The sequence below is a fragment of the Bos indicus x Bos taurus genome, chromosome 23 (genome assembly GCF_003369695.1).
Source record: "Bos indicus x Bos taurus breed Angus x Brahman F1 hybrid chromosome 23, Bos_hybrid_MaternalHap_v2.0, whole genome shotgun sequence".
In the NCBI taxonomy this organism is placed as follows: domain Eukaryota; kingdom Metazoa; phylum Chordata; class Mammalia; order Artiodactyla; family Bovidae; genus Bos; species Bos indicus x Bos taurus.
Genome location: NC_040098.1, coordinates 49399094 through 49470707, shown reverse-complemented (window position 1 = coordinate 49470707; position 71614 = coordinate 49399094). Strand labels below are relative to the sequence as shown.

The 71614-nt window shown below is 50.6% G+C and overlaps 2 long non-coding RNA genes across 2 annotated transcripts; both read right to left on the bottom strand.

Annotated features, from left to right (window-relative positions):
- Positions 1–31922: 31922 nt before the first annotated feature.
- LOC113881756 lies at positions 31923–43204 on the bottom strand. Its single transcript, XR_003508145.1, has 4 exons — positions 42703–43204; positions 42273–42432; positions 33969–34045; positions 31923–33233 (listed from the first exon to the last, which is right to left on the bottom strand). It is a non-coding gene; the product is annotated as an uncharacterized LOC113881756 (long non-coding RNA).
- Positions 43205–60465: 17261 nt separating this feature from the next.
- On the bottom strand, positions 60466–61088 carry LOC113881538. Its single transcript, XR_003508055.1, has 2 exons — positions 60977–61088; positions 60466–60701 (listed from the first exon to the last, which is right to left on the bottom strand). It is a non-coding gene; the product is annotated as an uncharacterized LOC113881538 (long non-coding RNA).
- Between the last annotated feature and the right edge of the window lie 10526 nt (positions 61089–71614).

Here is a 71614-nt window from a genome sequence, read left to right as displayed (position 1 = left end):
AGGGGCCACAGGAAGGAAGCAGAAGAGGCGGCGCCACCGTGAGCACGACAGGTGGGGGCGCCCACGGCCCTGGGCTGGGACCCAGGGAGCAGGCTTTCAGGTTGATGCTGACCTCGCCCAGAGGGATGTTTTCACTTCTTGAAAACGTTTAGGTGGAGGAAATACACCCATCAGTCTTTGCTGAATACAGCTGCCTGGGAAGGGCAAGGTTGAGTGAAAAATAGGCCTTGAAACCAAACCTCGAGCCTAGTACTTTGTTATGTAACTCAGCGGAAGCCTAGCATCTCTTCTGGTCGGAGGCTCTCCAAACATTTGGGGAATGCGGCCTTTGGAGAGATGTTTGCGGAGGTTACCCTGGACACTCAGGGAGGGCTGTGACCCAGCCCTGACCACGGGGCGGGGGGAGGGGAGCGGATCTCAGCCAGGCTCCACGTTCAGTGTCCGGAGCCTCTCAGGCCCACCTGCCTGCTGCCTTGCTCCAGCCAAGGATACTTCTAGAGCGCAGTTTCTTCCTTGGGAAAACAGAAACAAGTAACATGAAAACAGTAACACGTTTACTTCCATGGAGTTTTGAGTGACTCTGTGGAACTGAACCATGTCTTTATGCATAAATCACATGTTAGTTCATGCCCACTGGAGTCGGATGGACTTGCTATGTTCTCTGAGCCTCACGTACCCGTAAAACCACCCCAAGTAAGACAGGATTGTAGGGCACAAAATGCTCAGAATAGCTTTCTTCAAAGTGCATGCATGCTCAGTCGCTTCAGCCGTGTCCAGCTCTTTGTGACCCTATGAACTGTAGCCCACCAGGCTCCTCTGTCCATGGGATTCTCCAAGCAAGAATACTGGAGTGGGTTGCCATTTCCTCCTCCAAGGGATCCTCCTGATGCAGGGATCAAATCTGCATCTCCAGCCATTGGCAGGCAGGTTCTTTACTACTGAGCCATCTGGGAAGCCCCTTCTTTAATGCTTTCCAAGTAGTTTTGTGGGCAACTTGCAGGGAGAAACATGTTTCACATCTCTTCCCAGGACACACAACATAGGCGTACTCAACTGAAACGATATTTAATCTCACTCTGTGCAATACATACCATCTGGCATTTTCTACGCTCTTTCATTTGTTAAAACACTAGACACAGCTCGCTCACTATAGGCTATACAGACTGGGGCTATACAGCTCCCAGTTTGAGAAACATTGGCTGTAGGCTTCCAAACACGAAGAGAGACTGAACACACATTTTTCACCTTTACCTTCATAAACCCTATTAAAATGGTAATAAAGGAATAAAATGCCATAAACCCACAAGGACAAAGGACACAGGAGGGGACATCAACAGATGGGAGACTTTGACAAGTTTTTAGAAGACAGATCACCGGGTTTCCATCGCAGTAAATGACGGAAGAACCCACAGTCACTTGACAATCTTGGTTGCCCACCAGTAACGCTTGCCTTATTCTTCCCTGTAATAAGATTCAGACTGTATTTCAGTCCTCAGCCTCCACTGCAAAGTCATGGTGTCAGGAAAGACCAACCTCATCTTCAGCTCCAGGGAGTAAACCTTGATTAGTTGAAGACAATCATATTAACTGTATTTCCCTTGTCTAGTGATTCATTTAAGAAGAGCCGTAACACCTAATTTTGGATGTGGGGTCTTGATAGAAAGTCTGTCAGTGATGGGATTAATTGTAGGAACCATTCTACAGTTTTAAAGAGTCAGAGGACGAGGTAATTCCAATTTCTGCCTCTGGAATATAAGCCACTGCCGTATTGTGCCCACAAAAGGAACTACCTGAAGCATTCTGGCAGAACAAACAGATTTTTCTAAAACCAGGGTTCCTGAGGTAATTCAGCCACTGATTTAAACAACCTGAGAGCCACCTTATCCAAGGACTTTTATATTATCCAAGAGAATGAATCCACTTGTCATTGGGGACATTTTAATTGGGTTTTCCTCACTTCCAGGATCCTAACCGACACAACAAGATGGATCATCATAAAACTCCCCCATACCAGGGAAACCGAGGGCCCTCGAACCCCCAAGGAGAGAAAACCACGGAAGACACAGAGGAACAGGAAGGAGATGGCACGGCTAACACGGCATTGGAGGCTAGGACCATCGTGACTTCAAAATTCTAAGAGAAAATGACATTCTATCTGGAATTCAATAACCAGGGCTTCCCTGGTAGCCCAGCGGTTAAAGAATCCACCTGCCAAGGCAGGAGACACAGCAGACGTGGGTTCGATCCCTGAGTTGGGAAGATCCCCGGAGAAGGAAATGGCAACCCACTCCAGTATTATTGCCTGGGGAATCCCATGGACAGAGGAGCCTCCAGGGCTACAGTCCATGGGGTTGCAAAGAGTCAGACACGATTTACCGACTGAACAACAACAAAACTGAACAAGAATGAAAGCAGGTAAAGGTATTTTTATACACACAAGGATAAAAAACATTTTTATCTCCCACAGACTTTTTCCTAAGTGCTAGTGGTTGATGGGTTTCAGGAAAAAAAAGAATAAAAAGGAAGAAAAGGAAGCCTAACCAAGGGACAGCAGTCAGAATGGCCACCATGTAAAAGTCTACAAACAATGCCTGCTGCAGAGGGTGTGGAAAAAGGGCCCGTCTACACTGCTGGGGGGTGTAAACTGCTGCATCCACTACGGAGAACCGTATCAAGCTTCCTGAAAAAACTAAAAATAGACCTATCATATGATTCTGCAACCCACTTCTGGGCATATATCCAGAGGAAACGCTAATATAAAAAGATACACGCATCCCAGTGTCCACGGCAGCACTATTTACAACAACCGAGACAGGCAAGCAACGTGGGGCCATCGCCAATGGATGGGTAAGACAAGAAGACGTGGTGCATGCACACAACAGAACGCTGCGCACCATCAAAAAAGAGTGAAATAACACCGTTTTCAGCAACAGGGATGGACCTAGAGATTACCAAGTTAAGTGAAGTAATTCAGACAAAGACAAATGTCCTACGATGCCACTTATATGTGGAATCTAAAAAAAATTATACAAAGGAACTAATACATAATGCAAAACAAACATTCACAGACATAGAAAACAAACTCATGGCTTTCAAAGAACATAGTGGGGAGTGGTGGTAGAGAGAGAAATTAGGAGTTTGGGGTTAACATATATGCACTGCTGCTGCTGCTGCTAAGTCGCGTCAGTCGTGTCCGACTCTGTGCGACCCCATAGACGGCAGCCCACCAGGCTCCCCCATCCCTGGGATTCTCCAGGCAAGAACACTGGAGTGGGTTGCCATGTCCTTCCCCAGTGCATGAAAGTGAAAAGTGAAAGTGAAGTCGCTCAGTCGTGTCCGACTCTTAGCGACCCCATGGACTGCAGCCCACCAGGCTCTTCCGTCCATGGGATTTTCCAGGCAGGAGTACTGGAGTGGGTGCCATTGCCTTCTCCAACATATGCACTACCACATATAAAATAGACAAACAACAAGAATCTACCACGTAGCACAGGGAACTCCAGTCTATCATCTATAAGGGAAATGAATCTGAAAACAAATACATATATTTGAGCAAACTCCAGGAGATAGTGAAGGACAGGGAAGCCTGGCATGCAGCAGTCCATGGGGTCACAGAGTGACTGAGTCAGAATGACTCAGCGACGGAACACATACATGTATATAACGGAATCACTTTGTTGTATACTTGAAACTAATATAGCACTGTGAATTCACTACACTTCAATTTTAAAAATATATGTTTAAATAAACTCTTTTACAAAAAGGAAAGGAGGCCGAAGGAAGACTAAGAGACCTCAGAACCAGCAAGCAGAGTCAGCAGCGTAGGGAAGACGACCACTCCACTGCCAGTCCCGAGAGGAGCCAGCCCAGTGGCGGGAGAAAGATGGAGAGAGCCAGGAAGAAGCAGACTTGACAGAGTAGGTCATAGACAAAGTGCTAATCAGAATGAAATTAAACGTACTATATGCATTATCTCTTGCTGCATAACCAATCACCCCAAGACTTAGGGACTTAAAACAATAAGCATGTATTATCAGAATGAAATGAAAGGTACTATACGCATTATCTCTTGCTGCATAACCAATCACCCCAAGACTTAGGACTTAAAACAATAAGCATGTATTATCAGAATGAAATGAAAGGTACTATATGCATTATCTCTTGCTGCATAACCAATCACCCCAAGACTTAGGACTTAAAACAATAAGCATGTATTATCTCACAGTGTCCGAGGGTCAGGAATCTGGGAGCAGCTTGGCGGGGGGATCCCAGCTCAGAGCTTCTCCTGAGCCGTTGGCTGGGACTGGTCAACTGCCAGCTCCACTGGGTCCCTCAGTTGGACTCACTCACGGAGCTCTTGGCTGGAGGCCTTGGTTTCTTTCCCCATGGATCCAGCCACGGGGCTGTCTAAGGGCCCTCACAGCACGGCAACTCTTTTCCCCTGAGCAAGGTCAAGGCGGAGGCTGGGTCGCCCTCGGTAATCTGGACTAGGGAGCTACGCATCTCCCTTCCATCACTGTCAACTTGTTAGAAGTGGTTCGCTAAGTACAGCAAGTGAAATAGGGCTTAACGTTCTGAACGGACGAACACGTGAAGGGGAGGGGACGTTGACGGTGAGGGAAGTGAGCGTGGGCATGGGGGCATCTGGGATCTTGGAAATCTCTGTATTTTCTGCTCCATTATGCCATGAACCTAAAACTGCTCTTAAAAATAAAGCCGATTAAGGACTGGTGTGGTAGGGGTTATGAGTAAGCCCACTCGCAACCCCCAACCTGCCTGCCCACCTCCCCTCCCGGCTCATCACAGTAGGGTCTTGTTCCCACGTGGCCCCCGCCCCCAAACTGACAGCCTTCCCACCTTCAACCTCCGACACCCGGCAGCACACCGGTACCCCTGATGCACCTACACTGACCCGTCACCAGCCCCCACGCCCACCACTCCACGTGTAGATGACCCTGAAGGCCAATCTCCGGATAAAACAGGGAGTGAAATGAATTTGGTTTCCAGGGGACGAGGCTGGGGCAGGTGGGGAAGGGGGAGGACCAGGAATCACAGGGTTGGGGGAGGGCTCAGGCCCCGACCCTTTGCTCCCCCAGCCCCTGGCCCTTCATCTCACCTGCCTTCCTACCTTGAGCTCCCGCTCCGACCCCCGCACATACCCTTCCTTCCCACATCCTCACAGTACTGATGGAGGGAACTCCAGACCATTGGTGTGAGGGTCGCCGTGACTACACCGTCCCTCTCGCCAGGCAGCAGGATGAGGAAACTGCCCCCCTGGTCCCTGCCCGGCTCCTCTCGGCCCCCACAAGAGCCAAACCGCAGAGCTTTCCATCCATTCTTGCCTCCTCTTCCGGTGATCCTGCCGCCTTCCTACTGAGCAGCAGCCCACCGTGGGGTCCCTGGACTTCCTGCCCAGGGTCACACCTGTCCCCCTCCCTCCCCACTCCTAACCTTTGACCCTGGCTTTCACCTGCAAGCTGACCCCATTCGGCCTCCCCTTCCCAGACCCCCCTCCCTGACTCCCCTTCCCTCCCTCGCCCCTCAGCCCCTTGGCCTCCTTACCCACATTCTCTCCGGTTAAAACCAAAACAATAATAAAAGAGAAAAGTGTTCTCCAGGCAACAGGGGGAATCACACAAAACACTTTCACCAACGGGACGGGGACCTGGAGCTGGCCCCCTGGCCAAGAGAAGAGGTGAGTCCACAGGGCGTAGAAGTGCACGCAGGACAGGAGCCAGCTCGCCAGGGTGCGGCGGGGCTGGACTTGGAAAGTGGACGCTCCCTGGGTCGGTTACCACCCAGGCCTTCTCGCAGCCCCGGTGACCTTCCTGCAGACACACCTTCGGAGCAACAGGATGACTCTGAGAGGACACACCAGCAGTCTCCATCATGAGCACGGAAATATCCACAGGGCGATGGCAGGCAGGCTGGGCTGTCCCCCAACAGCACTTGTCTTGAAAGTGAAGTGAATCTCACGCCAGACTCCAAGCAGAACCAGGCAAACAGAGCCCCCCTCTCCACACCGTGTGCTCCCCAGCTTCCGCCCCATCTCTCTTCCCCAAATTCCCTACAGGTGGCTTCACTTGCTGTCTTGGGTGCTTGCCTTCCAGCTTCATAGAGGCTGGCTCCCAGCCCCAGCTCTTCCTTCCAACCAGCTCTGATGACAGCACTAGTTAGCGCTGAACTCTTAAATCTAACAGGCTTCCCTGGTAGTCAGACGGTAAAGAATCCACCTGCAGTGCAGGAGACCCAGGTCTGATCCCTGGGTCGGGAAGATCCCCGGAAGAAGGGAATGACAACCTGCTCCAGTATTCTTGCTGGGAAATCCCACAGACAGAAGAGTCTGGTGGGCTACAGGCCATGGGGTCGCAAAGAGTGGACACGACTGAACGACTAACACGCACACACAGTGGACAATTTACTGCTTGTCTTAGTAACTGTCTACAGTTACTGACTTGTCTACAGTCTTGACTCATCACTGTGCCTTCTCAAAATCTGCTTCTTCCAGGCTTCCAAGACCCCCATCCCCTCTCTGTTCTCATGGCCCGTGCACCCGCGCCCCCAGCAGCCTTGCCTTCCTGGCTGCTCCTCCAACTCCCTTCCTGCCGCCTGGTCCTTCCCAGAGCTCCTGCTGGTCCCCTCTGTGCCCCTCCCCAGAGACACCTCCAGTGATCAGCCTGACCTTCTCCATGCTCTCATCTACCCCACATGCTCCATGACCATCTCCTATTTGCATTTTATCGTTATCTGCAACAAGGCTCCCCAAAGAGGAGGGCATCTACAGATCCAGTCCTGGGAGTAATCCAGGTGCCAGCAGGAACCAAGCACTGCAGGAGAGTAAGGAGGGCTGCAGGAGGGAGTCCCCACTGCAGGAGGGACCTCCCCGGTGCTCTGGTGGTTGGGACTTTGGGACCAATGCAGGGGTGCTGGTTTGACCCCTAGTGGGGGAGATAGGATCCCAAACAAAACAGAAAACAGAAGCAATACTGTAACAAATTCAATAAAGACTTACAGTACTCACTTACTCCTTGCAAGGAAAGTTATGACCAACCTAGACAGCATATTAAAAAGCAGAGACATTACTTTGCCAACAAAGGTCCATCTAGTCAAAAGTATGGTTTTTCCAGTAGTCATGTATGGATGTGAGAGTTGGACTATAAAGAAAGCTGAGCGCTGAAGAATTGATACTTTTCAACTGTGGTGCTGGAGAAGACTCTTGAGAGTCCCTTGGACTGCAAGGAGATCCAACCAGTCCATCCTAAAGGAAATCAGTCCTGAAGATTCATTGGAAGGACTGATGTTGAACCTGAAACTCTAATACTTTGGCTGCCTGATGCACAGAAGTGACTCATTGGAAAAGACCCTGATGCTGGGAAAGATTGAAGGCAGGAGGAGAAGGGGATGACAGAGGATGAGATGGTTGGATGGCATCACCGACTCAATGGACATGAGTTTGAGTAAATTTCGGGAGCTGATGATGGACAGGGAGGTCTGGTGTGCTGCAGTCCATGGGGTCGCAAAGAGTCAGATAGGACTGAGCAACTGAACTGAACTGACATTAAAAAAAAAAAAAAATCCTTACAAAAAAATTTTTTTTAATGAAGAAAGGCTCCAGGAGAGAGAGGGAAAAAGGGACCAGAGTGGTGCCAGTCCCAGCCTCCCAAGGACAGGGAACCCAGATGGCCCAAGGCCCTCCTCGCCTGGCCCACAGGCTCCACACAGGCCCACAAGGAAGCCCCTCAGCTGTTCCTGCACATATGTCACAGCCTCAGTCACACAAGTGCAGTTTTTAACTCCCTGGTTCAAGCAGCATCTGTTTTCAGCCTCCAGCTCGAGGGCGGGAGGAGGGGGAGGTTCTTTCAGTCTTTTTATATGAGGAATCCATTGAACTGAACAAGGCTCCTATTTAATTAGAACAAATAAAAGCCATAATTGCAAGGAGAAATAAAAACTGCACGGATGAAATAAGCATTAACGGCAGGGTCGACTGCCCGATGCATCCTTGTAAGTGGGCATCTCTGTCCGAGTAGCAACCCCACCACCAGCTGCTTGGATACAGACATAGAAGCACTGTGTTAAGTCGCTTATCAGGACTCGGTCACTTAGAACGTGCTAGAAATTAATGTAACACTCTTGGCAACATGGATCCAATGAAAAAGCAAATCATTCCCGTTTACTGACTAATAGTGAAATAATAAGGTTTTACCCACTGTAAAAATGTCAACAAGCTGGGAAAATGTTAAGAGAGCAGAAAATTTGAGCCAGATGATGCAAAAAGAGAGAAAAGCAGAACTTGGGGAGAGTGCTGCTGATCTGGGGTCAGGATGGCTAGAACTTTTCCTTCCACGTGGGAAGTGCCATCAATGGCAGACATTCACCCAGGAGCCCCCCGAGGGGAGACCTGAGAGAGCCCTTGAGAGCTGAGGAGGATGAAGGAGAGACGCCAGCCACAGGCAGGAGGAGGAACATGACCCGTGTGTGTGCAGCCATGACCCAGGGCTCCGTGGCACTGGCCAGTGTCTATGCAGAGATCAGAGGTGGCCACCCAGAAATCTCTTGCATTCCTAAACACTAACAACAAAAGATGAGAAAGAGAAATTAAGGTGACCACAATCACAGCGTCAACAGCACAGCACAACTGGGGCCTGACCAGCAGCTGTCGGGCTGTCTTTCTAATCACCGCCCACAACATGAGGAGGAAATTTAGATCCCAGCCCTGACCTCTCTTCCCTTCTCCAGACCCTCATCTCCAACAGTCCCTTTAAAACACCCACACGGGTGTCTATAAGCTTTTCTAACCCAACGGGTCCAAAACCAAAGTCTGAATCCCCTCAACAGACTTGATCCCCCACCGAGCTCCCATTCCAATGGCCTCCCCTCTGAGCACTCAGCTGCTCACACCGGAGACTGGGGAGGCCTCCCCTCTGAGCACTCAGCTGCTCACACCGGAGACTGGGGAGGCCTCCCCTCTGACCACTCAGCTGCTCACACCGGAGACTGGGGAGGCCTCCCCTCTGACCACTCAGCTGCTCACACCGAAGACTGGGGAGGCCTCCCCTCTGAGCACTCAGCTGCTCACACCGGAGACTGGGGAGGCCTCCCCTCTGAGCACTCAGCTGCTCACACCGGAGACTGGGGAGGCCTCCCCTCTGAGCACTCAGCTGCTCACACCGGAGACTGGGGAGGCCTCCCCTCTGAGCACTCAGCTGCTCACACCGGAGACTGGGGAGGCCTCCCCTCTGACCACTCAGCTGCTCACACCGGAGACTGGGGAGGCCTCCCCTCTGAGCACTCAGCTGCTCACACCGGAGACTGGGGAGGCCTCCCCTCTGACCACTCAGCTGCTCACACCGGAGACTGGGGAGGCCTCCGGGAGTCTTCCCACCCTCTGGCCACCAGACCTTGACTCCATTCGCGGTTCTCAGAGTTCACGGCTTCCACCTGGCCCCAGCCAGCGACATCACTTGGATGTCTCTAAGCGTCTCCTGAGCCATCCCCTCACTTCCTTCCTGCCCCACCTCAATAGTTCTGTCTCCACACGCAAAGAGAATGACTATTTTACAGCCAATGTCGGATGGCATCCCATGGCACAGAGGATAAACCCCAGTCTCTGGAGAATGGCCCCTGGGGAACTGGCGTCTGGTCCCTGCCCACCTCTCCTTTCTCCCATGGGCACGTCGACCTGCAGCAAAAACTGCTTCTGTGACGTCCATTCCCACCGAGTCCTCTTGCATCTGGTAGTCCTTTCCAAAGAGAAATCCAATTCCTTTCCAGGCTAAAATGCAAGATGGAGTTTCGGCTTATTTCCCAAGGCCACCCCCCCCCTCCCCAACTCCCCGCCCCAGCCAATCTGGTAGCATCTTTCGCCCACTGGGAAATTCTTGAAAAGCAACTAGCTGGTCCCCAGTCAGGCTCCCTGCCTCCAGTTCCTCCCGCGCTGTCCAGCCAGCAGCCTCGGGTCACCGCCGCAGCTGGGCCCAGCCCCTTCGGAAGCAGAGGCTCGGGCGAGGGCAGCGGATTTATGGTGCAAGGTTAGCCGGCGCATAAACCTGGGCGTCGGCCATCAAGGGCCCTGGCGTTTTTACTGCCTCCTCCTCCAAGCCCCTGCATGGATGTGAAGCAACTGGAAGGAGGAACATCTGGTTTCACTTTTTGCATTCACCAGCACAGCTCCCAGATGACAAAACCCTCCGTTCTTGCCAGGGTCCTGCTGGTGGCTGGTGGGCTGAATGCGCAGGCAGGGGGGCAGCTCTCTGACAGAGATCTCGCTTCTTTTTTTTTCCCTGCCTCATCTAGGGGCCAAGAAACCGCCAGCCACGAAGGGATCAACCCCGCTGCATCGAGATAGAGCGGGTGGCTGAGTCAAGGCCAGGCTGGCCGCGGTGCCAGCTTGCCAGAGACGCCGAGGGCCACTTGTCCCGGTGGCGAAGAGGGCCCCCGAGCCGGCCTTAACAGGGGGCGTGGCCGGGCCGCGAGCGGTGGATGCTGGGACTTGTAGTCTCCGAGCGCAAGATGGCTGTGAGTGAGGGCCAGCATCCTTGTCCTCTTGGGCAGGACTTCCCCAGGTAAGGCTGCCCTGTGGTGGCCAAGGGCCGCACCGGAGGAGGAAGGCACGCGGAAGATAAGAAGCCACTTTGGTGACTTACCTTCGGAGCCCCACCTCTTGACAGAGGCTTAAAGTAAAGTGAAGTCGCTCAGTCCTGTCCCACTCCTTGCGACCCCATGGACTGTAGCCCACCAGGCTCCTCCGTCCATGGGATTTTCCAGGCAAGAATACTGGAGTTGGTTGCCATTTCCTTCTCCATGAGATCTTCCCGACCCAGGGATTGAACTTGGATCTCCCACGTTGTAGGCAGACGCTTTACCGTCTGAGCCCGCAGGGAAGTCCCCTGACAGAGGCTTACTTCTCTTCTGGTGGAGATGGCCAGTTAGAAAAAGGTGCCCCTCCATCCCCCTGCAGTCAGTGGCCAGTCTGGATTAGAAGCCAACAGGGATGATCAGAACAATCAGAACAGGTGCCCGGAGGATGCCCCCTGCAGTAGACAAACCAGAACGCTGTCCCTGCAGCTGCTTTCTATGTACAGCTGGGTCAGACCTGGTAGTAGGAGCCATAATCCTTTATCACCTGCTCCTCTGCACTGGCCAGAATGTGCCGGGAAAGGTTGTTGTTATTGTTCAGTCACTAAGTCATGTCTTACTCTTTGCGACCCCCGCCCCCCTCTGTGGACTGCAGCAGTGCAGCCAGGACAGGCTTCCCTGTCCTTCACTATCTATCTCCCGGAATTTGCTCAAGTTCATGTCCATTGTGTGGGTGATGCCATCCAACCGTCTCATTCTTTGTCACCTTCTTCTCCTCCTGCCCTCAATCTTTCCCAGCAACAGGTTCTTTTCCAAAGAGCCGGCTCTTTGAATCAGGTAGCCAAGAGTGTTGGAGCTTCAGCTACCAGTAGGAAGAGAGAAGCAGGAAGGGGCAAGATCAGGGTAGCGGATTAAAAGGTTCAAACTATGAGGTGTAAAATAAACTGTAAGAGCAAAGGCAGGTGACTTCTCGAGGACTTCAGTTCCTAACCTTACTCTCTTTCTCCCTCTCTCCACCCCTCTGTCTCCACTGCAACCCTCCCTCAAGCAGTAAAACAAATTTTCTAAACTTCCATTTACTTCCCTCTTCCATTAGAGCCAACCTTCTTGAAAGGGCTGTCAGCACGGTTTCTATCCACTTCCTCTCCTTCCAGATATTCACTCCTCAACCCAATCCAATCTGACTTCCACTCACTCCACTGATACTCTTTAGCCAACCACAGACAGCCTCCCTATCACCAAATCCAGCCAACTTTCCAGCTCCTCTGCTGTGTGTGACACAGGAACCCACTCTCTCCTCTTGGCTCCCTTAGGACAGTTTCTGCGTCTTCTTCCCCTCTCTCATCCCCCTTCTGGGTCTGTTTTGCCCGATTATCATCCTCTACACTAACCCCACATGAAGGATCGCCTCTGCCTAAGCCTTCACTCCCTTTGTCTTATGCCCTTTGGCTGGGTGAGCTCTTCTGCAACCATAGTTTTCAAGCTCACAGCCCCAGATCAACACCCCAGATCCAGATGCACTCCAGCCTCTTTGAAATATCCATTTCCTGTCCCAAAGGCGTCTCACTTCTGAGACATTCTGGACCCTCCTATTCCTCCTCCACATCACATCCCCCACCCCAACCCCCTTTTTATTTTAGTCCCAGCTCAGTCTAAGCGCAGTTTCCAAGTCACGTTGACTCTACAGACTTCATGTCTATCACATCTGTGCCTTACTCCATGTGCTCTAGGGCCAGATTATGACCCCTTTCCCTTCTCACATGTTAAGAACATCGCAAAGGTGTTACAGGAAAGAGCCATTTTTTACTCCATGTTGGATCTGTTTCTTTGACTTTAACCTTTGCTTTTCATTACTTTTGTTATTATAATCATACACCATGACCTGCCTCAGGGAACCCTGCCCCTCTGCCTAATTGTTAAATTAAAGTGCTTTTGTTCAGCTCACTGAAAGACACTCTGACCCTGCTCACCCGTGAATGGCTACAGAGAAGAAGAAATGAACGCATCCCCTCCCCCAGGATGGCCCTTCCAGGAGACTTTTGCAAGATTAAAGGCCTTTATACTTTGTTTTTTTAACTCCTCCCCTTCTCTGTTCTATAAAAGAACCTAGCATCCAGAAACTGACAAGATGGTTATTTTGAGACATTAATCTGCCATCTTCTCCGTCAGCCAGCTTTCTGAATAAAGGCATACTCCTTGCCTCAATCCTTGTCTCCGATTCATTGGTCTGCCATGTGGTGAGCAGAGTGAGCTTGGACTCGGTAACAAAGGGATATTGAAATTATGTTCGTGAATTCTCTTCCTCTCCAAGGTGGGGCCTAATTCCTTTACCCTTAAATATGGGCTGGACTTATTGACATTCTAGCAAACGAAATGTGACTGCAGGGATGGTACAAGGCCATGTCTCAAAAGGCATACTAGCGTCCCCATCAGCTCTGGTTGCCATAACCAAAACTGCAGAATGGGTGGCTCAAACCACAAACATTTATTTCTCACAGTTCTGGAAGCTGGCAAGCCCAAGATCAAGGTGTCTGCAGATTCGGTGTTTAATGAGAGCCTGCTTTCTGGCTTGTAGAAGCTGTTTCCTCCTGGTGTCCTCATGTGACAGAGACAGCAGGGGCTCTGGTTGCCTCCTCATCTCAGAAAGGCACCGACTCCATCAGATTGGGGCCCCACTCTCATGACCTCATTTACCCCTGATTATCTTCCACGGTCTCCATCTCCAAATACACCAAGAGTTAGGGTTTCAATGTATGAAGCTGGGGAGAGGGGACAAAAATAGGCAGTTCATAACGCACTTTGGCCTCACTTTCCCAGATCACCCATCCTGGAGTGACAGCATGCTCACACAGCCTGTGGCAAGGTTGGCAGGGAGAGGAACTGACCATCTACCAATGACAAGCACCAACTTGGCAGTCATGAAAGTTAGCCACCTTGGCCTTCCAAATACTGTAGCCTCAGCCAGCATTTTCACAGCAACCTCATGGGAGACCCCAAGCCAGAACCTCTCAGCTGAGCAGCTCCAGAAATCCTGACCCAAAGAAAAATACCCTTATATTCTAAGCTGCTGTGTTTTGAAGTGATTTATGTTTCAGCAAAGATAAATAAGCCCTTCATCCCTATTCCTTGATAACAGCCAAAGCCCTATTTTCAAAATGTAAGTATGTTATGTCATTCCCTTACTTAACATTTCTTATGGTTTTCAGAACCTCCCAGAGAACACTGAAACTGATGATAAGGGCATTCAAGCTTCTTCAGAACCCAGCCTCATCACTCAAGGGCTCCTATGCTGCTGCTAAGTCGCTTCAGTCATGTCTGACTCTGTGTGTGCGACCCCATAGACGGCAGCCCACCAGGCTCCCCCGTCCCTGGGATTCTCCAGGCAAGAACTGGAGTGGGTTGCCATTTCCTTCTCCAATGCATGAAAGTGAAAAGTGAAAATGAAGTTGCTCAGTCGTGTCTGACTCTTAGCGACCCCATGGACTGCAGCCTACCAGGCTCCTCCGTCCATGGGATTTTCCAGGCAAGAGTACTGGAGTGGGGTGCCATTGCCTTCTCCAAAGGGCTCCTATAGGCCAGAGTGATTTCATGTCTGATGCCCCTCCACCAGAAACCCTCCTTGAAGTAGTAGATAACACTCCTGAGGTTTGTATGTACATTTATCAACACACATTAACATTTGCCTGTCCATCACCCACTCTGGCCTAGGGAGGATTGTCTTTCATCTGCCACCCCAGCACAGGAATGGTATTCAGCCCATGGGAACCATTTAATAAGTAATTTTGATGTGAAAGAGAACAAAATGAATACAAAAGAAAAATTATCTTGAACTATCTGGCTTCCAGAGCAGCCACTAGGACTTGCCTGGTGGTACAGTGGATAGGAGTCCACCTGCCAGCGTGGAGGACACAAGTTCAATCCCTGGTCTGGGAAGATCCACGTGCCACATGCACCGCAACTACTGAAGCCTGTGTGCATAGAGCCCGTGCTCTGCAACAAGAGAAGCCACCGCAATGAGGAGCCTGTGCATTGCAACGAGGTGTAGCCTCAGCTTGTCTGCAACTAAAAAGAAAGAAAACTTCATTCCTGTCTGCACACAGGAATGAAGAACCAGCACAGCCAATAAATAAATCTAAAACTAAAGAGCAACCACCAACTGAATTAAAGAGCATGATTCCACTAGGCCCTCTCTGTTGACTCATCTAGATAACCCAATCTTTTCTGGAGTTGCTAAGCCGATTTCTGGAGGCTGAAAGCTTCTGAAACAAACTTGGACAGTTTTTGCATTTCCCTTTGGCCAGCAGGTGGAAGAGCCCATCTTATGCTCCTTGCTCCCCTGTCCCACCACGGTCATGGCCCCTGATACCCAAGGCCTCCCTTAAGGTGGACCTGAGAGCTGACTGCCATTTGAAACTGCTCGTGAACCCGGAACACGAGATTTCAGGTCGAGTGTGTGTTTGGGCTGTGCCTGTGAGAGTTGAGGAGGGGTGGTTCTGCAGGAAGCATCTGCTGGAACCACAGTGGTTTGCTGGGGTGTTACAATGGGCAGGGACCTGCAGATCATTTAGGTGCAAAAGCAATTTGTGGGGGAGGAAAAGTGAGTGGCATTTTGGACTGTTGGTCTGACTGATCCGTTTTTCATATATGTTAGGAAATATCAGTCTTAGTCACCCTGATGGAAAAAAATACTTGTGAGTCAACATGCCTGGAGGTCTTTCAGAAGGTCGTTAAGATCAGTGGTTGCTTCACCAAGGTGAGGGCCCTAGGGTTTTATACTCAGAAAAAGATCTGAATTCCTCTCCCTGGCTGACAAGGGTTCGCAGAGCTGCCTGGTGGTCCAGACCAACCACTCTGGGCTCTCCTCTTAATGAGCCCCCAGCCCCCTCCCCACCTGTGTCTGTTCCCCGGGCCTTCCCTCCGTTTCTCCAAGGTGCTGGGCAACCTTAGGTCTCCTCTTCCACGGAACAGGCCGGTTCCTCCCAGCTGGCCAGTCCCATGGCAGGAGCACCTCCTGGGAAGTTTTCCCCGGGGAACCCTGTTTCCCAGGGAGCCCCTCCCTCTGAGTAAGTCAGGCTGGAACCAGGAATTTGAATTGGGTAAAGGAATGCTGATAACAACAGCTAAGAGAGCACACGGAGCTGCCGTTTCTTCATACCAGACCAGAGCTCGTGTCTACTGGGCAGTGGCAGTGCAGGTGGGAGGGGTGAGGAGCCCTCCTTTTTTGCTTTCAGCTCTTTGCCTGAAATGAGCGTCTTCAGGGTTTGCTCCACCAAGGAAACTGTTAGAAAAAAATCCAAAATATCTGGTTTCATTATAATGTTAATGGTTTATTTTTATCCTCAAATATTTGCCTGGTTGCCTTTCATTAAGAAAAGCCTAAAAGATGTTACTGGCTTAAGCATTAGCAGCTATTAATATCTCTGCTGGTCCACAGCTGCCTCACCTTGAGGCTGGCGGGTGGCTTTGTGCCCTGGTGGGAAAGGGAGCCGGGTGGCCAGGTGGGCCTCCTTCGCTCAAGGGCAAACCTCTAGGGAAGTTCGTGAAGAGAGTGCTTAGCTGCTCACTCACAGAAGCAGGCTCTCTGAGGACACTCTTTCTGGAAGCAGACTTGCAGCCAGGCACACCCAGGCCCCCTGCTACGGCGATGGGACCTGGATGTCCCATCACCAAGGCCAGGGTGGTTCTCACCTCTGGAGCCCTCACCTTACCGCAGACTGCTTTGTACTCTAATTGTGCCCTCTCTGCCCGCCCCATGACAAATGCCTCTTCTGGATGCAGTTCACAGCTAGATAAGGAAGTGCGATCGTCAGCCATGACCCCTCCCAGGCTGCCCCATCCAGGGGTGGCAGCAGTGGTGCGCTGGGTGACCGCTCTACCAGGCCAGGGAGTGATGATTGCATTTGAAATTCCTGTGCTGAAAACACACCTTTCACGGCCGAGCAGCTGGCAAAATGTCTGAACGTTTTAAAACGAGCTCCAAAGAATTCACATAACACACCACTCCCAAACGCCTCCCTGTGTGCCCATCTTAGGGATGGGCTCCCCCCACAGCCCCTAAGAAAATAAAGACCAGAACTGTTTTCTAGAAGAAATCTGAAATAGTACAGCACAGCCTGGATTGGAATGAATAGTCATGAAAAATCAACCATTGGCACTGTGAGCAAACCAGTCCATGATATGAGAAGTTTTTTGCATGGCTGGTCTTGCTTCTTTCTAGCAGGGCGCTGAGTGGGAGGAACTTTCTGGAGGACCGGGACCTTGTTCTCTAATGCTCTTTGCCCTCCAGCCTAGTAAGAAAGTGCTCAATTCACAGGGAAGCTCCATTATCTTAACAGATGGAGAGCAGGCCTTAGCAAGGGAATTAACCAGGCTGAGCCATGCTTTCATAGAAGAGAGATCAAAGCCAGAGGCGAACCTGACCCAGATAAACCACCAGGACTGAAACCCATGCGTCTGGCAGATGCAAATAGTCTCATCTAGTCTGAACTGGGAGGCAAAGCCCTGTGGAGACTTACCTGGCCCCTGCTCGAGCCTCGGCCACAAACTTGGACCTGCCCCAGGGAAACTGGATATCTCAAGGCGAAGCCAGGTACAAAGCTGTACAGAAAGAGCGGTCAGAGGTGGATGCCCACCTTGCCCTGCCCCAGCAAAGCTCATCACCTCCCATCCCAGCCAGTGGGGTGGAAAAGACAAAACCACCTCATCTCAGTGAGAAGGTCAGCAAAGGGCTCAAGACCCAATGCCCCAGCCCTGTGAGGGAACGGCTCTGCAAACCAACTCCTCCTTGTCATTTGGGGAAAAAAAGAAGGCAAAAAGTCGATGTTCTGTACCTGTATGCTACATAGAGGAAAATAACGGATCTGTTGGCTCATAGATTTGTTGCACAAGCATTTTGTGAACCTGTGTTATGTGCCACTAACTGTGCAAAGTGCAGAGAATTACAAAAGTGAAGGGAAGAGTCTGAGTTCTCCTTCAAAACTCCTCTCTCTGGCTAGTGAGAAACTTCATGATAAGCACCTGGATGTAACTGAGCAGGGCATTAGCTGTATTAGCTTTCTGGCGAGCAGACAATAACCAAATGTTTGTTAAATAATGATTTAATTCACTTAATGAGGGATTAAACAACTGGATGGATTGGGCAGTGAAGAAGATGCATCTGCCTTTGAGTACAGGGTCTAAGATTTGAGAAGTGGTTCAGCAGCAGCTCCACTACAGGTGTTTAAGAGCGTAATATTCTTGGGATGCTGGTGGAAAAGTCCTTTCAAGGAAGGAAACAGAGTCCTCAGGAGCAATGTCCCAGCCCTCCTCAGTGTAAATGACTGAGTGCGGATGGGAACGAAAGGTCAGGACATTTAGGAACAAAGGAAAACACCCAGTGCCTTTTCATTACATATCCTTGTTCAGCTGAAGATATGCAGACATGTAAGATATATACACACACACACCATATTTGTATGTGTGTGTGTGTGTGTGTGAGTGTGTGTGTGCATGCTCAGTCATTTCAACTCTGCGACCCCATGGATTGCAGCTCACCAGGCTCTTCTGTCCATGGAATTTTCGAGGCAAGAATACTAGAGTGGGTTGCCATTTTCTACTTCCTGACTCAGGGGTTGAACACAGATCTCTAGCATCACCTGAAGATATATAGATATACGGACTACAGTCCATGGGTCATAAAGAGTCAGACACAACAGAGCAACTGAACACACACACATACACACACCATATACCACATACATATTTATACTGTATAATATATATCATATACTATATGTGTATGTAATATACTGTATATGCACACATGCAGTATATCATATCCGATCAGATCAGATCAGTCGCTCAGTCGTGTCCGACTCTTTGCGACCCCATGAATCGCAGCACGCCAGGCCTCCCTGTCCATCACCAACTCCCGGAGTTCACTCAGACTGAAGTCAATCGAGTTACACTATATGCTGCTAAGTCACTTCAGTTGTGTCCGACTCTCTGCGACCCCATAGACGGCAGCCCACCAGGCTCCCCCGTCCCTGGGATTCTCCAGGCAAGAACACTGGAGTGGGTTGCCATTTCCTTCTCCAGTGCATGAAAGTGAAAAGTCAAAGTGAAGTCGCTCAGTCGTGTCTGACTCTTTGTGACCCCATGGACTGAAGCCTACCAGGCTCCTCCATCCATGGGATTTTCCAGGCAAGAGTCCTGGAGTGGGCTGCCATTGCCTTCTCCGTCACACTATATATCATATACTCTTTATACCATGTACTATATATAAATCATACATTATAACATAGGTACACACAGTTGACCCTTGACAATGCTGGGTCTAGGGACACCCACCCCCCATGCAGAAAAATATTCTTACATAACTTACACTCAGCCCTTTATATATGTAATCCCTCCAGTGCCATGGGTCTGCATCCAAGGATTCAACTAATTTCAGATTGTGTAATACTGTAATGTTTACAGTTGAAAAAAATCTACATATAAGTGGACTCACACAGTTCAAATTCATGTTGTTCAAGAGCCAGCAGGATACCATGTACTATGTACGTACACCATATACTATATATATGTGTGTGTATATACACCATGTACTCTATATGTACCACATACTGTATAAATATCATATACTCTGATGGCTCAAATGGTAAAGAATCTGCCTGCAATGTGGGAGACCTGGTTGATTCTTGGGTTGGGAAGATCCCCTGGAGGAGGGCATGGCAATCCATTCCAGTATTCTTGCCTGGAGAATCCCATGGACAGAGGAGCCTGGTGAGCTGCAGTCCATGGGGTCGAAAAGAGTCGGACACGACTGAGTGACTAAGCACAGCACACGTGTATATCTCATACTGTGTGCCCAGTCACTTCAGTCCTGTCTGACTCTCTGCGACCCCCTGGACTGTAGTCCGCCAGGCTCCTCTGTCCATGGGATTCTCTAGGCAAGAACACTGGCGTGGGTTGCCATTTCCTTCTCCAATTATGTGCTATACGTAAACTGTACATATTTACACGGTAGTGTATATAATGGCAGTGCAGGCACCGACTACTTCCAGACCACAAGAACACTGGTGTAAAGTGACTTTAAATTCTGCACAGCAGTATCCTGACATAACCACTTGGATTCTGAAAGGACTTCCCGGGAATGTGATGGAAAGCACTGAAAGCCCCAGTGTCTGATGGGCCCTCATGCCAGCTTAACCCTCACTGCCTGCAGTGAGTCCAGTTACAGCAAATCAGACTTCCCTTTGCTGCATCTGATGGAGGGAGCCTCTCTCTGCCAACGGGAGCTGGGCCAAGAGGGTGGGGGAGAGCCCTGGAGTTCAGGCCGGGAGTGGGGACCAGACCAAACTGGGACCCAGAGACCCCCTCCCGCCCCCACCACCCTGCCCCCTCTCCAGCCCCTCCCCTCTGTAGTTGTCCAGGGTTCCTCTCACAGCATCAGCGTCTTCATTTAAGAATCAGCTGTCTTGCATAGAGTGTGTGGCTTTCATAACTGATCTTTAAAAGGATCAAAACTATCAGGTACAGTCCTAGAAAAATGGTTGAAATCTAGTTTTAAAGCAGAGTCTCTTTTATCTCCACGTTAACTCTATCTTAGTTGCTGTCTGTAAAACACACACACACACACACGCACACCTTCTCCCACAAGGATGTTCTTTGCTGACCCAGCCCCCAGGAACACCACACTCCTCAAGGAGCCTTAGAGGAGAGTCCTTTCGGCCCCCAGGGCCCCGCAGCCCCAGACTTGGGGGCCAGGATGAGGGATGGCGGGGACAAGGATAGCCACAGCCATGGGCACCCATGTGGCACCTGCCTCCACGTGGGGCGAGCCGTGCCAAGCCTCCTCTCTCATTTCAAGGTCACAATACTAGATTATGAAAGAGTGGAAAAGCACTGCCCAGAAAATGGGCCACGGGGACTTTCCTCCGGGTGAGGAAGGCGAGAAACACGAGGCAGTGAGGTCCCGCTGAGAGAGTACACGGGACTCGGGGTGTGGGTCCCTGCAAGTGACAAGACACGATGTGGAGGCAACAGGGGAGATGGGACGACCTGAGAGCTATCTCTGAGGCGTTTTTATGTAGGAGAGATTCTATCACAGACACTCGTGTGTCTCATAAGAACCAAATACTTTTCTATCATGTTTGCTAGCAGCTATGATTTTATTTTTTCCCTTGCAAATTCAGGTGGGACAAATGTTCTCATAAAATAAACATCTCCCTGTCTTTAAAAACCACTGATAAATAGTTCAGGCAAATGAATCCTTGCCTCTCCTCAAAAAATACAGGAGGACTGTAATTCTGGCAATAGAATCAGCTCCTCAGGTGCCCTGAGGGAACAGAGGACTCAACTGTCCAGGGTTTTTACACCTAAATGATGACATGGGTCTCCCAGGATCTGAGACTCAAAGGAAACACTTTGTCTACGACGTGGTAGTAACTATACTTCAAGTCTTACTTTAAAAGATAACCACAAAAGTAAAATTACTCTGTAAAAGGAACACTTAAAAAAAAAAAAATCCAAGCCACACTAACTTGAAAAATATTTTAGGGGGAGTCTTAACTTTTTCCAAGACTACAGCAAGTGGTTTAAAGCAAATCCAGATCCATAGGAATTCTCAGAGGGGGCCCTGGACACTTGGACTTTATTTCCAACACAGTTGATTCCCAGAGAGGTCAGCGAAAACGTCACGGCATAACGGGATCACAACCGCGATGTAAAATGTCCAGGGAAAACAGAAATAAGCGTCGAAGATTCCAGAAGCTTTTCTAGCGTCTTCGAGATTGGTGGCCGCATCTCTGCCTTCCGCCCACTCCGAAGGTGAAGGCGTCTCCTCACCTAACCTTCCTGCGGGCCTCTGCTGTGGCTCCAGCCTTGGAAACCAGTCTTGCCGGTTCCAGAGCCTCCAGCCACCTTCTCTGAACGTCTGAACTGCGGGCCGCTTGCCCCCAGCCGACCCGCGAGGCGCGGGGCAGGGTGCGTGCCGCGGTCAGGGGTGGACGCCACGGCCCGCACGGACCCCCGGCTGCTCCTGGAGGCACCGAGGCGCCCGCGGTCACACAGGCCTGAATCGGGGAGCGCCCAGCCCTGCCCGGAACAGCTCGCGGCTCACCAGCCGAGCTGAGGGCCTCACATCTCAGCTGGAGCTTTTCGGCTCTGGGTTTCCCTCCTGGTTATTTATCTTCCCGCCGCCTTCAGGCAGGTCACACCCTGCGGTGCTGTGGCTCTCTCTCCTCTCTGTGAAACGGGCGATTACTACCGACTTCCCGAGGTGGACGATGACTCATCCTGGGTGTTTCCAGCCCAGGGACGGCAGAGGGACACCGAGGCCGCGTGGGGCCTCCGCACGCCTCACGCCGGGGACCAGCGGAGCCAAGGATGGGGGAACAGGACCGGGAGTTCTGCGGGGCCCAGCCCGGCGGCGCTGCTGCCCTGTCGGAGGTGGGGGGCCTCCCCACCCCACCCCCGCGCCCCAGCGCAGCCTCAGCGACCCCGGCATCCTGGCCCTGCCTGGAACCTGCACAAGGTGGTGAAGAGGAGGGGTCCGAGACATCCCCAAACAGCTGCTGCCGGATGACATAGGGTATCCAGTGCCTTCTGCTTAAATACCTTTGTCTTAATTAGGAAATAATTAGAAGATGTGCTACCGGATGGCATAGAGTATCCAGTGCCTTCTGTTTAAATGCGTTTTTCTGAATTATTAAATAATTAAAAGATGTAGAAAAACACAGAAACAAGGAACCCACCAATTTCTTTCACATTTTGCCGTATTTGCTTCAGATCTTTTCTTAAAGGGGGAAAAAAAAAGGGTTATCACTCAGCTGACGACAGGGCCGCTCCCTGGAGGGACCTGGGAGACGCAGGGGCTAGAAGCATTAAGGCAGCCTCAGCGCCAGGCGGGCGGCCCCTCCCCATCCCTCGGACGCGCTCCGGGGCTTTCCTGCTCGGGACTCAGGAGCTCCGTGAGGCTCAGCTGTCGCGGCAGGAGTTCCCCGCTCCTCTCATGTCCTGAGGACCCACCGCGGCTGACCACTCTGCTGGAGCCGGCAGCCTCCGCCCCGCCCCAGTTCACCCCACCTTCCCCCTCGCCCCTGAGCCCCGCCCACCCCTCCACGCCCCCTCTCCCTGACTGTCCACAGACACCCTCTGGCTCCAATTCCACATCCTAAGCGTTTCTATGAATATAGGCTTTGTGAGCTGTTTATGCATGTGACATGAATCCCACGGGGAATCAGAGCAAGCATCGCCGTCATCGTCCTTGTTTGCCTTGGGTGGTCTCCCTCAAACTCTCCCTGCAGCCTGGCTGTTGAGAACGGGGAGCGGTGGGCAGACCCCGGGGATGCACGCGGGTCGGAGGAAAGGGGAGGCCTGGACGCGGCCCACAGCCAGGCCCCGGGAGCCAGGGCCTTGCCCTGCACGGAGCGGAGGCTGGGGCCTCCTCGGCCACTTTGCTGATGCACCAGGTCACTGACTGTTCCCAGCTCTGGTGTGGAAACACCCGAGGGCTGTCTATGGAGCCCTTGCAACTGTAGGCTTCTGAAAAGGAACAGCAGTCAGCATTCCTTCTGCAGGGCTGAGAGCGCGGGGGAGCTCCAAGGGGCAGGATGCCGCCTGCAGCTGCAGGAGGTAGGAGAGGCTGCTGCAATCCGAGGGCAGGCGGCCACGCCCCTTCCCTCCTAGCAACCGCCTTCTCGGCCCTGAGCAGTACCAGCCTCGCTTTTGGGCTCAGCCAGCGGCCTTACCCACAACACTCAGAGGCCACCCGGCTGTGCCTGCTGGTGACAGCTGTTTCCTCCACTTTCCGGAGGAGGAAGTGGACTCTGAGGTCGTAAAACAGGGTCAGGAACTGAACCGGCCGGTCTCTCCCCCTGGCTCGCCCCCTGTTATTCACAACGAGTACAGGCACACACAAGCTCCCGGGCCAGAGAGGCCCGCGCATCTCCTGCTAAGGGCGTTTGCGTCACCAGCCTGTTGCTCATCCATGGTTTGGCTGGCTGGTGGGCAGGGTTGTGTTTGAGGAACCACTGACTTTTCAAGTCCATTCTCCCTAACCCCTACTCCGTTTTTGTCTCTTCTGGGCCCCTGGCACGATGGAGCCCCTGGAGGTGAGAGTCGTTTCTGGAAGCCCAGGAACTCGCACAGTGGGTTCAGCCGTGGTGTGGACCCTGCACACCCGCAGAAGAGCCAGAAGGTGTGGGAGGAGGCCTGGCATTCCCAGCAACCTGCCAGCCTCCCACGGCAACCGGAGATTGTGGGGAGAAAGGCCACAGCCTCTGCTTTCCTGGGCGGGGACCGGGTCCCTGCCCACCCAGCCCACCAAGCCCACCCTGGCCACAGGGCAGAGAAAAGGAGCTGGGGAAGGAGGAAGCCCTTATCAGACCTCAGGAGAGATAGCCACCTTAACGGGGAGGTTTTCAAGCTTAAAAAGGGAAGGAGGTTGTGTGAAAACTGTATAAATCTTAATACTTCCCTGGTGGCTCAGACAGTAAAGCTCTCTTTCTCTCTCTGCTCAAAGAAATTAAACTGGAACTGTCACTTAAAACATGTCAGGAGTTACTCACCTACAAGGAGGAAGCCCCTATATACAACATGGAACATCCAAAGATCCAGGGGCCCCCTTGCCTCTGTGGAGTGGATGGGCTCTGGGACGGGGACTCCTGGTTTCCAGAGCTCGCTGAGGTCCTGAACCGAGGGGAGAAAGCATCTGTGTCTGAAAATTCTGTGGGTAAAATCCTGCATCTTCTGAGGGAAGGATGACTAGGGCTGGGGATATAAAAGGTGGTCTCTGTGGAAACCTCAACACTTCGAGTACCTTCTGATAACAGAGACTAATCCTTTTCTGAGAGAGACTAGATGCCATCAGGATCCAGTCTCTTGTTCTTAGCAGTGGAGACTGCAAGCTTGAAGCACTGGAAGGAATGCATTGCTTGATTGTATCAAGACAAGCCACCCCCACCCACAGAGGCTGCTACCAACCCATCCCTGGGTATCATAAATTATATCTAGAAGAAGACAACCATTTCTCCCCGCCTTTGAACAGTAATAAGACAAGAACAGCTCCAAAATACTGCTACTTTTCATAAATTTCCCTATTTTCCCTGAGGAAATAGCACTGTATTCCAGATTTCCTTCCCTTTATCTTACTAAAAATCTCACAGAGCCATGTCCCACCCATCAGGAAGTGGTTGAGCCCACAAATACTGTGGCCCTGTGACTTAATTTAAAAGGGAGAAAAAAGAAGAAGAAATTCTGCGGAAAAAGCAAGAACTGTGCTGAGGCCTCTTCTTTGCTCTTTCTAAGGGGAATAAGCTTCAAGCATGTATGCCGTGGACCGTAGTTGATAATACTGCTTTAAAGGAAAATCAGAGCACTATTTTGATGCCGGAGAGCAAAACAAAGGACAGGCAAGGACTGTCATTGTGGTTCGGTCACTAAATCGCATTCAACTCTTTGCGACCCCATGGACTGTGGTGTGCCAGGCTCCTCTGTCCTCCACCATCTCCTAGAGTTTGTTAAAATTATATCCATTGAGTCGGTGATGCCATCTAACTATCTCACCCTCTATTGCCCGCTTCTCCTCTTTCCCTCAGTCTTTCCCAGCATCAGGGCCTTTTCCAATGAGTCAGCACTTCACATCATGCGGCTGAAGTATTGGAGCTTATTGGCAAGAATTAAGAATCACATTAATACAGTAGAACCTGGCCCCCTAGTGTGAAAAGATAATGTAAAGAATAGTACTAAACGGAAGATAATTGAACATATGGGAGGAAAATGCTGTGTAAATATAAGGCATTATAGTTTATATGAATTTTCTTTACTACCTAGAGTCACATAAATACAGGGAGGTTTGCTATCTGGGTAACAAGACAGATGTATATGTGTGTATATGTGTCTTATGTGGGTGTGTGTATTGTGCACGTGTGGTTAACTTCATAATCATGGTCCTTTTAGGTACCACATGCCTTCTCCATCCTTCCTTCCAGAAAAGGAACAGCCTCAACACCAGCAGTGCAGGTCTGGGGAACCTGCAGGCCTCTGTCTCAGGGTGTCCCTGAGATATCGCAGCAAGCTCGCCGAGGCCCGAGAACCGCATCCCCCAGCACCTGTCGCAGCCCAGGCCTGATGCAGGTGTGGCAGCGACACGGGGGGTTGTTTCTCAGGGTCAGTTCAGTTCAGTCACTCATTCGTGTCCAACTCCTTGCGACCCCATGGGCTGCAGCACGCCAGACCTCCCTGTCCATCACCAACTCCCAGAGCTTACTCAAACTCATGTGCATTGAGTCAGTGATGCCATCCAACCATCTCATCCTCTGTCGCCCACTTCTCCTCCCGCCTTCAATCTTTCCCAGCACCAGAGTCTTATCCAATGAGTCAGTTCTTTGAATGAGGTGGCCAAAGTATTGGAGCTTCAGCTTTAACATCAGTCCTTCCAATGAATCTTCAGGACTGATTTCCTTTAGGATGGACTGGTTGGATCTCCTTGCAGTCCAAGGGACTCTCAAGAGTCTTCTCCAACACCACAGTTCAAAAGCATCAATTCTTTGGCACTCAGCTTTCTTTATGGTCCAACTCTCACATCCATACATGACCACTGGAAAAACCATAGCTTTGACTAGACAGACCTTTGTCGGCAAAGCAATGTCTCTGCTTCTTAATATGCTGTCTAGGTTGATCATAGCTTTTCTTCCAAGGAGCAAGCGTCTTTTAATTTCATGGCTGCAGTCACCATCTGAAGTCATTTTGGAGCCCCACAAAAATAAAGGGGTCAGATAGGTGCATTTCTAGCCTAGGGCTCTGGGTAAATGTGTAGATTCGTTTTTCGGTCATATGGTGTTCAGCTCCTCAGCATCCAAGGCAGGCCCCTGCACGCTATCCGCCTACAGCTTTTGTCTCCTCTCCCAGCTCGCTGGGGAGGCTGGAGGTGAGAGGAGAGGGGAGGAGTGAGGAGGGAAGGGGAGGAGGGTTGGGGAGGAAGGGAGGAGGGGGGATGTTTTGCAGCATTTCCCTCTCTTCCCCAGAGCCACTTTCCAGGCACATCAAATTCCTCCCGTCCCTCCCGGGCTGCCCTGCCCTAGCGCTGGGAATCAACCTTGTTTACACGGCTCATTATGCTCGCTTTGCAGTTGCTATAGCAACCACCAGGGGTCAGTTTATAGAAAAAGAGGAAGTTCACTTTTGGGGAGTTAGCTTTCCAGCTCCTGTGCAGAGCACGGCTGAAAACAAAGATCCAGACACCCAGGGAGGAAACACATGGAAAAGTCTCCTAAGAGCAGAAGCATCCTTCAGAGCCTCACACTGTCATTAGCAATCTTTCTTCTTTGCTGTGAAAGCTGTTCTAGAACCTCCGATAGGAGCGTAGCGGTCTTATCCCTGCATCTCCCAGATCTTCCTCTCCCCCCTCTGTGTACCCCCCTGCCTGGCCCTGGAGGCAGTTCTTAGGCCGTAAGAGAACAAGGGCAGCTGCCAGGGTTCATTTAAAGTGATAACTTCATTAATATAATGTATTCATCGAGCATCAGGAAGATCTTTACGGGCCGTTACTATTCCGTCTTTCTCAAGGCAAGGGAGGCAGCAACCCCTGGAACAGGGCTCCCATCTCCAGGTCCAAGCCTCATGGAACGGAGCCCTCCACCTGCAGGGAGCATGCAGGGAATCTCCCATGACACCCGGCCGTGAAAACTTTCTGGCTCTAACCTGATTGACCAACCTGATTTAGTAGACTAAGAAGTAGAGGATGCCCGATTAAATCTGATTTTCAGATAAACAATGAAATGGGTTTTCATAAGCCTATCCCATGCAACCTTTGGGACATCCATAGAGTAAGTCACACTTAACCTGTGAATGTGTGCATGTTCAGTTGTGTCCAACTCTTTGTGTCTCCTGCATTGGCAGGTGGATTTTTTTACCACTGAGCCACCTGGGAAGCCCTAAACTTAACCCAACCCTATTCAAACCCTCCTCCTCTTCTCTACTGCCGTCTCCAAATAAAAGCACAACAGAGGAATTCTCTCACTACGGCAAATCATGTGCCAGATCAGAGTTTAGGATGATCTGACCCTTGGACTAGATTGCCGATCATGAAAAAATGAAAAGGATTTGCCCATGTGCAACGGCAAACCAGAGGCCAGTCAGCTCACTCCCTGGCAGGAGAGGCCCCTGAATGGTCCCTCACATCCAAACCAGCTCAGGGGCCGCATGGCTAAAGAGAAGAGACTCAGGGCTGATCTTACTGAGACATTACTTCACCATTCTCACGAGCAGTGAGAGTCAGCTTTCTAAACAACACTGACTCTTGTTTCCAGGACAGGAAAGACATTTCTCTTTTTGGCCACGCTATGCAGCCTGCAAGATCTTAGTTCTCCAACCAGGGATCGATCCTGCAGTGGAAGCCTGGAGTCTTAACCACTGGACAGCCAGGGAAGTCCCAGGAAAAACATTTTCAATGCCCCTTTTTTTCCAGGAATAAATGATGTTGGTTTCCAAGTATTCCACTGGGAAAGTCTGAGTGCGGAAGATGCTGGGGGTACCGGTATGTCATCTCGGTCTCTTCGGTCCTCTGTGGTTCTGATGCCTGGGCCCCTGTGTCCACGGGGAGGAAATGACATTTGCTTTATCAGCAGCACCCTCTGCCCAGCATGCCTTCAGCTAAGGTTCTGCTGCTTAGTCACCATGCAAAGCCTAGCCCGATGAAAGTTGTGCTGACTTCTGTAGAACTTCTAGAAAACCGAACCAGTCGTTGCAACGCTGTACCTGTGGGAGTTTAGCATCTGTTTTGACCCTAAATCTGACGAACCTAAAACTTAAGGCAAATAAGTCAAGAAACATAAACACACACGAAAACAAAGCAAATAGTAGAAACGATTCTTTCCGAGAGGCACTGCCAAGTCAGACGGCAAGGCTCCCACAGTTCAAACCCAAGACAAGTAATTACAGGAAAGCTGTCAAGATAAACATCACAGACAATAAAAACATTCTCACCTGTTACTAACTCTAAAAAAATCTCAATACGGTTTTCGCCCAGACTAAAAAAGTTGATGCTTCAAGGGAGTTCTAATTCTGTCTCCTCTTCTGAATGTGGCTCCAGGAACATCTGTGGACAGTCTGCGACTAAGCTTCCCACGGGCAAAATGCAGGCCCTGGGACACTGTTAATGCTCTTTGTCTCACTGAAGGGGTATTGTGAGAACATCTATAAATCACTCTGAGTTCTTCAGACAAAAGGCAGGAAGCATGATATGTGATTATTTGTTGCTTCCTCAAAAAAAAATTCAGTAAATATTTTGGGCTTGCCAGGTGGCTTAGTTGTAAAGAACCTGCCTGCCAGTGTAGGAGATGCAGGAGATGTGGGTTCAATCCCTGGGTCAGGAAGATGCCCTGGAGAAGGGAATGGCAACCCACTCCAGTATTCTTGCCTGGAAAATTCCACGGACAAAAGAGCCTGGCGGGCTACAGTCCATGCAGTCACAGAGAGTCAGACATGACTGAGCATGCAGGCTGCAAATATATTAATAATTTTGAATATATATTTCTTACATTGAAATATCTGGAAAAGCGAAAGAAAATATATGGGTTTGCACATATATTCCAGAAAATTACCTCAATTCTTTTCTCATTTTGTGTTTAGAATCTTAGAATTATAACATAAATTGCATACATGAGGTATGATTAAAGTTGGCGATAGAAATATAAACTAAAATTGCAATCTTATTTGTTTGTGCTATTCACTTTTTAGATCAGTAACTTGATTTAGGAATTGTTTGGTTTTGTTTAAAGCACACTGAAGTGACTTCAGTTTTGAAAGCCTAGTTTCATTTATATTTTTAAAAACCCAATAGCCCTTTACTTTTCTTTTTCTTAATCATTTGTTGATAAACCCGACATTTGAAGCTGAAGCTGTCAGACAGTGTCTCTTCAGTACTGCTCAACAGCTGTTAAACGGGATAATCACCTGTTTATCCTCCTGTCACTAATTCAGATGCTAATTGCACTCTAGACACTGGCTTGTTCTCTGCATGGAGCCAGACCAGGTGTGAGGCCTCTGAGAGATGCTGTAGTATCGCAGGCTCCATCTAGTCACCCGTGGAGGCGCGGAGCCAACAGGGCAACACACACACATGAACCTGTTGTTGACAACTGCGAAAAATCAGGAATCACTTAAGTGTCAACTGACAGCCAAGTAAGCCGAAGTAAACAACCGTGGAATATAGTAGTATACAATCGTTAAAGAGGTGCTCAGGGATCCGGGTAAATAATGTGTAAAAAAATCTGCTTATCAAAGTTGAGTGAAAAGCATTGTATGCAAAACTATTGTATGGTAACCAATATAAGAAGAAAATCTGCACAGAAAAAGGTGAAGAATATATGACACTCTTGGAATACTACCCACTGTCTGAATGACGAGGAGCAAGGACAGTTCTAGGGGCTGAGAAAACATGAGCTCCTGTTTTCATGGAGCTTACATTTCAGAGAAGAAAAACAGGCAAAATCCAGGTAAGGAAACCAATAAACAAGATATATTCAGAGCTTCCCTGATGGCTCAGCAAGTAAAGAATCTGCCTGCAATGCAGGAGACACAGGAGATGCAGGTTCGATCCCTGGGATGAGAAGATCCCCTCGAGGAGGAAAAGGCAACCCACTCCAGTATTCTTGCCTGAAAAATCCTGTGGACAGAGGAGCCTGGCGGGATACAGCCCAAAGGGTTATAAAGAGTCAGACACAACTGAACGACTAACCGTTCATAGGGTGGTGTCCTAAGACCACATACAAAGAGCCGTGGGGTAGAGGGACCTGAGGGTCTGCCTTCCTGTGGGCTGTCAAAGAAGAGACCTCAGAGGGAACCCAGACAGTGAGGAGCCCCAGGGAAGCCCCAGCAGAAGGGCCAGCTTGGCAGGGTCACAGCCGAGGAACAGGCAGCAGATCACAGCGAGGGAGGCAGCGGTGGAAGGAGGGTTTGGAAAGTTGGCAGGAGCCAGGTCAAGCTGAGGAAAGGACCCCAGTTGAGGAAAGGACCCCAGTGGGAAGAAATAACTACTCCCTTTGTCCCTGTGGACGCTTCTCAGCTTCCTGCTGACTGAGGTGAGCTATAAACCTGGAGTCCCACGGAGCCTTCGAGCACCTGCTCTGTGACATTAGAGCTTTCCTGGTTCTGAAACCATTCCCGTCATCACATTGAGATTCCAAGAGGGTTATTTTACAGCCATTTTGGACGAAGCAACATTAGGAGGATATTTCATTAATTGAATTCAAAAGCCTGACGGGGTAAAATTCTTTTGAATATTTTAATTTACCTTTTGATTTTCAAACTACTTAAATTATTTTTTAAGTTCTGTGTCTCTTCTTATGAGAGAAAAAACATGAAAATAAATTTAAATAAATAGGTGGAACCTAGAACTAGAGATTAATGCCAGAGAGTTATAGAACTAGAGATTTCTCCAAGAGAAAACTGTGGAGAATGTCATTTCCTTCAAGAATAAAGGAGATGATAATGACAATATATTTAATTATAGGACCAAAATTAATTTGACATAAATGTCCATCTACAAGCCATTGGAAGAATTTTGAAAGAATGCTTAAAATAGTGGTTTGATTTTTTTGACCACTGTGAACTCTACTTTTTCTAAAGATAGAATTTGTTTTTCAAACATATTTTTATGTTTTAGTTTCTTTCTAGCTACTAATGGTTTATAAAATTAATTATTTCAAGGATGCCTTAATCATCAGAATGGCACAGTATTTTTTTAAATTTATTTTAAAGTTGATGCATCTGTATTATATTTCTGGCAGGAAATTAGACATATGCCTACAGACTATGTATTTCAATTAAATGTCCCCTGCCTGCCTGCATTTGTGACTTTGCCAAGAGCCAAAGAGTCCTTACTAGGATAGGAATTAAGAGCAGGAAGAGTTTATGCTTTTGAATGAGGCCATTAGAAACAGTGCTAAACTCCTAATTTATTCCAAATTAGGAATTTTGGATTAACAGATGCATGCCACTTTATATAAAATAGATTTTTTTTAAAAGTGAAACTGAAAGTCGCTCAGTAGTGTCCGACCCTTTGCAACCCCATGAACTATACTGTCCATGAAGTTCTCCAGGCCAGAATACTGGAGTGGGTAGCCTATCCCTTCTCCAGTGGATCTTCCCAACCCAGGAATCGAACTAGAGTCTCCTGCATTGCAGGCAGATTCCTTACCAACTGAGCTATGAGGGAAGCTCTAAAGGACCCGCTATATAGCACAGGAAACTATATTCAGTATCTAGTAATAACCTTTAATGGAAAAGAATCTGACAAAATGTATATATGGATAACTGAACCACTTTGCTGTACACCTGAATCGAACACAACTTTGTAAATCAAGTGTACTTCATTTTTTAAAAGTAGTGTTAAAAGCACAAGCGTTGTAAAAGACTCTCTTGGGTGTAATTCCTGGTCACTCCGCTTAATAGCTGTGTGACTTGGAAAAGCTACTTACCTTTCTGAGCCTTGGTTTAATCCCTACAACAGGGAAGTTATAACACCTAACACTTGGGGGATTAAATGAGATAATATGTGAAAAGCTCCTAGACAGTGCCAGGGAGATTAGAAAATTCTCACCAGGTGTTGGGACCCTTGCCTTATCCCTCAGCCACATGTGGTCCAGGCTCTGACATCCTCTGTCTACGGAGGAGGAGAGCAGAGGGCTTGGCACGTAGATAGCACTCGATAAACATATGGACGCTGATGAGTTAATTAACTAATTAATCAATACAACCAAGACTTTCCATAAAAGAACAGCAAAGTCACAGTATTTCATTTCTGCAGAGGTTTTACAGCCTCTCCCATGAATGAATCATGTCTAGAAGATCATGTATTGTGCAAGGAAGGATGGAGGCTAAACAGGCCCCAGGGGTCATGAGTTCTGGGAAGAGATGTTTCTCTCTTCCTTGAGACCAATGTGGTCTTTACCCAACTTGCTTTCAACCTGTACTTGTTTAATTGGCTGCCCACGGCGGTCTCTTAAAGGGGCAGACCCACAAACCCCGGGATTCCCACCACCAGCCTCCCACTTCCCTATCTTATCTCCTTCCCCCAACCCCGCGCCCACTGGCACCCAGAGTACTGGACGACTTGTGCTGGGCAATGAGTTCACAAGCTCGCCAACAAGAGTCTCCCTCAACACTGTAAGCTGAGAGATGAAGACACAGCTTCCAAATGAGGATGGACCCTCCGGCTGATAGAAGTCACTCCCGCGGGGAAGTCCAGGTCGGTGGTGTTACTGAGCCCTGCTCAAGTGAGAACATGGAGATGATGCGCCTGCCACAGGCTGGGACAGCACAGCTGGAGTGAACCTTTCAGATCCTCACTCTCTACTCACGCATCCCGTGTTATATGTGTCTTTAAGCAAGAGATTTTTTAAGTTTACTTTTAACAAATGGACTCAGATAAGAAGAGACAGGGCAGGCCCAGGACCTCTGTTTTTGCACCCCCACCCCTGGACATAGAACACCAGCCAAGTAAAGCCACGGCCAGTTAGAATCCAAACAAGATCAGTGGATTTTGTTCCTTAAACTCCATATTCCTCTTCCTCAAACTCCTCTTGGTGTCCGGGTCTGCACGGTCGCCAGGCCTCCATCCAGGCCTGTGCTGAGGTCTTGGGCATGACCCAGGAGGAAGCGTCTCTTCTGCCCTGTGGAGAACATTGCCCAGTGGGCAGGTGTCATGCAAGTTTTGTTTGAGATTATAGAGTAAAATCTGACTTAGGTACACAAGAACTTTTATTAATGAAGGGCTTTCATTTCTTTCTGATGGGCCAGTAGTTTATTTTCATTTAGTAAAGGCGGGGAAAGGATTATAAATGTGTGGGTTTGCTCTGCCATCTTAACCCTGAATTTCCAGTCATGTATTTCCAAACCCCGGAAACGCAGCCAGTTAGAAGATGTTACAAAGACGGGGCAGAGGTGCTGAGTCACTCTCTCGAGGTGATTACACACTCTCACAACAAAGAATGGAAACAAAGACCAGACATTAAACTCTCACGACGTAACGCCCTGGACTGGCTGGCTTTCCCCTTGCTCCGAGTGCTCCCTCTGAACAGAAGACTGGCCCCCTGGCCTGTTTCACAAGATGCTTCAGGCTTTGCCCAACTGCCTGAAGGTCGGCCTCCCTGGTGTGGGTGGCAATTAGGTTGGCAGGTTCTGTCTCTGATCCACTAGAGCTGCCAGTTCTGTGTTTGTTCCTTCACTCTTGGAACAGAATGGTATTTCTGCAATCCTGAAAGACCTACAGTGGTCTCCTGAGCCAACTAGATTACCTCCAACCCAGGATCCACACAGACTTGAGCTCAAATCACAATCCCGATAGAACAGTCTTAGGCATCCGGGTCGATGGACCGGGGCGAGATGGTTCACAGACCCTGACTTACAGAATGCGGCAGTCGGCATTGACACTGAAACCAGAGAGTCCTTCTCCCAACAAGCAGTCACTTTGAGCACGAAGACCCTTTAATGTAAAGAAGCACATAAAGTAGTAAGTGGATGTCCTCTTACTACACGGTCATCATCACCACCAAATGTGCACGCCCACGGCTGCCGAAGAATGTCTCAGTGCCTCCTGTCCTGTCGACAGAAAAGCCCCTTAGGTAGGTTCATCAAAACTCAAGTGAGAGGCTTCCCTGGTGGTTCAGTGGCTAAGACTGCAGGGGCCCAGATTCAGTCCCTGGTACAGGAACCAGATCCCATGTACTGCAACTAAGACTGATGCATCCAAATAAATAAATAAAGATCAAAAAAATAAAAACCCAAATGCCTCTGTCACCCAATTCACCCCGCTCCCAACATATATACATCTTCCCTGGTGACTCAAATGGTGAAAAATCTGCCTGCAATGCAGGAGATGAGGATTCAATCCCTGGGTTGGGAAGATCCTCTGGAGAAGGGAATGGCAACCCACTCCAGTATTCTTGCCTGGAGAATTCCACGGACTGAGGAGCCTGGCAGGTACAGTCCATGGGGTTCCAAAGAGTCAGACATGATTGAGCAACTAACACTTCTACTTTCTTTTCATGTATAAAATAGATAACTGATGAGAAACTACTACTCTGCACAAGAAGCTCTACCTGATGCTCTGTGGTGACCTAAACAGGAAGGAAATCTAAAAAAGAGGAGACGTGTGTATACGTATAACTGATCCACTTTGCTCTACAGCAGAAACTAACACAGCATGTGAAGCAAATATACTCCAATTTAAAAAAAAAGAAACCTCAAATGCCTTTGAAAGCACTTTCAAAATGAGGAAGAAGAGATGAATGGGGGAAAAGAATGATGGGTGAAGGAATGCGGCTCCCACAAGGGCTCCGACAAGTCCAGGGAAGAAAACCGTCTGGACTGAGCCCAAAACAAAAAGGATCCTGGGAGCCTGTGGAGGTAAAAGCCAAGCACTGGATTTCATTTACAAGGGTTAAAAAAAAAAAATTTATCCTCCAGCCTCAAGGTCTGTCAGTATTCATGTCGTAGGCTTTCTCACACCATATGGGTGGAGAGCCCAGGCATCATGACTGCTGCCCCTAAATGCTTCAACGTGCACCACCCAGAAATACAGACGTTCTTCTGAAAAGCCTTGTCTAAGCATCACATCTAAGAAAATTAACAAGTCCCTACTATCATCTAATACCCATGCCAAGTTGCTTCAGTCCTGTCTGACTCTGTGACCCCATGGACTGCAGCCTGCCAGGCTCCTCTGTCCATGGGATTTCCCAGGCAAGAATGCTGGAGTGGTTGGCACTTCCTACTCCAGGGGATCATCCTGACCCAGGGATTGAACCTGTTTCTCTTGCATCTCCTGCATTTGCAGGCAGATTTTTTTACCACTAGCACCACCTGGGAAGCCCCATTTTGTCTCTGTTGTTCAGTCACTAAGTTGTGTCCAACTCTTTGAGACCCCATGAACTGCAGCACGCCAGACTACCCTGTCTTTCACCATCTCCTGGAGTTTGCTCAAACTCATGTCCATTGAGTCAGTGATGCCATTCAACCATCTCATCCTCTGCCAGCCCCTTCTCCTTTGGCTTCCAGTCTTTCCCAGCACGAGGGTCTTTTCCATGAGTCAGCTCTTCGCATCAGGTGGCCAAAGTATTGGAGCTTCAGCTTAGGCATCAGTCCTTCCAATGAAAATTCAAGATTGATTTCCTTTAGGATTGACTGGTTTGATCTCCTTGCTGTCCAAGGGACTATCTTATGTCTCTTTACACTCTTTTAAATCCTTTCATCTAGAACAGTCCCTCCCCACTTTTTATTCATGAAGTGAAGTGAAAGTCGCTCAGTCATGTCCAACTCTTTGCAACCCCATGGACTATACAGCCCATAGAATTCTCCAGGCCAGAATACTGGAGTGGGTAGCCTTTCCCTTCTCCAGGGGATTAGTATTGGTGTTTCTCAAGAGTCCAGGACAGTTTTATAAAAGTTCCCAAATTCTGGCTTGGCTGATGTTTTCATCATACTACAGTCTACCTTGTCCCTAGCCTCTGCCCTGTATTTCCTGTCAACTGAAAGCTAGGTCCAGAGACTTGATTAGATTCCTGTTGGGAGGCTGCTTTGCTACAAGTGCTCTATCACATCTGATCACAAAGAATAAAGTGGTGACCATCAGCTCTTTCCATCGGGAAGGTTCCTCTCCTCCACTCAGCAGGTAGCTCTGGAGCATACTTTAGCACATGTCCTGTCCCCAATAACCTTCCATCCAATGGTTTGACATCTATTGATGACCCTTGCTGATAACAATTATTGCACAAACAGCTCATCAATTATGAAATGCCTAAAGGGTGACTGGGAAGAAGAGAAAGGAATGTCTGGGAAGAAACAGACAAGGTAAATAGGGGATAGAAAGCTGGAAACACAGCAAGTAATTCCAAGAGCTTTGCCAAACCCTTCCCAATTTACATTCAACTGTTTCCAGGGTCATAAACCCTGTAAGGAAATGCTGGCAAAGAGAGCCCTGAGCAAGGTGCTGCCATATGGTAAGAAGTCAAATGCATTTCAGTGTGTCTTTGCCCACCTCATGCGAAGAGTTGACTCATTGGAAAAGACCCTGATGCTGGGAGGGGTTGGGGGCAGGAGGAGAAGAGGACGACAGAGGATGAGATGGCTGGATAGCATCACTGACTCGATGGACGTGAGTCTGAGTGAACTCCGGGAGTTGGTGATGGACAGGGAGGCCTGGCGTGCTGCAATTCATGGGGTCGCAAAGAGTCGGACACAATTGAGCGACTGAACTGAACTGAACTGAGGCATCTACATTTTATTTGAGCTTCCCCCCCAACCTTAGCTAAGAAAGGGCTAGTCAATGAAGAGGAAGTATGCAGCCATGTCCCTAATCAGATCACGGATTTCCGTCTGACCGAGAAGAGGCAGTACCTGCTCAGGGCACCCTGTACCTCTTCGTCTGGGGCCGGTTTACAAGATGCTTCCAACAATAGACATTTATCCAGAATTCTCAGTTCCAAATCTTTACTTCTTTCCAAACAGTACCTGCTGCAGTGTCCAAAAACAGGTTTCTTAGAAAGAAACAAGTAGTCTCTTTACCAATCTGTTGAATAAACGCATTGCCTTAGGTAAATTACTCTCTTTTAAACTTTCAGAAAGCAAGTTCTTCTCTAGGAAGAGTTTCGGTGAACACTTGCATCGAAGAATATTCCATATCTATTCAGAAATTCAAATCACATCAGGTTATCTCCCAACACACGTCTCTTGTGAGACATCCAATACTGAAAACTTTGTTCTGAAGCTAGGGCGTTCTGTCTCTGGTTATGACAAGCAAGAACCCTAACCCTTCAAAACAGTAATCAAAGTTTACTTCAGTAAACTCCAGGGGCAAGCATAGACCCTTCAGCAAAGAGTCTGACCTCTAAAAGGAGAGGTGTGTCACAGCGACATCCTGCCATCCGCAGACAACAGAACGTGGCTGGAAGTGACAAAAGGCTGCCAGGGAGGCAGCACAGAGCACGCCTCTGACTCGCATGATCAGAGAGGGTGTCTCCCAGGGGACTCCCCCCCAGGAATGGAAAATTATTCCCCACGGTAGGAACCACCTCCTGGGAAGTCAGCCAGTGCTGACTCATCCAGTAATTATTAAAGCCTAAATGTACACTGCTCCAGACAAGGTATGGTTTCATGGCTCCCTAGAGAAGACTGTAATTATTTCAAGGGGAAAATGTTTTTAAACTTATGCAAATCTAAATTCACTTTAGCTGCACTTTAACATATGCATGATTTTTAAGACAAGTTGAGAGAAAGGAATTTGGAAACCTTATTCCTGACAGCAGATGCTAGATAAATGACGAATAGACAAATTCTCCATTTGCTTTTTTTCAAGAAGGAATATAGTGTCCCTTGTCAGTATTTTGCCCTACCTGGCCAGCTAGGCCCCTGGGTAAATCATCTCTTGGGTCGTGTCTTGTATGCTACTCATTACCAACAAACTAAGTTCACATGAATGTTACATTTTCCTCCTTCAGAAAGGATAGCCCGTTTCCTAGAGACTAGCAACCCACAGAAGTATTCCTGCCTGGGAAATCCCAAGGACAGAGGAGCCTGGAGGCCTCCAGTCCACGGGGTCACAAAGAGTCAGACACGACTGAGTGACTGAGCACACACATATAAATAAAATACTGTAGATGAAGAGAAGGAAGCCACACGCTCTTCGTGGGGAAATGCAGGTGGATCAAGAAGACTTCGAAGCTAATATGTGTTTGGACTTCCCGGGGGCACTAGTGGTAGAGAATTCTGCCTGCCGAAGCAGGAGATGTAGGAGACGTGGGTTCTGCGTCCAGAACCCAGATGTTGGGTCCAGAAGATCCCCTGGCGGAGGGAAGAGCAACTCACTCCAGTATTCTTGCCTGGGAAATCCCATGGACAGAGGAGGCTGGTGGGTTACAAAGCTGCAAAGACCATGGGGTCGCAAAGTCTGGGACACAACTGAGTAACTGAGCACGCGTGCACTTTCTCTCTCTCTTTAAAAAAAGAGTTTCGGTCTAGAAAAACTGCCCTTCTGTGAGGGATGACAAATCCTGTTCAAAGGCTCTATTCCTGTCCCTTCAACCACCTTCTCCTTTGCTCTCCCCTTTCATCATGAAACAAAAAGCCAACCTGCATCATCTCTTGTTATACACGGCTGTTTATTACCACCATTGCTGTGTGGGCATCACCTCGCACTTGAGAGATGCCAGCTAACTCCTGAGCAGTCCGATCCTCCCGGCTTCTCAGGGAGAGCTCTGTAGCAAAGGAAACTCCCCCTCTAGGGAGTCTGGCTGCGAAACAAGTGCTGAACAATCAATAATTAAACAACAATTTAAATAGAATGCAGACATTCACACCACGGGCAACCAAATGCAAAACATTTGTCTTCTCGTGGATAAAAGATTCCCCTAGCACTTAGCTGTCTAGAGTCACTTACTTTCCAACCTTAACCAAACAGAATTCAAAAATACTGTTATTCCATCATTCCCCTAGAATCAAATTTAATTCCGTTGAAGGAAAGGAGGGATGCCTTGAGGCACTTGATTGCCAGTTACAAAGCAGAGAACATTCTTGGATTAAAGATGAGTCTGCTGATCCAATCCTTACTTAAGTTTGTTCCATGTATTAGAATTTTTTGTTTCCTCGTCTGTTTTGTTTTTTTTTTTTTTTTTTAACAGTAAAGTATTTTAGGTTAGTTGCAGGCTTTATACGGAGAAGGCAATGGCACCCCACTCCAGTACTCTTGCCTGGAAAATCCTATGGATGGAGGAGCCTGGAAGGCTGCAGTCCATGGGGTCGCTGAGGGTCAGACACGACTGAGCGACTTCCCTTTCACTTTTCACTTTCATGCATTGGAGAAGGAAATGGCAACCCACTCCAGTGTTCTTGCCTGGAGAATCCCAGGGACGGGGGGGCCTGGTGGGCTGCCGTCTGTGGGGTCACACAGAGTCAGACACGACTGAAGTGACTTAGCAGCAGCAGGCTTTATATGCTTTTTTGCCACAGAAGAAGCAAGGGGACATCATCTGATTCTTTTTTTTTTTGTAATTTATTTATTTGGCTGTACTGGGTCTTACTTGTAGCATGTGGGATCTAGTTCCTTGGCCAGGGATCAAACCTGGGCCCCTGCTTCAGGAGCACCAGGTCTTAGCCACTGGACCACCAAGGAGATTCTCCCTCTGATTCTTCATTCTACATAGATTCACCAATCGAGTCTTTGGCTTAGACGAAAGGACAATGTTACAATAAATGCTGAGACAAGAGACTCTCCTATTTATTAGTAAGATCAACTACTTTCAATCGTTGGTAGAGAACCAAGCTCACCGAGGCCCTTCATGTCCCCACCCATCGTGAAACCCTGTCTCAGGGATCCCAGAAGGCCCCAGGGGGTTCTAAGCTCCAGTGAAAGCTCACCTGAGCTCCGCCTGACCATCTCTCAGGTCTGCACTCTCCCAGGGCTCCAGAGCCGTCAGAGCCTGAGTTCTGCTCCCGTACAAAACTGAACTGGGAAGGCTCTGGGGTGTGGATCCCTCTAAATCTCGGCCAGCAGAATTCCTGCAGACGTGCTGGCCACAGGGTTTCCAATGGCCTTGTGAATCCTTATCCTTCTTCCACAGAATCACCTATAGGATTCAGTTCAGTTCAGTCGCTCAGTCATGTCTGGCTCTTTGCAACCCCACGGACGGCAGCACTCCAGGCCTCCCTGTCCATCACCAACTCCCGGAGTTTACTCAGACTCAAGCCCATTGAGTCAGTGATACCATCCCACCATCTCATCCTGTCGTCCCCTTCTCCTCCTGCCTTCAATCTTTCCCAGCATCAGAGTCTTTTCCAATGAGCCAGCTCTTCGCATCAGGTGGCCAAAGTATTGGAGTTTCAGCTTCAACATCAGTCCTTCCAATGAACACCCAGGACTGATCTCCTTTAGGATGGACTGGTTGGATCCCCTTGCAGTCCAAGGGACTCTCAAGAGTCTTCTCCAACACCCTAGTTCAAAAACATCAATTCTTTGGTGCTCAGCTTTCTTCACAGTCCAACTCTCACATCCATACATGACTACTGGAAAAACCATAGCCTTGACTAGATGGACCTTTGTTGGCAAAGTAATGTCTCTGTTTTTTAATAAGCTGTCTAGGTTAGTTTTACATATATTGTGATTCCAGAAATCAAATCTTGCCAGTTATCCTTTACTGCACAATTCCCCCCTCTCACCAAGAGGCAATAAAAAGTTAAATCAGGTTCTCTTCCCTTAGGTCCCCAAGATCGGAATAGATATGTACACATTACTATATATGAAAGAGATAACCAGTAAGGACCTCCTGTAGAGCACAGGGAACTCTACTCAACACTCTGTAGTGACCCATATGGGAAAATAATCTAAAAAAGAGTGGATGTATGTATGTGTATAACTGATTCACTTTGCGTTACAGCAGAAACTAACACAATATTGTAAATCAACTCTACTATAATAAATTTTTTTTTAAAGTCTACTTCCTAGACCCGTGGTTTTCAGACCTTACTGGTTTCACCTTGACCTTGTATCCAGACACAGAAACTGAAGCAAGGTTTCCTGAGTCAACACTTGCCTCAGCTGCAGGCAATGCACAACTGTGTTCTCTAACCTACCCGAATTCTTGTTTTGAATGTTGATTGTGACTAAGCAAACAGGTTGCAGCTCACAGTTTGGAAGAACCGTGCCCTGGAAAACCACCTTCTGTGCTCTGTGCGTGCAAGTTCAGTCGTGTCCGACTCTCTTCAGCACCGTGGACTGTAGCCCTCCAGGTGCCTCTGTCGGTGGAATCTCCCAGGTAAGAATACTGGAGGGGGTTGCCACGCCCTCCTCCAGGGGACCTTCCCAACCCAGGGAAGGAACCCATATCTCTTGCGTCTCCTGCGTGGGCAGGTGGATTCTTTACCACTGAGCCACCTCCATGCCACATTTATAGGTCACTGAAAGCATTCTTAAGGCAAAACTGGCTTTTTCATGCCCAGTTCAGCCACTGACTGAATGGTTTCTTGAAGGCCAATGTTAAAGAAAAAATTATTCTGGTGCTTGTTAAAATGGTAAAGAAATGCAATTTAAGAGGAAAATGAAGCTCAGCTCCAAATACAGTAAGGAGTGGGGATGTATACCTACGGAGCAGAGTGAGGGGTCAGTGGATGGAAAATCACTCAGAAGCCTCAGGGGTGGCAGGGTAAGGATGGGGGAGTGCTTGATAATTCAACCTAACAAGATTCTTGCTGAAGGTAGGCCAAGGACATAGACACTGAGGCAGATAGATAGAAAATGAAAGCATTTTTTAAAGGACACAGTTAAAGGCACCAAAACCAAAAAGTTGTTCAGTAAGGAAAAGTAATTCATAACTCACCACTGGGCTATGCAGTCAGCACTGTTTAAATAGTTTCAAAATGTAAGCGTTGTAGTAACAGCGACATAAGCCATATAGCCCGTAGGGGTAGGGTAGGGCTAAATGTATTAAAATACAATACAGGACCTGTTTACAAAGGTGTGAGCAGTGGTTAGGGAAACAGTGAAGCATCGAGCTAACAGTAGCAGGCAGTCCCTGCCACCCTCAGACCTGAGAGTTCAAGGGCCAGGTGAGGGGCAGTGATCAGAGCAGCAGTTAGGGCAGCCTGCCAGGAGGCGGGGGTGGTCTCTTATCCAGAGGAAGAAATAGCCCCACTCCCCGCCTTCCATTCCCTTAGAATCCAGTCACCTGCTGAGGCCTCCACTAACCAGCACGAAGCCGGAGGAGGAGGGAGGCTGTCCACCTCATCCACAAAGGTCAGCGTCCCGAGGAACACCCAGGGTTAAGAAGAAGACTTCTGCAGAAGACAGACAGACAGCGTCCAGCAGAGAGAGCTAGAAGGTCAGGACTGGAAGACAATAAATAGTGTTTAAAATTAACACATCAAAACATAGCAGCACTACCTTTTTTTTTTTTGGCCAGCCCTCATGGCTTGCAGGATCTGAAATCCCGTTACAGGGATCGAATCTATGGCCCCTACATTGGAAGCACGGAGTTCTAACCTCTGGACCACCAGGGAACTCCCCCTCCAAGCCCCCTGCCACCTTGCATCCCACACAGGACCCTCCCCTTTCTTAGCTCCGCCCCTTCCCACGCTGAGCCCACATGTCCAGCTCACCTTGGTGACATCCTCCAAGGCTCTCAGCTAAAATTCTCTCTTAAGTCTGAAATTATTTATTTAACCATTTATCTATGCTTAGGACTCCAGTTATATTCCGTATCATCATGTGATATTTCGTGCATTTCCTGTGTGCCCCACTAATTACAAAGCCTTGAGGCAACCTCCTTGCCCATGGAGCAAGCCGGTCAATATGGAGCACACGATGACTCAGCACTCAAGCCTGGCTCTGCTGCATGTGATTCGAGGGAACCTCCACTTCTTCGTCTCTAAACTGGAGAGCGTGGTGCCAGCTGCTCGGGGTGGTGGTGAGGGGAGCTCAGCTGTGCAAAGTCCTTGGGCTGCGGTCATTGATTAACAGGTGTGGACAAAACATCCGTCCAATGGAGAACCTCGTGAATGACCAAGTCAAAAGGCAAGACTTTTGAGGCCCAATACAGGATCTCACTATAAATTTAATATTTGTATGTGATGGCACCCCACTACAGTACTCTTGCCTGGAAAATCCCATGGACGGAGGAGCCTGGTGGGCTTCAGTCCATGGGGTCGTGAATCGTCAGACACGACTGAGCGACTTCACTTTCTCTTTTCACTTTCATGTATTGGAAAAGGAAATGGCAACCCACTCCGGTGTTCCTGCCTGGAGAATCCCGGGGATGGGAGAGCCTGGTGGGCTGCCGTCTATGGAGTCGCACAGAGTCGGACACAACTGAAGCGACGCAGCAGCAGCAGCATAGTGTTACCATCCCGGTTCTTGGACTCTTTGATCAATGGAATTGATACGAGGGCAGAGGAGAAATTCAGGCAAGGCTGTATTGGGACTCATGCTGCAGAAAGAGAATGAAAACAAGTAACAGGTTCCCTTGCTTGTTCCCTAAGGGGAGCTGATCTCTGAAATGGGGAGGAGATAGAGGCAGATTAAAAAGCAGAGACATCACTTTGCCGACAAAGGTCCATATAGTTAAAGCTCTGGTTTTTCCAGTAGTCATGTATGGTGAGAGTTGGGCCATAAAGAAGGCTGAGTGCCAAAGAATTGATGCTTTCAAATTGTGGTGCTGGAGAAGACTCTTGAGAGTCCCTTGGACTGCAAGGAGTTCAAACCAGTCAATCCTAAAAGAAATCAGTCCTGAATATTCATTGGAAGGACTGAGGCTGAAGCTCCAGTACTTTGGCACCCTGATGGAAAGAGCCAACTCATTGGAAAAGACCTCGAAGCTGGGAAAGATTGAAGGCAAAAGAAGAAGGAAAGGGCAGAGGATGCAATGGTTAGGTATCATCACCAACTCAATGGATGTGAATCTGAGCAAATTCCAGGAGATGGTGCAGGACAGAAGAGCCTAGCCTGCTGCAGTCCATGGGGTTGCCAAGAGTCGGATACAACTTAACAACTGAACAAGTCACACCAGTCCTGGCCCCTTTTATGGAACAAGAAACTATTCATCTCTTTGGAACAACTGCATTTTCCAAGTCACTTTTGAAAATAAAACACTTGCATTAAAAAAAAAGCAGAGGAGTTGCATCTTTTTTTTTTCTGGTGATGTTTGACCACATTAATGTTTCTGGTACTGGGCATCATCAGACTGAAAACCAGAGATGCCTTGGAGAAACACCATCCACTCTGGCCAACGTACAAGAGTGGAAACCAGGGCCGTGAAAGACTCGGTGGCCTGACCACGCTGGCTCAGCCTGGTGGTGGCCAGGCGTGGGCCCCGGTCCCTGACTCTGCTCTCTGATTGGCTGGGAGATCGCTGGACAGTGGTTTCTGTTGGGTTTTCTGTTTTAAAAGCAGAAGTGAGCATTTCAAGTTGCCTGGTCCTGTCCGGCCTCAAGGCTCAACTGGTAAAACAGGAAGAAGAGACTGGAACCGGAAACATCACTTCCCAGGCCTAAGAGCACCGTGGCCCTGGGCGTTGGCAAGATTGAGGCCATTTGGGCCTGTCCCCCACCCCCGGGGCCTGTTGCCTTCAATCGCGTCCGGGGTTTGGACAACTGTGCTGTGCTCACAGGACGTGCGGGAGATGACACGTGGGAGACTCCCGCTCTCTGGGGCAGAAAAGGGGAAAGAGGCCATTTGATGCCTCTCGTCTCCACTTGGCAGGCCGGCGATGCTGCCTCCTCCCGGCCCCTGACCAGGAGCAGTGAGGGAAAGAAGAAAAACCGCACGAAGGCACCAGAGTGCGGCCGCAACCCATGCAGACCAGGAAGGAGGTGGTGGGAGCAGGAGGGGCCGCAGGGGAGACAAGAAGGGTCGGGGGGAACTGGAAAGGTCACAGCACATGCTGCCTCCAGGAGCCAGCCGAGGCCGGGGCAGACATGAGCACGTGACGCCCCCGCCTCCCGCCTCCCGCCTCCCTGGGCCTGGGGTGGTTCCCCCCTTAGCCTATCCACCTGAAAGCCACAGAACAAGGCGTGTCGTGGAGCAGAGCCAGGCCGGGCATGGCTTGGGCTGTGGCTGGGCACACACCGCACAGATGCCCAGACCCGACCCTGAAGCCCCTCCCTGAGTCTCACAGCCCTGCTGTCCCCCACCCCCCACCTCGTCCCCTCGAGCTCCCGGAAGACTGACTCAGCCGCAGCCTCGTCACCCGCCACACGCTTCTCCCTGCGCCCCTGGGATGGGGCGACCTCAGTGGCTCGCCTCACCCCCACTGTCTCCCCACTCTGCAAACCCTGCTCCGCTCAGCCCAGGCAGGCATCACGCTGCCCAGCCCCACCCCCTGCCCTCTGCACCCAGTGCCATCACCCCATCCACACGCTGGGCTCCCTACCCCACACCCGACTCCTTGGGACTGTCACCCTGCCCCCTTCAGGAAGAAATAAGGCAGCCACCTCAGGAAACCACGAGAGGTCCTCACCTCACCAGCGGGTGGATAGCAGAGCCATCATCACTCCCTGCAGGCTCAGGGTGGCCTTTATGCGGGCCAGGAACTTGTTTCCTTGCTGCGGGGAAGCAGGTGAGGGACATTCTTCTTTAATTTAAGGGTTTAGGGACTTCCCTGACAGTTGAGGGGTGCAAGTTCGTACCCGGGCAGAGGAACTAAGATTCCACGCGCCTCAAGGTCAGAAAATCGAAACATAAAACAGAAGCAGTATTGTAACAAATTCAATAAAGACTTCAAAAATGGTCCACATCCAAAAAAAAAAAAATAGTTTAAAGGGAAAAGATTTGAGGGAATGCCAAGGAAAGCAGTAAAGGAACGGGGTACAGGTCGGGGGGTGTTCTGACCCAGGCTCGCTGCTGAGATGGTTGAGGGGGGCCGCTCAGAGCATCTGAGACCAGATGCTCTGGTGGGACCAGGCTGTCTTGGGGCTGCAGTCTGCCTCCCAGGCACCATCCTGGGGTCCCCACACCCTCTGAGGGGAAGCAGAGGCTCCCGGAGGTGAGGGAGTGGCGGACGGTGGGGTCAGCTGCCCCAAGTCCCTTTCTTGTGCCCAGCACACCTGCCCTCCCAGCTGCTGGGGTCTGTAATCGCCACACACACAGAAGGGCGCTGCCAGCTGCTGGCCCCGCTGAGCACCTGGGAAGCCCGTGGTCCTGCACACTGGCTGTGCCAGGGACCTTAGCACGTGCGGGGTGTTGCAGGGTCTGACTGTATCTGATGGGGCCCCATCAAGCTGCCCGCCTGCAAGGAATCAGGCCACGGGGGCAGGAAGAACCAGACATTACTCAGGACGAGCCGGGGCCTCTCCTCCAACCCCGTGTGGTCTACATCACCCTCCTCCTACAGATGTGGAAATCGGGACTCAGAGAGTTTGTCACGGGCAGAAGCAGCTCAGTGACGGGGGACCCGGGGTCTGAGCCCCTTCTCAGCAGGCCGTGGCACTGCCCTCAGGGAGCCGATGATTCAGTGTCTCCTGTCACTTCCTGCTCACCGGCCCAAAGGCCCCTCCCTGATTCCCACAGCCTCAGGCGGGGGACCCAGCGAGAGCAGAGGCCCTTCCTGGTGCCGGACACACCCCGCGATGCAGCCCGGGGCTCAGTGGATGCTTCTGCTGTGACGGCGTCACGGCGTCCTGCTGGGCTGAGGTCGGCGGTGGAGCCCCGCTCCTCCTGGGGCGGAAGGAGGATGCAGCTCACCAGCAGAGGCTGGACTGGCTGGGATGCTGTGCGGGTTGGGTCCAGGCAACTCCGGGGGAGTTGGTCGTGATGCATGGAGGGGAGGGGGCACAAAGCCAGTCCACCCCCAGGGAACTGTATCTCTAACAGGCTTGCTCCCCTAGGAGACCTAATGGCCCAAGGGGCTATAGATTCTTGGTTTGGCCTTAATTTCCAGCCCACCTCGTGGCAGCCAAGGTCATGGTGCCTAACTTTTTTCCTTTTCCTGCTGGGTGGGGCCAGACCCATCACAGCAGAGGTTCCGTTGCTCCAGGCCCCTCCCCTCCTGCCCCACAGCTTTCCCACTGCTGCTCACGAGACTAGGAGGTCTGCTCTCCAGGAGTTGTACCTGGCCAGATCTGTCGGGGTGCAGATGGACAATTTCAGGTCAGGAGTCCCCTCGGGCTGCCGCTCGCTCTCTGCCCAGCCCCACATGCCTTCATTCACACTGAGGACACTTCCACTGATGTACAGGCCTCGTGCTTTCCTGAGCAGGAGATGCAGACAGCTGCTGCGAGGAAGGTGGGGTCCTGACACCCTGTGGAGTGCATGTGGACCAACAGGAAGGAGGCCCTGGCCCACAGATTCTTCTCTCCTCCGGGGCCTTTCAGGAAACCCTCCCATGACACAACACCTCTGGCTGCATCTGCTGAAAGCTGAACGGCATAGCCTCCAGCCCTGCATGTCTCCCTCCCTCCTCGGCCTCATCGTCTGCCTCCCTTCCTGGGGTCACACTCACCACTGAGCACGGATGCATTTGCCTCGGCCTCAAGTTCTGGATCCCAGGGAACCTGGTCTGAAACAGGAAACACTCAGGGGATGGCAATGAAGCAAGGTAGGGGGAGCCAGAGACCCCAGAATCTGGAGCCTTCCTGCCCATCCTGGGCTGCGAGCCCCTCAGCTCTGAGAGACCAACGTCCAGCCTATTGAAGCCACAGCTATGCTGGCTTTCCTGTCACCTGAAGCCTTATCCTGGGCTTCCCAGGTGGCATACTGGTAAAGAGTAAAGAGTCCCCCTGCCATGGCAGAGATGCAAGAGACACAGGTTCCATCCCTGGGTCAGGAAGATCCCCTAGAGAAGGGCATGGCAACCCACTCCGGTATTCTTGCCTGGAGAGTTCTGTGGCAGAGGAGCCTGGAGGGCTATAGCCCATGGGGTCGCAGAGTCGGACATGACTGAGCATACATGCAGCCTTATTTTAAGCACGAAGCTGCCCAGGACAACCTCGGGGCTGCAGTTCCCTGGTGCCTTCTCGGCCGTCGTGAAAACGCTTCTGCTGCCTTTCCCTCCTGTTTCACTCTCTGGGCCTCGTCTTATTTCCAATCACACAGCATTACCACGAGGCAGGCCAGACACAAGGGGGTTTTCCGTTCCATTCTCCATCCCTCCCTACCCAGTTCCCCGCTTTAAGGAAAAGGAACGAGATCTCTTGGAAGTTATATGATTTACCTACAGGCAAGAGTTAATGACACAAAATCACTGGCCTTCTGGTTTCCAGGCCATATCGTCACTGCATCCCCACCTTTCAGAGGTCGCACGGTTTGAGAGTCACCGAATTTCCAGTCTCCTTACCCCATGGTCTACCACTCTTGCCCCCTGTAAAGTTAGAAGTGGCCTGGGGTCTGGCTGAGACCAAAGCAATGCACACAGAGGTGACCTGGGTCCAGACAGGAGCCCTAGGAAGCATGGCGATTCACCAGGATGCTCTTTACGTCTGGCCTGGGGAACAGCAGACCTGGGCTCGGTGCTCGGTCTGGCCGCCCCAGTCCTGGGGTGAGGCTGGCATGGAAAAGAGCCCTGGTGCCCACTCGTAGTGGATATGTAGTAAGAAAGAGAAGTAAACCTTTCGGGCTTTAAGCCATTGAGACTTGGTGGGGGTGGGAGGGGATTTGCTGTAGGATAACCCAGTACATCCTGACCATTAAATAGTACCCTGACTAAGAAACACGCATTCAACGGGCAAGTCTAGTGCACAGATATGGGCTTATTTTGATTTCTTTCAAAGGAGACACATGGAAAGCAGTTTTATCACGTATCAAAGATGTTCTCAGATTCGGACAACTTTGAGACCCTGGGAAGGGCATGTCTCCTTGGCTACAGGCTTCACCGTGAAGGCTCTGAAAAAGCTTCAAGATGAAAGCCAAGGACGCCCTTCACTTCCGGGCTTGCAGGCTCCAGGTAGATGTTCCAGGTTTCTGCCACTACACGGTTCTTCCCAGGGCCCCAGGTGACACCTGGGAGATATGCAGGCCAATCAAAATGGGTTAAAAATATGGTTTTGAACCTGCCAAAAATTCATATACGTAGGGAGAGACAGGTGACCCAGTAGAGGCAGTAACTACGTCTCACGCCGTCCGTCAAGGAAGCCCCGGAGTGGAGAGGGCTGGCAAAGGCGGAGATAAATCCCTTCCTCCTTAAAGTCCCTCAGCCTGTCTGGACACAGCAGAGCTCCTGGGGAAGGACGTGTCTCTTTTCAGTGGCTCTGGACACGCATCAGGATGGGAAGAGGGGCTCTTCCTCTTTGGGGGACAGGGGAGCCCCCTACAAGCCTCCCTGTCTCTGTGAAACCGTGCCAAGACCAGGGCTGCATTTCCTTTCCAAACTCTCAGCCCAGGAGCGTTAAACACTAAACACTTCAAAAGGACGTGGAGTCATCACTCAAAACAGTATACTCTTTGCTTAAGAAGAGGTTCCTGGGCTCCTTTGAGCCTGCAGTCTCCTCTTCTCCATCTTTGTGCCCTGCGGCTCTGTCTGGTGGGAGCACTAACCTGGTCCAGAGCACTCAGGATGATGCCCTCAGTCCAGCCCCGTGTCCTCCCCACCCTCAGGGCTTGTGTGCTCCCCACCCTCAGGGCTCGCCCTCCCCGTCTTCTCTGGAGAGGTAAGAAGCGCGGGTTCAACCCCTGTGTCAGTAAGATCCCCTGGAGGGACATGTGGCAGCCCACTCCTGTATTCTTGCCTGGAGAATCCCAGGGACAGAGGAGCCTGGCGGGCTACAGTCCATGGGGTCACAAAGAGTCAGACACGCCGGAAGCAGCTTAGCACACACGCACGCACAGTCATTCTGAGCTACTCCGAGCCTACCTCCTCCAGGCAACTCCAGCTACTCAGCTCCCTGCTGGCCATAAAGTATCACTTTATTTCAAGCCAGTAACAGTATCCCTAGCACTTAATTACATAGTCAGTGGTCCCGTGTGTGTCATTTCATTATCCAACTTCATTGTAAGTTGCACGGGGTAGGAATTAGGCCTCATTGACTTTCATTTTCATCCTGTCCTCCCCACAAGGATTTTTTTCTGGGGGCAAGAGAGTCACTCAGCACACACTCTGCTTCATTTCACGGGAAAGTTGAGCCCAAGGCCGTGTCCTAGTCTTCTTTTTTTTGGAACAGATTTTAAAAGTCAAAGCACCAACAGATGACTCTTCGTGAATACTTTATCTGTGTACGGCTGCCAAGCACCAGTTTTCTAAAAGTTGCAAACCCACTTCTTTGGAGTGTGGCCGGGGAGGAACTGAAGTGACCCACATGTGTCTGATGCTTTTACACTGAAAATGTTGTTTTGTAAGCTCATCTGAGTGTCCAAGGAAAATTAAAAGACTTTCCATGACTAAAAGCATCCAAACTAAATTTAGAAAAACTCTGAAACTCCTGCATGCAAATTCACTGCCTCTGTACCAGGCCACCATCATCGGTCACCCCAAGTGGATCCCCTCCTGCCCCGCCGGGTACCTCCCCTACGTGGGACAGCTGAACGCCATGATGTCTCCTCTCTAAAACGCAAACCTAGTTGAACACACTGTTGCTGCTTTTGCTAAGTCGTGTCCAACTCTTTGTGACCCCATGGACTCCAGCCCACCAGGCTCCTCTGTTCATGAGATTTCCTAGGCAAGAATACTGGAGTGGGCTGCTGTTTCCTTCTCCAGGGGATCTTCCTGACCCAGGGATCAAACCCGCATCTCTTACATCGGCAGGCAGGCTCTTTATCACCTGAGCCACAATTGAACCCGACCCCTACTGAAAGCCTCCTGATGTTCCCCACAATGCCCTCCATTGCGAACATAGCTCGAGGGGAGAGGCTTCCAGAAGATGCTTCATTTTCTAATCATGAGACAGCAGTGCCTTTTCTCCGTGCTTAAGTGGCACCTTCTGCAGATTTCCTTTTCAACCCTTCTAGCCTGGTCTGACTCGCCATACACTTGGACGAAATGCTTTTTGTTCTGTCAAGAGAATGGAGTCCAGGATTCACAGGTATCTGGATTCCAGTCCTGTCTTGATGCTCTCTGAGCCTCAGTTCCCACATCCACAGAATGGGGCTAAATGGGCCCTAAGTGAGCAAGCTTCCTGCAGCTTTGACGCCTCACAATGTAAGTTCCGGCTCTGCCTGGAGGTCCCTATGTCTGCTTTGTAATCGGCTTCTTGGCAGCAGCCCTTTACTTAGTCACGAGGAGGAAAGTTTGGGGCAAGAAATGTCTCCTGAGTCCCCTGGCACAGGAAGCAGAAGAAGGAACCATGATCTTTAGGCTTCTGTGACCTCTGACCTCCCAGTGTTCACACATGGAGCCTCCCCCACCTCTGTCTTACTGAGCTGATTTTGGGGGCACAATTCCTATGCAGCTGACAGTGAGTGTAGTTTCCACTGCAAGAGAAAGGGTTTTCATTTATTGCCCCTGTGTGCTTGGTAAATGGGGCTTCCCAGGTGGCGCTACTGGTAAAGAACCCACCTGCCAGAGCAGGAGGTGAGAGTCGTGGGTTTGATCCCTGGGTCAGGAAAATCCTCTGGAGGAGGGAATGGCAATGCATTCCAGTATTCTTGCCTGGGGAATCGCATGGCGAGAGGAGCCTGGTGGGCTACAGCCCCTGGGGTTGCAAAGAGTCAGACACAACTGATGCAAAGCAACTTAGCACACACGCACGCTTACTAAATAAAACAGAAAGTAGAGTAGTGGTTGCTTATGGCTGGTGGGGAGTGGGATGTCGGGACAGGAGGGTGGAAGCTAAAGAGGAGTTAAAGAGGTTTATCTTCGAAGTAACAAAAACGTCCTAAAACTGATTATAGCAGTGATTGCAAATGGGTGAATAGTGGATGTGTAAATTATCTCAGTAAAGCTATTTCACACACACACACAGACCCTGACAAGGAAGTAGCTTCTGAGAAGTCCAAGTCTCTCTGTGATGGTGGGAGAGACAGGTATCATCCCGGTGTGCCCCAGTGAGGGAGGAGAGGCGCTGAGAGAGGGTGAGCCTGCAGGTGGGGGACAAGCCGTGCAGGAACCAGGGGCAGGAGGAGCCACAGGGGCAGGAGGAGCCAGAGCACCCGCCCGGCGTTTCAGGCTCTATCGGCGGGTCCAGGCCCTTAGCCGGTAGATGAGCAGCCAGGCACCTTCTCCCCAGTTAAGGTGTGCCAGGATTTCTGGAAGGGGAGGACCTGGGGCCAGGCTGCCCACACCCACTGCCCAGCTCAGGGATGTCATCACCCCACGCCCTCTCCTCTGACCCTTCTTCCCTCTTTCCTCACTGCCAGGTGAGCTCACAGCTTCAGGGAAGGGACCTACTGATCCCTCTCCACAAAGATTAGGTACATAGATGATAGACAGATGATCAGTTCAGTCACTCAATCATGTCCGACTCTTTGCAACCCCATGAATCGCAGCACGCCAGGCCTCCCTGTCCGTCACCAACTCCCGGAGTTCATTCAGACTCACGTCCATCCAGTCGGTGACGCCATCCAGCCATCTCATCCTCTGTCATCCCCTTCTCCTCCTGCCCCCAATCCCTCCCAGCATCAGAGTCTTTTCCAATGAGTCAACTCTTTGCATGAGGTGACCAAAGTACTGGAGTTTCAGCTTTAGCATCATTCCTTCCAAAGAAATCCCAGGGCTGATCTCCTTCAGAATGGACTGGTTGGATCTCCTTGCAGTCCAAGGGACTCTCAAGAGTCTTCTCCAACACCACAGTTCAGAAGCATCAATTCTTCGGCGCTCAGCCTTCTTCACAGTCCAACTCTCACACCCATACATGACCACAGGAAAAACCATAGCCTTGACTAGATGGACCTTTGTTGGCAAAGTAATGTCTCTGCTAGATATAGACAAATGATAGATAGATGGACAGGTACATAGATAGATATAGATGATAAATAGATGGATGCATAGATATAGATGATTGATAGATAGATAATAGATACACATACCTTGGTTGGAGCTTCCCTGACAGCTCAGTTGGTAAAGAATCCGCCTGCAATGCAGGAGACCCCGGGTTGATTCCTGGGTCAGGAAGATTTGCTGGAGAGGATTTGGGCTACCCACTCCAGTATTCTTGGGCTCCCCTGGTGGCTCAGCTGATAAAGAATCTGCCTGCAATGCAGGAGACCTGGGTTTGATCCCTGGGTTAGGAAGATCCCTTGGAGAAGGGAAAGGCTACCCACTCCAGTATTCTGGCCTGGAGAATTCCATGGACTGTATAGTCCATGGGGTCACAAAGAGTCGGACACAATTGAATGACTTTCACTACCTTGGTTGATCCCAAGGATAGTATAATGAGGTTATCATAAGGAATCCAGGGGCAGGGGGAAAAAAAACAACAACAGTCATGAAAACAGGACTCCTCTTATACTCCACATATTCTTGGCTCAGGAAAAATCTTAGTTCTCAAAATGCTATAAGAGGTCAGAGGGCAGGAGTGTTCTCTGTGTGCCTGGCACAATGCCCTGAAAGGCAAGCTGTCTAGGGAAGAGAAGAAATTCAGAGATGCGGCTGGAAATTGCTCACAAGAGGCTATTACCTTTCCAGGTTAGATGAGCTCAGAAAAGCATCCTCTTGACTCCCACAGCCCAGGTGGCCACCTGCTCTGGCACATTGTTTCAGAGTAGCTGGTAGAGGCAACAATTGCCTCCAGCCCTTGACAACACAGGGACAATGTCTCCCATTGCCTTATGGAGTCATCCCAGTCTGCCAGCTTCTGTGTCATTCATTCCTACAGCCTCCATAGAATATGAAACCGCTCCGAACTGGGAGAGACCCAGAGGCCTTGGGCCAGCCTTCCTTGGGCAACACTAATGTCCACTTTTGGATGTCAGTCATGCATATTACATTATCAAAGACCCAGAAGAGTGGCAGTGAAGAAACCTGTTTTAACCCTGTTTCAGGCATCATTTTCAAGACTTAATCATGGAAATCTTTTTCCTCTTAAACCCGCTGCCATCTCTTGGAGTCTATAGAACATTGTCTGGGAAATCCTGATTGAGTCCAAGCTCCACCCTCTCCCCCTCATTTCGTGCGTGGCTCTCCGTGAGACATCATGAGGTCACAAAAGGTACGTGTTAAGTGGTAGCTGAGTGAATGAAAGGTTGACGAATTAACGAGGGGATGACTCAGTGGATTTACCATAAGGTCTCACACACCCGATGGATGCCTGGGCAGTGATGGGTCCAGCGCCCCTCCTTGCCTCATCTACACGGAGAAGCCACAGGAGGGTCAGTGCTGTGGTTACCTCTCTGCCCAGCCGGCCTGAAGTCCTCACTGCTTGGACACAGGGCAGGACAGAGGAAGCGTTGGAGTCCGGGGTTTAATGTGGGATTATGTCGCCTTAGACTTTGTCAGGGACGGGACTAAAGGCTTGATGAGCTGAGCCATCTGGTTGGGTCCCCTCGTCTATCAAAAATAGCAAAGCTGTGTTTTAGGTCCACAGTCTCTTATCCAGAACCCTGGCAGCAGCTGTGTTAAGAATTCAGAGGTTTTCAGATTTTTAAAAAGACAAGGCAGTGCGTCCGCCATAACTTGTGTGTCGTATGTCCTGCCCCACGTGGGTGTCTAGTAGCCAAGTCGTGTGACTCTTTGTGACCCCATGGATGGCAGCACGCCAGGCCTTCCTGTCCCTCACCACCTCCCAGAGTTTGCCCAAGTTCATATCCTTGCTCAAACATCAATATTTTTGTGATGAAATGTGAAAGCTCACAGTAAATGAGATAAATAAGTTCTGTAAGTAGTTTTAAGTCGGTTCAGGTCAGATATTGCTGCCAATGGCCTCAGATATACAAAACTCTGTTGGTTTTCACCGCTTTCTGGATGTTAGGATTGTAGATGACAGAAAGGGGGGCTTTAATGTGATTCTCACAGAAGGATGCTCACTACGAAGGAACAAGGGTGGATGGTGAGTCCATGTGATAAATCTAAGGACTTCTCTTTATTGAGAAATTCTATCTCCAGTGCGTCATGGTGTTCTTATTTGTAAACAAAAATTTTTCGGTGTTCCTTTTAGGATCAACTTACTTTGGACTTTGCTTTAAAGTTGTTTGTTTTGACTTGTAATCTGCTAAAAGGGAATCTGTTTTTGTCCTTGAGGGACTCACAAATCACTACTGCACTATTTTAACCATAATGAGAAGGGGACTGAGAATGAGGGGGTTTCCAAGACAAAGGGTTGAAGAACAAAAGTTTAATGTTGTTGCTGTTCAGTCACTAAGTCATGTCCAACTCTTTCTGACTCCATGGACTACAGCATACCAGGCTCCTCTGTCCTCCACTATCTCCTGGATTTTGCTCAAACTCATGTCCATTGAGTCAGTGATACTGTTTAACCATCTCATCCTCTGTCGTCCCCTTCTCCTCCTGCCTTCAATCTTTCCCAGCATCAGGGTCTTTTCCAATGAGTCGGCTCTTCACATCAGGTGGCCAAAGTACTGGAGCTTCAGCCTCAGCATCAGTCCTTCCAATGAATATTCAGAACCGATTTCCTTTAGGATGGACTGGTTGGATCTCCTTGCAGTCCAAGGGACTCTCAAGAGTCTTCTCCAGCACCACAGTTCAAAAGCATCAGCCTTCTTTAGGGTCCAACTCTCACATCCGTACATGACTACTGGAAAAACCATAGCTTTGACTATACGGACATTTGTCAGCAAAGTGATGTCCCTGCTTTTTAATACTCTGTCTAGATTTGTCCTAGCTTTCCTTCCAAGGAGCAAGTGTCTTGTAATGTCATGGCTGCAGTCACCATCTGCAAAATTTCTAAAGTCATCCAAGCTGTCTACCACTTGGGGTGAATGTAATTGCACGGTTGTCAACATGCCCGGTGACAATGACACAGTGACTGTTTCTCTCCTTAGGTGAGAACCAAATATCAGTCTTTTTGACTTCTGGCTCTATGGCCTCAGATTCTAGCTTAGAAACAATGGTTAAATGCAAGCTATCTCCTGTGGCAGTGTTCAAGGGGCCTCCAGTTTTTTTAGTCCAACAAAATCTCACCAACACCATCAATTATTATTCGCCTAAATAAATAAAGTATAAATGTTAGGCAACATGACCTTCTTGGCCACCATGCTAACCGAACAACAACAGGTGTCCCAACTTCAAAATGGTTGTAAATATTCAATCTCTATACCACTGGACTGTCATACCGGAAGACTCCGCCTGTAGACTGGCTGGAATATATTCGCTGGTGTTCAGACAAGGCTGACACACCGAGGCTGTACCTGCTCTGCATCAGGTATAGCCCCACTGATGAATAGGTAGAGACGTCACAAAACCAGGGTGCGACATGGGATCCAAAGTGACATTCAGCAGATGACTTTACTTCAGGCCACACGGCGCCTAACTGGTCAGACCTGTCACGTTCACTCCTGTTTTCAGAGCCCTCTGGACCTGAGAACCCGGAGGTGCCTGTAATTCATCCCTGGTTTAATGTCCCCGTTTACCAGTTTGTGCCAATTCAGCCCAAAGCTCCCAGATACTGGGCAAATTACATTACCTCCCTGGAGACCTGGGCTCACCAGGCCACTGAGCCTTAATAACCTTAAGAAGGGAACTTCCTAAACTCATCCACATCTGGGGACTTGGGAAAGTGAGCTCCTCTCCATTGACCTTTAATTCCTGGAAGTTCCAAGGGCGCCAAGAGCCGCTGCGAGGGCTTCTCTGCAGATCTTCAGAGGTGAGAACCCGATGCCGCTGAATGGCTCCAGGAAGTGATGCTGCGAGGGCTTCTCTGCAGATCTTCAGAGGTGAGAACCCGATGCCGCTGAATGGCTCCGGAAGTGATGCCAGTGATGAAGGCCACCTGTGTCCAGCTCCCTCGTGGCGTTCGGGCTCAGCAGCGAGAGCAACGCAAGAGCCACAAGCAGGCCCGAGAGCTGCTCCCTGAGCAGCAAGACACACCCCTGCTGTTGGAGCGACAGTGACCCAACGAGAAGCTCGTGTGCAGAAGCTGTAAAAAGTGTGTGTTGGGGGAGAGTGGGGACGACCCCCAAGGAGGAGTCCGCCTCTCAAGGCCCCATTCTATCAGCAGCCCACATGAAGCCTGAGCACAGGGCCTGGCACACAGCAGGTGCTTAATAAGTGCTCTCCTGGTTTCTGCTGTCCCTCCAGGCACCGTATTCTTGATCCCTAATAGCTGGGTCTCCCTAGTTCAAGCACTTCTCCCGAGGAATACTTACCTAGAAATCTTTAAGTCAGAACTTTGTAACAAAAGAATTACTTAAAAAATGATTGCCCCCCCCCCCGAAAAAAATAGCAGTTTTTTAAAAGATTAAATCCCCATTTATATAACAGTCTTGAAATGAAATTATAGAGCCAGAGGACCACTTAGCGGCCACCAGAGGTTAGGAACAGAGGAGGGTGTAATAGGTGGGACGTGTCCTTGGATGCGGAATGGTTTCCTGTATGTTCATTGTGGAGGCGTTTACCAGAATGTACCACCAGTTTATTATGATGAAACTGTACTGAAGTGCACGCGCACACACGCACACACACACACACACACACAACTCCATGTAAAGCTGCTGAAATCTGAATAAGCTCAGTGGATTGTAATAATGGCAACTTTCTGGTTTTCATATTAGATATTATGTCTAGTTTTATCATTGAGCAAAACTCGATAAAGTGTATAAAGTGTACACTGGGACCTTCTTGTATACTGCTTTTCAACTTCCTATATACCTGTGATCATTTCATAACAAAAATTTCTGAATTGGCTGAATCCATATGAATGAATTATATATGGAATTTGCTAAACAGTTAAGGAAAGCCTAAATAGACACAAAGATGAACTCCAAATAATATGCACTGTTTTGTTCTGGCAGTAGCTTTTTATTTTTTAATTTATTTTCTTGGCTACACAGCACAGCCTGTGGGATCTTTGTTCCCCACCCGGGGATCGAGTCTGCATCCCTTGCACTGGAAGCACTGAGTCTTAACCACTGGACCACCAGGGACTTTCCCATACACCCCTCACTAAAGGATTGGGAAAAGTGTCACCCAGGGCCATTGCTTTGCAAAACACTCTGCGTATTGTGGTTACTAGGAAGAGCGCCTTCTGGAGTTGCGCAGTTGCGCAGTGCGCAATCTGTGCAACCTACCTTTAGCCAAGTGTTGCAGAGAGTCGCTGATTCTTTCATCTTGGTCTCATGATCTATTCCTGATCTCAAACTGCTCCACCTTTCAAGCCAGATTAGATTGGAATAATCACATTTTTGCATCAGTAGTGATGTTCAGATTACAGAGAATTCTCAGTCTACACTTGCTCAAACATCAGACCTAAAAACAGAATTTGTATTCATTTATTCGATAAATTTTCTACTGAGCTAAAAAGACTGGGCTTTCCTTGTGGCTCAGCTGGTAAAGAATCCACCTGCAGTGTGGGAGACCTGGGTTCAACCCCTGGGTTGGGAAGATCCCCTGGCGAAGGGAAAGGCTACCCACTCCAGTGTTCTGGCCTGGAGAATTCCATGGACTATACAGTTGCAAAGAGTCGGTTGCAAAGAGTCGGACATGACTGAGCGACTTTCACTCACGCACTCAGAAAGACTGATTTCAGCCTCAGTTACTCCTGCTGTGGTGGGCTGCATTCACACAGATACCTGCCACAGCTCTGCAGTTTCAGGCACTCCCTAAAGTGCTTTCTACCTAGAAACGGCTTCTCTGTAGGCGTTATGTCCAATTCCCTAACGTGCTGACAAAAAGAGAACTTCCAGTGAGAAAGCGATGTGAACCGAGTCCTCAGCGCTCAGAAGCGGATGCTGGTCCTGGGCCTGTCTTGTCCATTCATTTCAGTGCGTTGATGTGCAGGCCGGTCAGCCACGTGGTGCGGTCCTGCGGTTCCCAGCAGGGCCGGTCCCTGGACGAGCCCGGAGGAGACCCGGCGATGGGGGCCAGCGGGAGACAGGTGAGTCACGGATGAGGGTGAGGAGGTGGCGGCCGGGGTGGCGCTGGGCAGAGCGCCCCGCGGGTGGGGCGGGGCCTGAGCGCTGACTCACGGGCGGTCTTTGTCAAGAGGGCCGGGGCGGAGGCGGAGCTTGCCCAGGGCAGGGAACCCACGCCCTGCGCAGGTTCCCTCCTGACCTACCACCCCCAATTTCCCACCAGATGCAGGTGCAGAGGATGCCCGGAGGCTGCCTCCCGGGCAGCGGGCGGGGACGGAGCCAGCGGCTGACCTCAGGGTGTGCGCCCTCCCCGGGCTCCTGATGGAGACCGGCCGTGGAGACGATCGGGGCTTTAGACGTGGACTCGCAGGGCGGGGCGGGCGGTCGGCAGGCTCCAGGATCCGGATGTTCTCCTGGAGCGGCTTTCATCCGTGCTCACCTATCTCACACTCACATTCACCCGGAACACCAGTCACCACGTCTCTCTCCGCGTTTCAGCCCGACTGCCCGACCGGGCCTGAGTCAGGAAAGGGTGGGGGCGCTGAAATAGTCCCCTCTCCCAGCCTTTGGGGAAGAAAGTGAAAAAGGAAGCGGACAGGGGCTGGCTGGAAAAGAAGACTTTGCCTAGACTCGACCCACCTAGCCTGGTGGGTCAAGAAAAGGCTGCATCATTTTAAAAGGAGGAGGAGGAAGAAGGGGAGGGAAGGGGAGGGAGAGAAAGAAAGGAAGGCAAGAGGGAAGGAGGGAAGGAAGGAAGGGAAAACACCTCTCCTCCTCGACCGTCAGTCACATGGGAACCCCAGCTCCATCGTGTCTCCCCGTGTGACCTTAGACAGGTTTCTTTACTCATCTGTGCCTTTACTCGCATTTGTTAAGACGGAGATCTTGAGGACCAGGAAGATACCTACCTCCTGGGATTCGGAGGCTCGACGGGTTGAGTGCGGGAAAGCACAGACAGACGCCTGGCACGTGGCAGACCCGGTACTCGGCTTACAGCTTACAGACTGCCCGAAACCTCTTCTACCCCCCCACCCCCAGCCCCCAGAGGTCCTCTGCTTTTCCCTGCCTCCACCCCCCAACTATGACAGCGATCCTCACATCCCCTAAGGGGACCCTCCCTGCCCCACATCCTTGCTTGGCCAGAGCTTCCTCACCTGACCTCCACCCCTGTGCCCCATAGAGCAGTCCAGCCTCCAGGATGTGGATGGGGGTGGGCAGGCCGCCCGGCTGGAACTCAGCACTCGGTGCTCCCTCCCCTCCACCCGGGTCCCCCGTTTTGCCCTCACTCCCGTATCCGTTCCCCTTCTCCTGCCCCCCATGTCAGGTCAGGGTAACAACAAGTGTTGCTGAGTGGGCATTGAGTGGGCATTCGTTGCCTTCCCAGCTCTGTGCCCAGCACTCTCCTCCCCATCATCCTCAAATAGCCCCCATAACCGGGGGCTCCATTCTGGGGCGGTTCTCTCTCTTTGCCCCCCGCCAAAAACAGCTAAAGTTAACAGTGTGTTGCTGTGAAAATCAAAAGCAATAAGAACAGAGGAGACAGATGAGCATTTAATGGTGTGACCAACATCCCTGGATTTGCCCAAGATTAAGGGCTTTCCCGTGACACTTGCATGGCTAAGCCTGGGAGAATCCCTGGCAAATGGGGCTGGCTGGTCACTCCAACGGTCCGGTCATCCAGAAGCCCCCTGATGCTGCTGTAACAGTGGCTCCACAGCTTTGAAGTCACCATTTTGGGAGGGAACTTAACTCTTCTGAGCCTCGGTCTCCTCATCTGTAAAATGAGGATAGACTTCATAAGACCATCATTGGGAGGATGTTGGTGTGTCAACAGCAAGCCCCGGAGAGGCTCCAGGCTCCGCTTGCCAGCTGGGGATGTGGCCCCATCCCCGGCTGGCGGCTCATTCTGGCCACTCCAACCCCCCCAACCCCAGCTGCCTCACCCATCACATCAGATGGGCAGGGACATAAATAAGTGACCTAATCTTGCCTTTCAAGGAAGACTAAGCCCTCAGGAGACACGGGTCGCCTCCCCTCTCCCACTTTCACCTGCCCCCGTCTTGCGTGTGTTTTCGTGCTGAGTCAGTTTGGTCGTGTCAGACTCTTTGCAACCCCGTGGACTGTAGCCTGCCAGGCTCTTCTGTCCATGCGATTCTCCAGGCAAGAATACTGGAGTGGGTTGCCATGCCCTCTTCCAGAGGATCTTCCTGACCCAGGGATCGAAACCGCATCTCTTGAGTCTCCTGCACTGGCAGGCGGGTTCTTTATAACTAGCACCACCTGGGAAGTCTCAGGAAAAAGGAAAGAAAAAGGAAAGAGTTGGCTCCAAATGAAGACTTTGCTTCCACTCCACTGACCACACCGTGCAGGCAAGGCTACAGTGTTGGCTTATTCTTTTTTTTTTTTTAAGGAAGAGATCAGAACCCACAACTCAGACTGTCTGGAAAACCCCAGGCCCTCCCATCCTTCACCGCAGACCAGGAAGTCTCGGCTGAACAGTGGAGCAGGGACTTTGTGGGAGGGGGGGCAGGCAAAGGAGAGGGGTGCCAGCGGGGGCCTGGCCTCAGTGTGGCATCTGACACGTGAGGTGCCCAGAGATGTCTGCGGGGCTGGGGTGGGCAGGCTGGGCCCCGCCCTTAGTGTGCAGAGGGCACGCCGCCCGGCATCTGCAGGACAGCATCCAGCCCCATCCTGCTTGCCGTGGCCTCCGAGCCCGGCTGTGTCCAGGGCATACTCCGCAGCACCCTGGACCCCGGCGTCCTTGCCCCTGATCTGAGGATGTGCTTCTCTCTCCCCCTCTGCAGGCCTTGGTTGTCTGACCCCACAAAGGAGCAACCGCCCTGGCTGTTGGTCTCCAAGGCCTCTATGTGAAGGTCGGTGGCTCAGATGTTGCTATTTTTTCACATTTATCAGAGACTGATGGCATGTGAGCCCATGGAGAATGCCGAGGTGGACCAAGCGGGCAGGCCCGGCTCAGCAGATAAACACATGCATGGCATTCCAGAGCCCTGAGGGCAGGCGCCCCTCCAAGCCCCCCTCCCAGCCCCCCTCCCACCCCCACCCCCAGCCTGGAGCGGCCTTGTCCACATTGTCGCCTTCAGGGGCTTTCTCAGAGATTCCCACCGCGGCGTGAGCGACAGGATCAGCAGAACTGAGGGCTCGCTGGCCTGGCAGCCTCCGCAGTCACCCCCAGCCGCTGCTGCTGGGCCGCCCTCCCCCCTTGGCTCCCTTCACTGCCTGCGCGACAATAAAAGAACAGCTGGAGGCAGGGACTGGCTCTGGGTGTTCTGCCCAGGCACCTCAACCTGGCACTCCACCTGTCCCTCCCCCAGGAAAAGCCGTTGCTTTTGGAAGGGCTCCTGGGGTGCAGGAGGAGGGGCCAGTGGCAGGGATGGGGGCGCGGGGACCAGACTCTGGGGATGAAGTCCACGGTGTCCGACGCCTTGGATCTTCCAGCTCCCCGGAGTGCGTTCAACCCCCACCCCCCGCAAGGGAAACACAGTGTGGGGAGCGGGCAGCCCCCCGCTTCCTGGTGTGCAAACTAATGGCTCTAGGTTCAAGTCTCGCTCTACTCCAACTTGGAACAAGTCACTTCTCCCCTGGACTTGAGTTTCTTCACCCATAAAATTCAGGGCTGGGCTGGGCTGGATTTGGAAAGGTCCCTCAAGCTCCCCGATGCAGCCGTGGGGGCAGCACCTAGTCACGCACACCCCCCGAAGGAGCCTTGTCCCCCTTTCTGGTGGGGAACCGAGGCGGAGGGTGAGGGTGTGAGGCAAGAGTGTCTGTGTGATCCTCCCGGGAGAAGCATTCATCAGCGTCTCCCAGCTCATCCCTCGCTCACAGGCCTCGCCAGATCCTCTGGGTTTGGTTCCCAAGGTTCCATGTCTCCCCAGTACGCATCCTCGTTCCTGGGGACAGGGTGCCCCGGAGCACAGCTGCAACTCAGTGCCCATCGCCCCTTCCCCAGGAGCCACGGCTAGGAGCTGCCTGCCGGGTTGTCAGCTGTTGCTAAGCCCTGAGTTGCTCCTTGGGTTACAGAGCCGAGAGGACATGGAAATTGAAACAGGAGAAGAGCGAGCAGGGCCAAGAGGGCTCCCAGGGCTGTGATGGAAAGACAGCCCAGCCAGGGTGACCACATTATTTATGGGTTCTCTCGGGGGGACATATATGGTTAGGAAAAGAACCTCTTCGCATCACAAGACACAGCCCCGCTTTTCCGTGGCCCGCCCAGGCACCCCTGAGCTAACTCGAGATGGTTGCTGGCTCAGGAGGTACCTAGGCATCACATGTCAGCATCCCAGTCATCTTTCCCAAGCGCTTCACAGGATGCGGGGTACAGAGACATGGTGTTACTTGTAGCCCCAGGGAGGGAGGTGGGGCAACAGAGGGTCTTCCTTGGGCCACCCCGCCCCACCATGCAGCGAGCAGCTGGCATTCCCGGAGCCTCTGCCCAGAGAAGAGATTAGAGCAGCCAGGGTCTGGGATATTTTCAGAAACAAAGAGCATCAGCCCCCAGCCCCAAACCCAACGCCCTCCCAGCACTCCACAAATGACCAGCCTGGACATCGAGGAGGAGAGGGCCCCGGGGGGCAAGTCTTCGTTGGGGAGGAGGAGGAGGAAGGCTGGCCAGCTAGAAGGGATGAGCTGAGGCCGCAGCTAGCGCAGCCCGGCGCTGAGGAGTCCTGGGGCAGCATGCCCGCCGGGGGCTGGGCCAGGCTTCAGCAGGTCAGATCGAGTGACTGCTTTCCTGGAAACCAGGCTTCTGGTTGGTTGTGACGGCCGATACGGCAGGCAGGAAGATGCTGCCCTGGCGTTCTCGGGAGAATCATTTGACATTGTCTTCAATGTCAAATAGGACAAGCTAACCATTGAGGAAAAACAGAGCCGCCCTGTCTCAGTGGCTGCAGCCGCAAGCCCTACAGACACTTGGGTTACCCACGCGGGGTGCAGCGGGCCCAGCGGTCCGATGAGGTGTGTCCCGGAGGCTGCAGGGTGGAAATCCAAAGGACACGCCACTGAACGAGGCCCCCGTGCACCGGGCCTTCTCCCAGGGTCCCCGAGGGTCCAGGCCCTCCCTGCATGGCTGTGGCCCTGGTACCACATGGGCAGCCAGCTGTCCCCGGATGGGACTCAAGCCCCCGTCAGCCCAGCACTGCCACGTGCTGATGCAGTGGTATTCAAGGTGCGGCTAACAGGGGATGCTAGCCCAGAGCAGTTCGGGGTGATCAACCAATGGTCTCAGGAAGGCCCGAACAGGACCACGGTCTGCACCGGCCAACACAGCCATTAAGGCAGCGGCCTTGCAGCCCCACTCTTCAAAGCTTTGTGCTTGGGGGGTTGGGGCCACGGGCATCCTGCAAAGGGAAATGGTTTGGCGATTGTGGCTGAGAGCCAGGCCAGCCTGCCTCACGCTGACTTCTGACCTAATCAGGCTGCACTGTGAGTGGCTGATGTCACATTTCTTCTCGTCCACTCGAGGGCAACTCCCCTGGGACGTGCAACGCTCAGGCCCTCCATCGGGAGACCTGAATGCCCGACATTTCTGCCTGCCCCACGACAGCTGTGAACCCTCCCGCACAACGAATGGTTTTAGTTTTTCTCTGGTATCCCCTGTATATATGTGTGTGCACTCGGTTGTGTCCAGCTCTTTGCGATCCCATGAACTGTAGCCCACCAGGCTCCTCTCCATGGGGCTTTCCAGGCAAGAATGCTGGAGTGGGTGGCCGTTTCCTACTCCAGGGAGTCTTTCGACCCAGGGATCAAACCTGCATCTCTTGTGTCTCCTGCGTTGGCAGGCAGATTCTTTACCACTGAGCTACCTGGGAAGCTCAAAAAAGCCACATCCCTACAGGCTACAGTCCATCAGATCGCAAGAATCGGACACGACTTAGCGATTAAACCACCACCACCACCACAGGTTGGCCCGAACAGGGATCGAACCCAAGAACTGGATGTTATTTGCACCGCTCTCTAACCAACCAACAAGCCAATTCATCTGTAGGTATCCACAAGCTCTCAGCAGAGGGTGAAAGCAAGCCCTGAGTTCAGAAAGGCGAGATTCAGATGGCGCTGGGGGTGGAGCCACCCCATCCCCCATCCCCCCAGGGGTCCTGCACTGTGAGTGGCCCTGGGAACCTGGACACTCCGTCCGTTTCTCCTCAGGGTCTACTTCTGCCCCAGCCATGGACACGGAAGCCAGGGGCTCCCACTCTTCTCTCTGATGCTGTCATCACCACCCACGCTCCCGAGAGAACTGACCGCACCGCAGAGGAGTTTGGGGATGACGGAGGGACGGGGGAGACAAGGAGTCTGCAGAGACAGGACAGGAAAGTGGGGTACGGAGGTGAGCCAGAAGGGAGACCACAGCGCGGGAGGGAGCGGTGGAATACACAGAGCCAGATAAATCTCAATGTTAACAAAAAAAGATTTAGAAGAAAGCAGGAAAAGACTGAAAAATTGAAAGGAAAATATTAGACCAGTTGGAAACGAGGCAATACAGACAGTCCCCAACTTACGACGGTTCAACTTAATTTTTCCATTTGGTGATGGTGCATAAGCAGTATGAATTCAATAGAAACCGTACTCCAATGTTTGAATTTTGATGTTTTCCTCCATCCTGAATGGTCACTACTCCTTCTTTGCTGACCAGGGTCATTTTTTAATCCTATTTACATCCTTAGCAAAGATTGTATTAAAATTTGGCAGGTTAAGTATAGTATCATTTTTCCCTAATTGTTAATTGGCTGTTATTAGAAATTAATCAGAAGTTATTGCACTTTATACTTTTAACAAATGACTTCAAAACCCCTTGAGATTTCTCATCTGGGAAAAAAATGGACAGAATTTAAAAATCGCTTTTTAAATTAAAAATATTAAAATCGTTTAATATTTTTAAAGAATGCAGGTGTGAGGTTTTATATTTAACACATGCTACTTCCAGCAGAAAGAAAAAAAGAAAGAGGGAGGGAGAGAGAAAGGGAGGGAGGGAAACGAAGAGAAGATTGCAAGCGTGGAGACAGTCATGAGGATCTGGGTTTAATGTGGTCTGTCCACAGTGTAAGTCAATTGTTCTTTTACTCATTGTTAAAGTGTCCCCTGCACTTCCCAGGTGGCTCAGTTGTCAAGAATCCGCCTGCAATGCAGGAGACATGGGTTCAACCCCTGGGTTGGGAATATCCCCCGGAGGAGGGCATGGCCACCCACTCCAGTGTTCTTGCCTGAAGAATCCCATGGACAGAGGAGCCTGGTGGGCTACCGTCCATGGCATCACAGAGTCGGACACGACTGAGTGATTAAACAACAAACCAAGAATTGCTTATGGGGTAAAGTGTGCATGAGTTGATGTTCTGGCTTTGAGAGAAAGAAAGCAGCTCCTTCTAGCTTAAACACGAAGTAGGCATTTTTCTTAAGAAAATAGATATCTTGACAAAGCAGAAAGGGGGCCAGGCCTCTGAAAAGATGGAAGGTGGCCAGAACCACAGCAGGGCTCGTGTGTCCCTCATCTGAGTGTTGCACACTTGTGTGGCTCTCTGCACACTGACTGAGCTGTGTCTGCTCCCCAGGGTGTGCGGCAGAAGGCAGCAGAGCTCCAGAGTAGGTGTGTCAAGAAGCCCTCTCTTTTCTCCACTGCCCTCCCTCAACCCGCCCAGCCCAATCAGTCTGCAGCATCCTTGCGGAAGGGATTCTGACGGGCCCCACTGGTCTCTGTCCCTGGTCCACCGGGTGGCCGGGAGGACTGGACAGGCTTGTGTGGGGCAGACATGGCACCAGGAGCCCGACCTTGGAGCGTGGAAGGGTGGTGAGCGAGAGACTGTAGAGAGGGAGGTGAAGCTGAGGATGGCCTCTTGCTGGGATCCCCAGTTGTGCAGGAGGGGACGTCAAGGGAGCCCACCCCACCCCCTCGGCAACCGTGGCTTTGCTGCTTTCTAACCAGGAGGCTTGGATCCCAGAAGAAGCCTCACCCAGGTCAACAGGGGACACACACGAGATGACTCATCACAGTCAACCCCTTACTGGGGGGCTGGAGACAAAGTGGGGAGACCGTCTCTAGGGAAATGGACTGAGAAACTTGGGGGACAATCCTGTGAAAGACAACATGCAGCTTAGGACGTGAACTAAGTGTACAGCCCGGAGAGGCCTGGAGACACGCTTTTAATGATCAAAAAGGTAAGCATCAGAACACTATCTGCCATATGAAGACAATTACATCCGTTTTAAAGACGCACATATGTACCGACGACTGTGTGTTTTGTACACGTGTGCACTGTGCGTGTGCTCAGTCATGTCTGACTCTTTGCAACCCCATGGGCTGTGGCCCCCCAGGCTCCTCCGTCCATGGGATACTCCAGGCAAGAACACTGGAGTGGGTTGCCATTTCCCCCTCCAGGGGATCTTCCTGACCCAGGGATCCAACCTGCATCTCCTTCATCTCCTGCAGGCAGATTCTTTACTGCTGAGCCACTGGGGAAGCCCTTACATACATGTGCATACCTACACATCCAAAGCATAAACCAAGCCATTTAGGGTCGTTGTCTGTGGATAGGAGAGTGGGAGTCGCGGATCAGATGAGGAGAATGTATAAAATAAAGCAAGACAGAGGCCTTGCCCAGACGTGTGGGGTCGGGGGTCACAGACAGAGTAGGTTTGAGTCTAATCTCTGCATCTATCCGAGTTTACAAAAAAGAACCAAAAAAAATTTTTGAAGCCGAGTCGATTCACTCCTGCAGCAGTATGTGGATGAGATATCACTCCCTCCTACCCACACTGCCTACCCCTGCCTGGGTTTCTGTCCCTTGTGGGGCGGGTCTATCCCCTACTGCCATCAACTTTGTGAGCTCCCCATATCTTTCCAATAATAACCTGTTTTTCTCCATCAGGGCAGCAGAATCAGCTTCTGTTGCTTAAGAACCCAATATGTCCTCAGAGAGTGGGTCCCTGAAGGAGGGTGGAGAGCCTGCCCAGGGAACAGACTTCTGGGCTGGAGAGTCTGGGCCACTCACGACCACATCCAGCATCTAAGCTGATCTGTCTCCAGGACCCAACAAGGGCCATTCTGAGGGAGATACAAGAACATAGAGGCCACGTTTCCTGGGATGTCCACATCGCCCACTCCTAGCAGGGCGCCTGCCCACGGTTAGGTTGTTAATAGCCTTGTGAACCGGAGACCTCATGAATGAAAGACCAGCAAGTGAGTTTACGACAGCTGCTATGGTCAACTTGCTGGTTTACAGAATCTCGGTTCCGCCGGCCAGATGCTGTTGTGCTATTGACCTTGACGAAACACACGGCGAGCTGCAGGTGACCTTGACGAAACACACGGCGAGCTGCAGGCCTTCGGTGCATATCTTTGATGGACCAAATCTCTGTGGATTGGCTCCCTCCAGGGTCAGCTTCTTGGGCAGCTGTCCCGTTGCAGTCACATAGCCCTGCAGGCTCCAAGGTCTCTGCACTTCGTAACACTCTGCCTTCACCGTCTTGAAATTCCTTTATGGCATTTCAACAGGGGCCCCCGCATTTTCCTTGTGTGTGGGGTCCTGGCCAGCCCCAGCTTCGATCACGCAGGGCTCACCTATAGGAAACGCAAAAGAGCTGAAATCTCACCGTTGAGCTGCAGGACGGCCCCACGTTCACAAGGATGACTTCCAGTGGCCAGGGAATTTCTATGGCAAGGACAGCGCCCTTCAGACCACGGGCCTTTCCTTTTCACTCCTGCAAGTCTACCAAGCCCTCAGCTGGGAATACGTAACCAGTCCTGCGGAGAGCAAACCTGGTGGAAATCTGGGGGCACGGACTGCATGCATGAAGATAATTTCAGCGCAGTCTCCCTCTGCAACATGGCTTGGAATGGTCATTGGGTTTCTGCGGACATTTTCCATTCCATTTTCTGGAAGAGAGCTGGTAGGATGTTTTGGAAAGAACTTGGGTCTGGGAGTCTGGAGGAACTCAAATGTGAATCGTCCCTTTTCATTGAGTGCATGTTACTTGATTTTGGGGCATGTTAAAATTTCATCTTTAAAGTAGGAATAATCATAAAAGTGTGGGGAGAATTAATTAAAGACTTTTTTAAGACAGGGAGGGAGGAAGGGAGGAAGCAAAGGCGGGAAGAAGGGAGGAGGGAGGGAGAGGGGGAGGAAGGGAGCAGGGAGGAGGGGAGCACCTTCGGAGCACCCTGCGTCGTCTCTCAAGTGTGGTCAGAATTGGGAGCTTCCCACTTCTGCCTCCTTTTACTCTCGTTCCAAAAGGCAGCTCTCTGGGGTCCTCTGGGTTTCACATCATTTTTCCTCTAGTCCCCAAACGCCTTAAATCCATTCTTGGACAGCCTCTAAAACTATGCAGGACATGGGATACTCTCATTTGACCAGAATCCCCTTTTCTTGGCCCATATTCCAACCCCACCCACACATTCAAGAGAAGTTTTCTGACTTATGACTCTGCCTGTGTGCTGAACTCATTTTTGCCAACATCCCCAGTTATTCTTTCTCATCTCTACCCTCCCCAAATAACCCTGTCCCACCACACCACTCCCCAGGCCACACCTCCTTCAATCCTCTCCTGGGTGGCAAGAACAGTCTCTCATTTCCTGACCTCCCTGCCACCTGCCTGGAAAACACCAGCCTTGGAAAAGCACCGGGGATGGAGTGATAAGCACAGTCTGATAGCAGCCCCCCGCTCACCTGCGTTCAGGGGGCAAGCAGAAAACGCTGCTCTGTATGGAGCAAACACGTCTTGGTTTTGAATTCCTACTTGGCATTGACCTGGATCCTATCACCTTGTCATACATCCTTTGCTCTAAAGAGAAAAGTCACAACATCCACCCACCTCCCTGGGGCCTCGGAGAACAACCAGTAAATTGTTAGGCGTGAATGGTGCTCTTTTTATTATGTATTCACTCTTCCAAGAAAAACCAGTTATGCTATCATGAGCTGCCCTCTTACAAGCAATTTAAAAAGGAGGCAGTACAGGGAAGTAGCGATAAGAAGGAATTTCTAAACGAGAAAAAAATACATGATTAAGTTCATACCCAGTTTAAAATTTCACATACTCTTGAGCACAACGAAATTCAACCCATTCCCAAAGATACGCGAATCCTGTGAAATAAACGTGGTCTACAAGGAAGGAGGAGACAACGGATTTCCAGTTAATACAATGTCAAAGGCTGCTTTTGCTGAAGGGTGAGACCGACTCGGGAGTATTATTTCAGTTTCCAGAAGTCGGTAACCAGGGTCCCCAGGAACATGCTGTCCAAGTGAGGACACCCCTCAGTGTGGAAATAGACAGTTATGATGGGTGGGGGTGCGGGGGTGCTCTGTGCATCTATTAAAAACTGTTTCACGGATCACTCAGTTTCTTTTCTCCCCAGTTAAGTACCAGCAGCTGTGATGGCTGGTGAAGCACATATTCGATCAAAAAAGCAGGTTGGGCCTTGAAAAAGTCAAACACCAAAGGCCATTTTTCCACTTTTCTTCTTTAACACACTAATTTCTGTTTTCTGTCCCCACTGGTTTTTGAGTGTGAGCTTCCGTGCGTAGGGGAGAATCTGAAGGTACCTGCCTGGGCAGACAGCTGGGGCCTTAATATCTCAGCAGTGGAGTGCCGAGGCTGAGAAAAAACAAACGTGGGGCGCAGGCAAATGGGTTATTAATGCACAGTGTTTGCTTTGCACTTTAGAAGTTACAGAGCACATAAATCATTTCATCTTATTCTTTATTCTGTGGTTTTTAAACCTTTTGGACCTTTATACCTCATGACCCAGCATATATATCACACACACCCACACACACACCCATGCATACACACACGCAAACACACACGTACGCAAAGCACGCACACACATCTGCACGCACACACACACTCAAATAGTACTCTACGCAATGCACTGTTATTTTCTATTTTATCCATTTGATTTTTTTTTTAATGCTGGCACAACCTCCTAAGGGCTTCCCAGGCCTTAGTGGTAAAGAACCCGCCTGCCAATGCAGGAGATACAAGAGACACGAGTTCAGTCCCTGGGTTGGGAAGATCCTCTGGAGGAGGGCATGGCAACCCACTCCAGTATTCTTGCCTGGGAAACCCCATGGGCAGAGGAGGCTGGTGGGCTACAGCCCATGGGGTCAGAGTCGGACACGGCTAAAGTGATTCAGCAGCCATGCATCCACGGTCTTCTGAACTAGTTTCACAGCCCGCTGACGGCTGCTTCTGGTCAGAGCTGACTGCCTTCTGCTGTCCTGCACTCCTCTCCACGCCTTTTTCTACCCTGTTTGCTGAACTCTCAGGGCTACAAGCCTAGAAACTGGTCTCCCTGAAGTACCTGGCCAAGGTGATTGCTGTCTACTTTTGGCCAACGTCAGGCCCCGGAGCAAGACTTGGACGGTGGAGGGCGACAGTGGAGGGCTTCCCCAGCAGTGGTCACACGGGGCTTTGGTGCAAGGCCCCCCAATTTCGATTCTCCTCATGTTTCCTCTGGTCTTCAAAGCAACTCATTCCCAGTTTACATGCCCTTTTGCTTCAAATACCAGCTGCCGCTTCCTGACTGAAGTTCAGCTGATAGAGATAGATACTGGAAATCCCCCTTCTGTTTGCAGAAATCAACATCTAAGAAGCTCAAATGACTGGTTCAGATCACAGAGTCCTAAGTGGCAAGTCCCCAACAAGCCTGCTTTTTTCCTTTGGCCATACGGCGCAACATGT